This window comes from Alosa pseudoharengus, unplaced genomic scaffold (assembly GCF_046254945.1).
Source record: "Alosa pseudoharengus isolate Yale_2024_CS ecotype anadromous, Long Island Sound unplaced genomic scaffold, YU_APseudo_1.1 YU_APseudo_1.1_scf_3, whole genome shotgun sequence".
Lineage (NCBI taxonomy): Eukaryota > Metazoa > Chordata > Actinopteri > Clupeiformes > Clupeidae > Alosa > Alosa pseudoharengus.
The window spans coordinates 7681612-7751999 of NW_027468718.1; the positions used below are offsets into that span (position 1 = coordinate 7681612).

The 70388-nt window shown below is 41.2% G+C and overlaps 7 protein-coding genes across 7 annotated transcripts; all 7 read left to right on the forward strand.

Annotated features, from left to right (window-relative positions):
* Positions 1 to 7610: 7610 nt before the first annotated feature.
* LOC143099520 (E3 ubiquitin-protein ligase TRIM35-like) lies at positions 7611 to 16987 on the forward strand. The gene is made up of 6 exons (XM_076262482.1): positions 7611 to 8000; positions 8137 to 8232; positions 11308 to 11538; positions 11646 to 11668; positions 12012 to 12130; positions 16254 to 16987. The coding sequence occupies exons 1-6, from the start codon at positions 7611 to 7613 to the stop codon at positions 16847 to 16849; spliced, it is 1455 nt and encodes a 484-aa protein (XP_076118597.1). The 3' UTR covers positions 16850 to 16987.
* Positions 16988 to 21313: 4326 nt separating this feature from the next.
* LOC143099521 (zinc-binding protein A33-like) lies at positions 21314 to 23563 on the forward strand. The gene is made up of 4 exons (XM_076262483.1): positions 21314 to 21836; positions 22462 to 22557; positions 22702 to 22932; positions 23543 to 23563. The coding sequence occupies exons 1-4, from the start codon at positions 21447 to 21449 to the stop codon at positions 23561 to 23563; spliced, it is 738 nt and encodes a 245-aa protein (XP_076118598.1). The 5' UTR covers positions 21314 to 21446.
* A 2479-nt stretch (positions 23564 to 26042) lies between these two features.
* On the forward strand, positions 26043 to 28279 carry LOC143099588 (erythroid membrane-associated protein-like). Its single transcript, XM_076262514.1, has 2 exons — positions 26043 to 26418; positions 27032 to 28279. The coding sequence occupies exons 1-2, from the start codon at positions 26397 to 26399 to the stop codon at positions 27652 to 27654; spliced, it is 645 nt and encodes a 214-aa protein (XP_076118629.1). The 5' UTR covers positions 26043 to 26396; the 3' UTR covers positions 27655 to 28279.
* A 365-nt stretch (positions 28280 to 28644) lies between these two features.
* LOC143099523 (E3 ubiquitin-protein ligase TRIM39-like) lies at positions 28645 to 37890 on the forward strand. The gene is made up of 6 exons (XM_076262484.1): positions 28645 to 28734; positions 29299 to 29595; positions 34353 to 34448; positions 34643 to 34858; positions 36144 to 36243; positions 37355 to 37890. Exons 1-6 carry the CDS (start codon positions 28645 to 28647, stop codon positions 37888 to 37890), a joined length of 1335 nt encoding a protein of 444 aa, XP_076118599.1.
* Positions 37891 to 40395: 2505 nt separating this feature from the next.
* LOC143099524 (E3 ubiquitin-protein ligase TRIM39-like) lies at positions 40396 to 44542 on the forward strand. The gene is made up of 4 exons (XM_076262485.1): positions 40396 to 40794; positions 42138 to 42368; positions 43290 to 43350; positions 44007 to 44542. Exons 1-4 carry the CDS (start codon positions 40396 to 40398, stop codon positions 44540 to 44542), a joined length of 1227 nt encoding a protein of 408 aa, XP_076118600.1.
* A 3878-nt stretch (positions 44543 to 48420) lies between these two features.
* Positions 48421 to 56155, forward strand: LOC143100126 (E3 ubiquitin-protein ligase TRIM35-like). Its single transcript, XM_076263070.1, has 6 exons — positions 48421 to 48899; positions 51535 to 51630; positions 51847 to 52065; positions 53107 to 53129; positions 53215 to 53333; positions 54051 to 56155. Exons 1-6 carry the CDS (start codon positions 48567 to 48569, stop codon positions 54590 to 54592), a joined length of 1332 nt encoding a protein of 443 aa, XP_076119185.1. The 5' UTR covers positions 48421 to 48566; the 3' UTR covers positions 54593 to 56155.
* Positions 56156 to 56843: 688 nt separating this feature from the next.
* LOC143100127 (E3 ubiquitin-protein ligase TRIM39-like) lies at positions 56844 to 64895 on the forward strand. Its single transcript, XM_076263071.1, has 6 exons — positions 56844 to 57457; positions 61110 to 61205; positions 61379 to 61609; positions 61742 to 61764; positions 61852 to 61955; positions 63091 to 64895. Exons 1-6 carry the CDS (start codon positions 57062 to 57064, stop codon positions 63582 to 63584), a joined length of 1344 nt encoding a protein of 447 aa, XP_076119186.1. The 5' UTR covers positions 56844 to 57061; the 3' UTR covers positions 63585 to 64895.
* Positions 64896 to 70388: the final 5493 nt, after the last annotated feature.

Sequence of the window (70388 nt, forward strand, 5' to 3'; positions counted from 1 at the left end):
ACCCAAACCCACAGCAGCACTGACTCCTGAATGTTCCAAGTCAAATCAAGTCAAGTCAGATTTATTTTTAAAGCGCATTTAACATGCACATAGTGCAATCCAAAGCGCTCCAACAAACAAGACACATAACAAGACAAACGATGCCGAATGGAGAGGCGTAGTCGCCAGCATGCCCATGACATCAAGACATACATTTAAAAAATAACAAATACAAAAAATGCAGGACGGAGCGGCGTAGTCGCCAGCGTACCCGTGACACGTGAAACATACAACATATGAAACATTCAAGACGGATAACAAACAAACAAAAACAAATAATAAAATAAATAATTAATAAGACATTTTAAAAAGAAAACTCATGTTAATTTAGTCCAGTTGGTTGCATCTAGTTAACGGCTGAAATAGTCCAAGGGCAATGATGAAGGCGCACAGCTGTGTCCAACCCGGAGGATTTAACGTTATCGTGGCAGTCTGGAGAGCACTGGAAGCAATGAAGACTCTGAAGTCGGCAACTCGGTGAACATTGACAGCGACCATTTGTTGTTCAGTGAGATCGCTGTCGTCAGAGTTCTTCAAACTTGCTTCTAACGTTAACGTTAGCTTACTCAATCCAGACTCCAGGCAGCAGATCAGGCAGCTCGCAGGTCAAACCAGTGGTCGCGGCAGCGGCACATCACAGATATAGCCCTCCACAACCGTCCTGAGAAATCCCTTTCCGAAGCGCAGCGCCGTTCACGGATGGAGTACACCAGAGGCCCAGGACAAAAGCCGTCAACGTTAGCCATGGCTCAGCTCAGTTAACTTAACGTCACAGCATCAACAGACTTCTCAGCAAATAAAGGACCAAGAATAACACAAAAACTACCCAAAAATAACGCAAAAAAAGAGAGAATACATTTAACTAGACAAAAAATACAAAAAATAAACAGAACATCACATAAAATTACGAACATTACATAAAAACAAACAAAAACATGATTCCAGAACTCAATCCCTCTGCAGCACTGACTCCTGAATGTTCCAGAACTCAATCCCTCTGCAGCACTGACTCCTGAATGTTCTAGAACTCAATCCCTCTGCAGCACTGACTCCTGAATGTTCTAGAACTCAATCCCTCTGCAGCACTGATTCCTGAATGTTCTGAATGTTCCAGAACTGGGTTCAAGCGCTGGGCATCACATGTGAATCGGCTGGATCTGATTGATGTGGTGAAACACGCAGGCAATCTGATGTTCAACGTATGGGAGAAGATAGATATCCCTTACTGTAAGGAAACACAACACACACACACACACACACACCTACCGGCTTATATTGCAAGGGTTATGTCAGACCTGTGTAGTACCATCTGCAGACACACACACACCCACCAGGACAGAACCTTTTCTGCAAATAGCATTGATGCACACTAGGGTGCATCATTTGCCCCAATTTTGGAAATTCAACTTGTACCCAATTTTAAAATGTGACAATACTAATGAAAAGAAAATGTGTAGAATATTAGCTGGATTGAATAGTATCTAAGGGGTCCACCAAGCCTCTAAAGTTGCTTCTTAGCAGAGCCTGTATCCCCGCTCTGGAAAAATCAGTTTTTCATAAATAACTTCCAAAATAATGCATTTAGGCCTACAGTGTCAATGAAAGTTGAATATAAATGTGGTTATTGCGCATCTTTTGGTACCAGTGATATCTCTAGCTTCATTGGTTTCTAAAATATTCCATTATTCCCCTATTTTTAGCTTTTCTTTGTCCCAATATCTATAAAAAGCAGATGTGAAGGTAGTCCAGTCATGGTCTTATATGAAAATCCTTTTTTTTTCATATTGATATCAGTATAAATATAAGTATATATACTCTTTTGATCTCGTGAGGGAAATTTGGTCTCTGCATTTATCCCAATCCGTGAATTAGTGAAACACAATCAGCACACAGTGAACACACAGTGAGCTGAAGCACACACTAATCCCGGCGCAGTGAGCTGCCTGCTACAACCTGCGGTTCCTCTCGTACTGAGCAGGATTACCATTGCAACAACACATCATCAGTAGGGTAAAACTAACCTGTCTCACGACGGTCTAATCCCAGCTCACGTTCCCTATTAGTGGGTGAACAATCCACACTTCATTTTGTCTCCATCTTTTACTCCATCCCCCACTCTTGAAACGTTTGTGTATGCTTGTTTGGCATGCCTGAGTGTGTGTGTGCGGCTGTACAGAAAGTAGCCTACTGGTGCTGAAAAGGTGAATAGATTGTAGAATAGCCAAAGTTGTAGTAGCATTGTTATAAAACCTTTAAAATCTCTAAACAATCACAAGTAGGGCAGTTCATCACAGTTCATCCATTGCAACTGGATTGATGAAAGGTCACTTACACCTGTAGGCTACATTGTATTTGGGAAAAGCAAAAGGTATCAGCATAATTTTATTTATTTATTTATTTATTTATTTATTTATTTATTTATTTATTTATTTATTTATTTATAAATAAACAAAAACATCTCTGTCAGTACCATGCCGTTTTCAACAGCTATCAAAAACAAAGGTCATTTTTGGATGGATGGATTTTTTGTGAATGTTTCTTCTTCTACATAAGATTTTAGTCATCTTTAGTTCATGTAATACTTTATTGTCAATGCACAAATTAAGTAACAGTAGTCTGAAACGTTATTGTTAATGCACAAATTAAGTAACAGTAGTCTGAAACGAAATGCTGTTTTACATCTAACCAGTGGTGCAAATAACTGACATGTCCAAATGGGCCTTGATGAAATGCGTCGCTAGACTGTTCATACACATTTTAACGGGCCAAAGTTGAAGAGCTGTTGTCCGTTATTGTTCTGCATTGAGGTCCATGGCTAGTCTGGCTTTCACCAGACCAAGCTCAATCTTTTAAAGAAGCCATATGCAAGTCTGGTTATTCCTTCGCTGTTTCTGGGTTTTGGCTAGCATTTTTCACGACATAGCTCCCCCTGCAGCTTCGGTAGCAAGTGACTGCTACACTAAACCCCCACTAACTAGCGAGCTAGCCATCAAGAAACCAAGCTAAACACATACAGGACTCACAATAAAACGGTCGAGCAAACACATTGTTCAAGAGACTATCAAACCACATTACAAAAACGAAGTTCACCCAAGGGTAGGCTACTTACAATTTCAGCAGCAACAAAGCCAAGTCGAAGTCCGTTTTGCAGTCTTCTTAGAAACTACAATCTTACTACATTTTCGAGGCCTTCCGCCGAGTCACATCCGGATTTCTTCGGTCCGAGACCAGAAAGTTGCATATTCGGTTTTTCCACGGAGAAGCACTAGGGGGAGACGAAGCACCCACCAAACGACCCAAAAAGTGTTGTAGAACCATCAGAACGACTCTCAACCTGCATAATTAAGGTAATTTTTGCTAAAATTGTTGCATAGGGCCTCTTTAAGAAATCAAAAAATAAATAGCGGGCAGATCAGGCTGGGTTCACCCAGCCAAGTCCATAGGCACCCGATATTATTTAATTTTCCGATTGAGATATCCATGCTCTGGCTATTCTAAATGCAAAAATGCATCAGGGAGTTATGACAAAACTGTAACTAACAAACTAGATCCTAATAGAAAGCTGTTAGCTTCCTTAAGCTACAGGTAGGCTTATAAGGTAGGCCGATTTACACCATAAATTGTCAATAGGCTATGCTGGCGACACAAATAAAATCTCCTTTGGAAACCAATGGCTTACGCCTTACAGTAGCAAGCGGACTTAAACTGCCATATCGTGGCGAAAAGTTGTAATAAAATTCAGGCAGCTCCATGAGTCAAGGAAAGCGCGAATGAAGTAGCCACTTCTAAATGGGACCCACTACACAGTAGCTTAAGGTGTGTTGCTAAATCAGCCATAATGAAATTAAGGTGTCATTGTTTGGATACTTCACACACACGTGCTCTTTAATTTCACAGACTACAACTACCAAGCTGGAATCAAAGCACATCGATTCCCCTCTCACACCCTGCACGCACTTACTGTAACACAAAATAAACAGGCATCTCAGTCTCAAGCATGTATAGGCAAAACTGTATCAGACCGGTGTAACGTTGGTAAATCTTCCATTGCACAGAATGATTTTTGTAGCACGTGCAACAAATGACAGTCGAAAGATACAATTACAGTGCTGCTATCAATTTGCTTGCTATAACTGCATTTATAGTTTTCTATGCAATCAATCAAATTGGCCTCCATCACTCAACCAACGCTAACGGTAACATTACCTAGGTCCTTATTGATATTATAAGATTAACGTACCTGCAGTAAAAACCAAGCATGTCCGATAAACATCCTCAGATTTATTTCGGCTTCAAGAAGAAATGGGAATTACATTTCATGTGAACATCGACCTATCCTTATTAGACGTTCTCTGCGGTAAACAGTCCTTGTAGGAAGCGTCCATTGTTTTTCCAACTTCCAACAAAATTACGTCTCACTGCAATGATGCGCCATCTAGTGGACAAACGACTACTTATTGCCAATACTGGAAATGCAGCCATGATGATGATGATGAATATTTATTTTGGCTTTCTTTTAATCCTACTGAATTTGTAATTATGTATCGGCCGTTCTAATACCGATAGTATGTGGGTGCCTGTGTGTGTGTGCATGTGTATATGTGTGCACCGCCATCTACAGGCCAATGAGTGTACAGTCACTAAATGTACACATAACCTAATTTTTTTAGGACCCCCCCATGGATGAAATTCTACGAAACTTGGCATACCCCCAGAGAATGCCAGGTCAATCATACACATAAAACATCTTAACTGAAGATAGGGGCGATTAAAGCAGAATAATATTGCATTTTCATTTTTCATACATCCTGTATCTGACCCTATGAATGCATTTGTCATGTACAGACCTTACTGTCCTGTATCTGACCCACTTCATGCATTTGTCATGTATACAGACCTTACTGTCCTGTATCTGACCCTATGAATGCATTTGTCATGTATACAGCCCTTACTGTCCTGTATCTGACCCACTTAATGCATTTGTCATGTATACAGACCTTACTGTCCTGTATCTGACCCTATGAATGCATTTGTCATGTATACAGACCTTACTGTCCTGTATCTGACCCACTTAATGCATTTGTCATGTATACAGACCTTACTGTCCTGTATCTGACCCTATGAATGCATTTGTCATGTATACAGACCTTACTGTCCTGTATCTGACCCTATGAATGCATTTGTCATGTATACAGACCTTACTGTCCTGTATTTGACCCACTTAATGCATTTGTCATGTATACAGACCTTACTGTCCTGTATCTGACCCTATGAATGCATTTGTCATGTATACAGACCTTACTGTCCTGTATCTGACCCTAGGCAGATGGGTCAGGCCCTTGAGTCATGGATCTGCTCGAGGTTTCTTCCTATATGTATCTCCAATTCTAGGGAGTTTTTCCTCGCCCCTAGCTGTTACCCATGGGCCTTCTTTTCTTTTCTCTGATTGTCTAACACTCTGTAAAGCGGCATGAGACGTGTAATGTTTTGGCGCTCTATAAGTACAATTAAATTGAATTGAAATTGAAACTTCATCTATATGCTAGTCTGGATGGGTGTTTGTGTATGTGTCTGTGACGTGTGTTTCTGGCAGACGCAAGCTCAGGACACTGAGAAAAAGATCCGAGCCGAGTTCAGGAGTCTCCACCGGTTCCTTAAAGGTGAGCAGGTCATCAGGCTAGACACCCTGAGGCAGGAGGAGCAGGGAAAGTCTTGTGTGGTGGGAGAGCGGATGGAGACGCTGGGGAGGCAGATCGCCTCCATCTGAGAAGATCCAGGCCAGCGAGGAGCAGATGGAGGCTGCGGATGCCTCAGTCATGCTGGTGAGAGCCTCTGAGTGGCACCAGTGGAGCTCCTCTAGTTCCTCAGTAGGACAAAGATGAGTGATTATAACTGGTTCCCGTGGTGTCTGTGTTTGTGTGTGCATGAGTGTTTTGTGTGTGCATCCGTACATGTTGTTGTTTGTGAGTGTGTGTGGTGCAAAACCTTCATTATCTGTGTGTGTTTGAGTGTGTGAAAAACAGAATGAGATCAAGAATAGACGTAATAATGATGCCTAACCTTTTTCTGGTGTACACCGTTTTCTGTTTTACAGAATTACAAAACCAGTTTGGGCAGGTGAGTTATTCTCTCTCTCTCTCTCTCTCTCTCTCTCTCTCTCTCTCTCTCTCTCTCTGGCTATCTCTCTGAACCCAAACAACAGCACTGAATTCTGAATGCTATTCTATAGTGTCCAGTGCACTGGAATCTGGCAAAGAATGCTGGAGATTGTACAGTGAGTATGCACACAATGTGCAGCGTTTAGAAGGACAATCTAAAATCTATCTCCCATTCGCTTCCTGTCACTCTCCACTGTCCTATCATTAAAGGCATAAAAAGCCCCAAAAATATATTTAAAAAAAAAGAAGGACAAAAACGACTAAACTACCTGGCCACAATTCCCAAATGGAAGAAACCAGGCACTGAGCTGCACTGAAGTTTGTCCTTTTGCTTCTCTTATCTTCTCAAAGGAGCTTTCATTCATAGTGACCATTTTGGTTACCTGTCCTGCTGATGCACAAGCTGACACCTGGGTGCTCTTTTGTTGAATATGAGTTGGGGCATAGAGGTCTGTTCATCTGCTCATGTGTTGTATGGTGAATAAACTTTTAGCCTATGTGAAGCAAAATACCTTCTTCTTTTCAGTCTTTGTTTGCATTCTTAAAGGTGGCTATCTTACCCACGGGTGCAGCAGCCAAAGTAGATGAGCTAAATTAGATGTTTTGTCAGGAAAGAGTAATTTTACATTCCACAGAAGTGGTAATGTCAAGTTCAAATCAATTTCATTTTGCAAGATGTTATAAATACAGACCACCAGCCATACATTGCTATCAGTTCAACATAGTGGGGCTATTAAGCTCAACGATCTTGCTTTTTATGAAAGAAGCATGAAACTTTCAGGGTTTGTTCTTGATGACCTAAGCTTTAATTTTAGATCTGGAGGCATTCTCAGTTTTACCTCTGAGGTCAGATAGAGGTAATTAACCTCTGTAATATGTTGTGACACTACAGGTGAATGGGGTAAAAAATGTAAATAATAGATATCCCCATGAAGAAAGTTTCTTAGTTGAAAGTTGAATACTCATGTTAAGCTAAGAAAAAAAATATTGAAAGTTTTTTTTATATTTTATATATTTTAATGTTTAAATATGCAAATTAGTGTCATGCATCTTTCATAAAAAGCAAGATCGTCCTTATTTTAAGAGCTTAACAGCCCCACTAACAGTATTGTATCTATTTTATCTAGATTCTTTTCAGAATTCTCACCACACAAATGTGATGTGACGTGAAGCTATAGCCTACATTGTGAATATTTTGGCAAATTATCAATTATGCACACTTCAGCCCAGGAATTATCGATTTGGGTTGAATGCAGGTTCTTGAAGCCTCACTCCAGTCCTGGTGGTGGCGGTAGCATGGCTTTTTATTATACATCTGTAGGCTCCTACACTTCAAAATCAGAACGAAGTAAAAAAAAAAGCACGCGCTACTGGAGAGCTAGTGAAAGCGCGGCACCCGTCCGGGAAACAAGAATGGCCTCAAAACGTCCTTTTCCCGAGGACGACCTGAGTTGTCCGGTGTGTCGAGGGGTGTTTCAAGACCCCGTTATCTTGACGTGCTCACACAGCATCTGTAGAAGTTGCGTGGGGCAGTTCTGGGAGGTAAAGTTATCGAGAGAATGTCCAGTGTGCAGAGCTTCTGCATCGAACGATCCACTCGTCCCAAATCTTATTTTGAAGAACCTCTGCGAGAGCTTGAAAGACAGGAAAAGAACAGCGACCGAAGGGCAGTGGAGTCTGCACAACCAAGAACAGAATCTCTTCTGTGTAGACACTGAAGAGCTTGTGTGTTTGGCCTGCAGAGACTCCACAACACCCACTTTCACCTTTCGTCCCGTGGATGAAGTCGCCCTTGATCTGAAGGTGAATTTGATTTATGTCATTATGTGGACATCAATCCATATAACATTGTAGGCCTACTTATATGAGGACCTCTCTCACTTTTTCTCCCAAACACACGCGCACATACACTTATTATGGTTCTCGTTGTCCATTTCAGAAGGACCTCAGGAAAAAGCTCACCCCCCTGCGGAAGAAGATGAACAATTTTAATAAGGCCAAACAGGCGTCTGTTAAGGCAGGCGAACACATTAAGGTAACAGTATAAAGATGAAAGTTTTACAGTTTTTTTCTGATTGCTTAAGCACATTTTTTGTAACTATGGCTTTTTTTTTGCAAAACTCTATACACAAATAGGAAAACCTTTCACCCAAGCAGCAAAACATTGTAGTTCTCTTGCAAAAGCTAACACACCTTGCTTAACTCTTCACACCTTCGTAAAAATTGTGTTTTCGTACCAAACAGTAAACACAAGCCATCACAATAATAAGCACACAATGTGCCAACTACACACTGATGGTATGAATAAAAAACACATCTGGCTTTTGCTTTCTCTGTGCACAAGGTAGACTATGTCAGTTTGAGATCATACTTTTGTCATAGTTCTGTAAACATACAGGGATCCAAACTTCAAGTATTGGTGTTTATTCACACACATCAAAACAAACACAAGTGTGTTTTTCCAAGTCAAAACACAAAATAGCAATTTCACTGAGACAAAACAAATCAGTCTACATCAGGTCGTCTCTCTCAAAATTCCGTCTACATCACATGCAATGTCCTAGTCCAAGGCACCGGGGAAAATATATTCTGGAATGCCGTATCCAGGCCTGACATGACAATATCCCCACATGTAGACTGATTTTTTTTTGCCTGTAAAAGGGCTATTTCTTTCTCTTCTTACCCTTCCTCTTCCTCCTCCTCTTGCTCCTCCTTTTCCTTATCCTTTAACTTCACCTCCTTGTCCTTGTCATCCTCTCCCTCTCACTTCTTCACTTCCGCGTCCTCTTCCTCCTCTTCCTCCTACTTATTCACCTCCACATCCTATTCTTCGGCCTCCTCTAATTCTTACTCCTCTCACTCTTCCTGCTCCCTCCATTGTACATTACCTGTGGCTTATTTATGGTGCTTAGGCTGATTACAAAGTTAACTAATTATCTAAAACAGGTTTCACATGAGAAAGTGTGCCAGAATGCCAAATAATAGCCATACATGTGTATAGATTTGCTAGGAGTGTGTTGATCATTTGGAAATTGAGTGTAAAGCATGAGTTGTGTTTACAGTTCCGCAAAAAGAGTGCTGTGCAGTGAATTGTGCCTACAGTTGTGCAAAGTGTGTGTTACAAAATTGCAAACTGAGTGCAAAGCAGTGTTTGTGCTTTTAGTTTTGCGAACTCAGTGAGTGGTTTTGCTATAAATATTAATAGTTTTAGAAATTGTGCTATAAGAATCACGGTTGTGTTTAAGCATTCAGAAAAAACTGTAATAGAGCCAAACAGGTGTGTGTTAAGACAGGCGAACAAATTAAGGTAACAGCATAAAGAATATGAATGTTTAGGAAACAGGAGTCTGATATGACCGCTGAACATTATGGTCTTCATAGTATGAAGAAACTCCTTTAAGTCCAACTCTGCCAGACATCAAGTCCAAGCATAATGCCTATCTCAGGTCACAATGAGCAATTAAGTACCCCATTTCCCCATGTCTCCTAAGGTTCACATACAGTACTTTCCTTTTGCCTCTACAATCTACAGGTTCACATACAGTACTTTCCTTTTGCCTCTACAATCTACAGGTTCACATACAGTACTTTCCTTTTGCCTCTACAATCTACAGGTTCACATACAGTACTTTCCTTTTGCCTCTACAATCTACAGGTTCACATACAGTACTTTCCTTTTGCCTCTACAATCTACAGGTTCACATACAGTACTTTCCTTTTGCCTTTACAATCTACAGGTTCACATACAGTACTTTCCTTTCGCCTTTACAATCTACAATATGGATTGTGGTGGGGGTGACTGACCGCTCTCATTCACTCAAACTCCAACACCACCATACAGGGAGTGTGTGGGGTTTTCAAAGTTTTAAAAGGTAGTGAATCAATATAGCAAAAATTAAGGCCATTGAGAGTATTAACATGTAGTAATTGTGATTTTATGAGGTATTACATTTTGTTTACTATTTTTTTAAGACCCAGATTATCCAAACTGCTGCTCGTTGACCTGAGGTTCCCAACCTTTTTTGGCAGGTGACCTTATTTTGATGTCACAAAACGTTGGCAACCCCAATCTAGTGTTGCATGGTGTACCGATACTAGAAAGGTATCACAATGCTTTCACACAAAAAAAACTATATGATTTCCAACCTAATTTCAACACTGACCTTGATCTAGCCTACTTTGGCTAAGGTAATTTATTGCCAAAACAGAACACAATGTAGATGAACTAACTAACTAACACACAATAAAGGACTTAATCACACACAAACTACTATTTTACTGACTATAAAAATAATAACTATGTAGGAAGTTTAGAAGTTTAGAACCCAGAATTGACCTGCGCACTACAAAAGTGCTCCAAGTTCAACACAAATCAATCACTCAATACACTTGGAGGAGGTCTGTGTCCGTTCTTTTCCAGATATTTTAGGATTTCGCCGTGGTATCGTTTCAGTATTGAGTATCGAGATATTTATGAAAGATATTGTATCAAAGACTATGAAAACTATCAAACACTACTCCAATCATTCACACCATGTTATGAGAGAGTGCATCTCATCTCTGCTGTAACATCCAGTTTAGAGCGGCACTTTCCCCAAATGTCCTAGCAAGCTAATTCTACTAATTCTAATGCTACTTTAGAACGTTGATCAAACATTATTACACATGATGATCTCATGTGGGATGTCTAAATTTATTTTTACATAACTACATTGTACACTGTAAAACCCCCATGACATCCAAGTTAAAGGAGAATTCCGGTGTGATATTGACCTAAAGTGTGTTGAAACGGAGTGTGAACGTATGTCGCATAGCTCATCTCGGCTTGCCCCCTGCACTCAGAAATCTGGCGCTAGTTAGCCGATGCTACCAACAGTTTTTCGAGGGGGGTGCCTCGGGCATCAGCCTAGCCATGCAAATAAATCACTGTTTTACACCATTTACGAGGCTTAAAGTAGCTCCATACTTCATTCTCCTTTAAGTAACTAACCTTACCATTCATTACAATGAACGATCCGATTAGTTACTTAACTTGGATATCATGGGGGTTTTCCTCTCCCCCCCCCATGGTGTGTTTGATCATCACACTGACGCTATGCGTTCATTGCAGGCACAGGCGGACGATACAGAGAATAAGATCCGTACGGAATTCCGTAGTCTCCAGCTGTTCCTTGAGGAGGAGATGATGACCAGGATAGACGCGCTGAGGGCAGAGGAGCGTGACAGGGCTCTCAGTCTCGGAGAGAGGAGGGAGACGCTGGGGAGCCAGATCGACTCCATCTCGGAGAAGATCCAGGCCATCGAGGAGCAGTTGGAGGCTGCGGACACCTCAGTCGTGCTGGTGAGAGACAGCCTTAGATAGCCTCAGTACAATCCCGCACACCATTGTCGAACTATTGTAGGTAACAATGATGCCTAATCTGTCAACACCTGTTTTCTGTTTTACAGAATTACAAAACCACTTTGCACAGGTGAGAAATCTCTCTTTCTCCCCACTCTCTCTCTCCCTCTCTTTTTCCCTTCCTCTCTCCATTCCTTCCTCTCTCTCCCTTACTTCCTCTCTGTCTTTCTCTCCCTCCCTCCCTCCCTCTGTACATCCCCCTCTCCCCCTCCTGCCCTGTTTACACCTGTTTTCTATTTTACAGAATTACAAAACCACTTTGCATAGGTGAGAGATCTCTCTCTCTCACTCTTTCACCCTTCTCTCCATTCCTCCCTCGCTCTCTCTCCCATACTTCCTCGCTCTCTATCACCCCCACCCCCCCAAACCCAACCCCATCCCACAGCAGCACTGACTCCTGAATGTTATTCCAGAGCCCAGTGCACACTCCAGAATCCAGAGAGGGTTTCAGGACCTCTGATCAATGTGGCAAAGCACCTGGGCAACCTGAAGTTCAAAGTCTGGGAGAAGATGCAGGATATTGTTCAGTACAGTGAGTACTAATGCACTGTGTGGCGTAATTGTGAAGGGTGTTCAGTCTAATCTGTGTCTAGCCCTTAAGCTGGGCAATACCAACTCAGGGAGAGGGGGAAAGAGAGGAAGGGAGGGAGAAAGAGAGCGAGGAAGTAAGAGAGAGAGAGCGAGGGAGGAATGGAGGGGTGAAAGAGAGTGAGAGAGAGAGATCTCTCACCTATGCAAAGTGGTTTTGTAATTCTGTAAAAAAAACTGTGAGTAAATCACTTGTGATGTAGAGCCAAAACTTAGTTTATGCGCTCACACAGTCCAAGGGCCAAGATGCAACTTGACTTCTTACAGTATGTGTGAAACTAGATGTACCGCATAGCGGTACACAATATGACCGCCGCTCAGTCCTGTACATCCGTTCCGCGAAAATAAATCACACTTCAATTTGTCTCCATCTTTTACTCCATCCCCCACTCTTGAAACTTTTGTGTATGCTTGTTTGGCATGCCTGAGTGTGTGTGTGCGGCTGCACAGAAAGTAGCCTACTGGTGCTGAAAAGGTGAATAGATTGTAGAATAGCCAAAGTTGTAGTAGCATTGTTATAAAACCTTTAAAATCTCTAAACAATCACAAGTAGGGCAGTTCATCACAGTTCATCCATTGCAACTGGATTGATGAAAGGGCACTTACACCTGTAGGCTACATTGTATTTGGGAAAAGCAAAAGGTATCAGCATAATGTTATTTATTTATTTATTTATAAACAAAAACATCTCTGTCAGTTCCATGCCGTTTTCAACAGCTATCAAAAACAAAGGTCATTTTTGGATGGATGGATTTTTTGTGAATGTTTCTTCTTCTACATAAGATTTTAGTCATCTTTAGTTCATGTGATACTTTATTGTCAATGCACAAATTAAGTAACAGTAGTCTGAAACGAAATGCTGTTTTACATCTAACCAGTGGTGCAAATAACTGACATGTCCAAATGGGCCTTGATGAAATGCGTCGCTAGACTGTTCATACACATTTTAACGGGCCAAAGTTGAAGAGCTGTTGTCCGTTATTGTTCGTGCAAATATAGGCTGATTCATGTTCCCTTGCATTGTGTAACTGAGGTCCATGGCTTGTCTGGCTTTCACCAGACCAAGTTAATCTTTTAAGAAATCAAAAAAATAAATAGCGGGCAGATCAGGCTGGGTTCACCCAGCCTAGTCCATAGGCACCTGATATTGTTTAATTTTCCGATTGAGATATCCACGCTCTGGCTATTGTAAATGCAAAAATGCATCAGGGAGTTATGACAAAACTGTAACTAACAAACTAGATCCTAATAGAAAGCTGTTAGCTTCCCTAAGCTACAGGTAGGCTTATAAGGTAGGCCTATTTACAACATAAATTGTCAATAGGCTATGCTGGCGACACAAATAAAATCTCCTTTGGAAACCAATGGCTTACGCCTTACAGTATCAAGCGGACTTAAACTGCCATATCGTGGCGAAAAGTTGTAATAAAATTCACGCAACTCCATGAGTCAAGGTAAGCGCGAATGAAGTAGCCACTTCTAAATGGGACCCACTACACAGTAGCTTAAGGTGTGTTGCTAAAGCAGCCATAATGAAATGAAGGTGTCATTGTTTGGATACTTCACACACACGTGCTTTTTAATTTCACTTTTTAATTTCATCAATGCACATCGATTCCCCTCTCACACCCTGCACGCACTTAAAACAAATAAACAGGCGTCTCAGTCTCACGCATGTATAGGCAAAACTGTATCAGACCGGTGTAACGTAGGTAAATCTTCCATTGCACAGAATGATTTTTGTAGCACGTGCAACAAATGACAGTCGAAAGATACAATTACAGTGCTGCTATCAATTTGCTTGGTATAACCGCATTTATAGTTTTCTACAAATACAATCAATCAGATTGGCCTCCATCACTCAACCAACGCTAACAGTAACATTACCTAGGTCCTTATTGATATTATAAGATTAACGTACCTGCAGTAAAAACCAAGCATGTCCGATAAACATCCTCAGATTTATTTCGGCTTCAAGAAGAAATGGGAATTACATTTCATGTGAACATCGTCCTATCCTTATTAGACGTTCTCTGCGGTAAACTACAGTCCTGTAGGAAGCATCCATTGTTTTTCCAACCCACTTTTAACTTCCAACAAAATTACGTCTCACTGCAACGATGCGCCGTCTAGTGGACAAACGACTACTTATCGCCAATACTGGAAATGCAGCCATGATGATGATGATGAATATTTGGCTTTCTTTTCATCCTACTGAATTTGTAATTATGTATCGGCCGTTCTAATACCGATAATATGTGGGTGCCTGTGTGTGTGTGCATGTGTATATGTGTGCACCGCCATCTACAGGCCAATGAGTGTACAATCACTAAATGTACACATAACCTAATTTTTTTTAGACCCCCCCATGGATGAAATTCTACGAAACTTGGCATACCCCCAGAGAATGCCAGGTCAATCATACACATACAATTTGGTGCAGTTCTGAACATCTTAACTGAAGATAGGGGCGATTAAAGCAGAATAATATTGCATTTTCATTTTTTACGGGGGGGGGGGGGCGGTGCAAATCACAAATGAGTGATTATGGGCCAGGTTGATGTGGGCCCTTGAGACCAACATACCATAAAAGATTCTTCATCCTTGGTGCCACGGTTCAGGTAGTTATTTAGGAAAAACTGCTTTTTTTGCGGTTCGGGGGGCCCAGCACGGGGGGGGAGTGGCCCCCGGGCACGAAACAAAATGTTTCCGTAAAAGTCTAGTGGGGCTACATACCCACCAAATTTCATGTGCACCGGTGTTTCGGTGTCCCGGGTATCGTTGACCAAAAATTCAGGAAGTAGATGACTGAAAAAAAACAAAACTTTAACAATCATTATATGACCGCTTCGCTAGCGGCGGTCATAATAAACTCCTTGAACCCCCGAATCCAGAGCTATGTGGCTATTTCAAAGAAGAAGTTGTCAAAGTTTGTACTGGCACACAATGCTTTCCAAAGAGAAATGCCTTGGCCATATATGCCCTTCTGTGTGCTGAAACATCTAAAACAAAGAGAGGCACCGGCGTATGGACACGCAGCTGTCTTGGAATATGTGGACAATATGGTTTAGACATTTTGTAACTGGAGGTTATATCAAGGCTGAAATGGGTGACACCTCGTCGGTGAACTGTTGAATAAACCAATGACATGCAACCAGTGTTAAATTTGAATCTATCTATATTTTATTAATTAACTTTGGTCTGACTCTGTCCACTTTGTGTGTCTGACACAAGTAATGTGTGTTCTCAAACGCCAGTTTAAACTTTTTACTTTCTGTAAATAGACCCTAGGTTGTTCTAACCCCAGAACTATTCTTTAAGGTTGTGCAGAATACTATTTGAAGGGTACCATCATTTTTGTCAATACTATAAATACAATAAATGTTTTTTAATACTTCATAATAACATTTGATAAATGAACCATACATTTTTCAGTATCCATAGGTGTGTAGATTTTAACAAAATCTAGTTTGGTTCTTACCGCTTTTACTGCCTGAAATATTCGATTTTGTTTACCACGCTCGGAGTTTAGTGCTGGGCTGGTGGGTGTTTATTTCCAACTTTTCTCATGGCACATCAACAGTTAGACCGAGAATTCTCGACGCAAAGCAAAATTCCACTGGAGCTCCAAGCAGATTTGTACACGCAGCCTTACAACACTGTTTACATCTCTTTGAGTCACGGTAAAATGTAATTTTCGGTACATAGCTAATTTAGATACACTTATGATGTGGGTGCTTGCGTTTCTTTAGGAATCCGCCGTCTTGGTTTGTATAGAAATTAATATTAAGTGACAAATGCACGTAAGAGGTTGGAAATACGGGACGGTTGGTAATAGTTGTTAGGCTATGTGCGGGATGTGGCAACTTTTTTATGAGATAGAGAGACCCCATTAAAGACAAAAAGATAATTTGAGCACTGATATGCGTAGTAGAAGATGGAAGGGCAATGAACCTTGAGCTGAGAAACTCATGTACTGCACACTCTGTTTCACTTAATCAAATGTACCATCAGGTGATGGAAATCAACAGATCATGCATGCTCCCCCCCCCCCCTTCTCTCTGCAGCTCCTGTGATTCTGGACCCCAACACGGCGTTTTCACGCTTGATCCTCTCTGACGACCTGACTGCTTTCCGAGATGGCTTATGGCCCCGTAAGGGCCAGTGTCTCCCTGCCAACCCGGAGAGACTCAAGGACCACGTTGGTGTGCTGGGCTCCGAGGGCTTCAAGTCGGGCGTCCACAGCTGGATAGTGGACGTGTACAACAGCGCGACATGGTTGCTGGGCGTGATGGAAGAGTCTGCCCAGAGGCAGAGAGGCGTTCGCTGCCATCCAGAATACCTGTACCTGGAAATGGAATCGGAATGCGCGCCAGTCTACCGCGCATGCTTTCCACCAGATCAGTTAGTGAAAATCAAATTGCGGAAGGAGCTTCTGAGGGTTACGGTGACGCTAAATTGCGACGAGGGAATGCTAACCTTCACTGATAGTATGACCAACAACATCATACACACCATCCAGCACACCTTCACCCAAACAGTGTACCCGTTCTTCAGCACCATCTGCCCTGACACTCCTCTTAGACTCCTGCATATGAAGATCTCTATAAACCTACAGTCAGCCATGGGCATCAACAGATCAAAATGTGATCTTAAATGGTAGAGGCAGCAGAGTGTAACTGGACCAATTTGACATCCAGTGACAACGGGAATACTTCCTGTTTGTTTGTTTATTCGAGTGTTCGCTGAGGAAGACTCAGGCAGGTTTGTTTTGTGTAAAATGTGATCTTAAATGGTAGAGGCATCAGAGTGTAACTGGACCAATTTGACATCCAGTGACAACAGGAATACTTCCTGTTTGTTTGTTTGTTTGTTTATTCAAGTGTTCACTGAGAAAGACTCAGGCAGGTTTGTTCTGTGTCCTGAGGAAAATAAAATAAGGAATTAAAAACTGCGTGTTTGAATGTGTGAGCTACTTTTTACACTATATCATCTCTTCCCATCCTGTTGATAACAGCCTTTTTGACTGGTATTGGCTATTGATAATAACATTTTACCAGTGGCTGATGTTCACCTGTTGCATCTTGTATCAAATCTACACTAGCCAGTGGCGGACGAAGTACACAAATCCTGTACTTGAGTGAAAGTAGAGATACACATGGTGAAATGTTACTGTAAAAAAGTCCTCCTTTTACATTTCCACTTGAGTGGAAGTGCAAAAGTAATGGCCTACAAATGTACTTAAGTATCAAAAGTAAAAGTCCTGAAATATATTATGAATAACAGTTGCATTTACTATTGTTGAAATGATTCGGCACAGACATAGGCATTCCTTGAGCCTTTCTCCTTCATTCAAGGACTAAATCAACTAAGAATTGTTGTATGTAAAAATAACTAAAACAAACCAATGTGACATCTTCTCTTAGATACTTCAAAGTAACTACTTTTTGCTTTGTTGAATGATTTACACTTTCAGACCAAATCAAGACGTTCCCTTTTGTGTTTGCTAGTGTCATTGTCATATCTATCATATTGTTGTCTATCATCATTTGCTCGATGGCATCATGAGGCTATGGTCAAGGGGTTAACAAGGTACAGTAAATAGTGGATATAACAATAATGTAGCGTGTCTAAGTTCTTAAAAGTAGTGGTCTAAGTTCCTAAATGTGTATATGGTTCTGATAGGCTCTGTACCTGGGCCAGGGTTGGGGTACCGCCCCCTTCCGGGGTAATGTGTGTAGTTTTGGGGGGAAAAAGGTAGTGGAGATTACGAGGAGGTGTGTGAGTTGGAGCTCCTATTCGTGAGTGTAAAACTGTGTTCTTGTGGCGTGGCTGTGGCTGACAACAGTCAACATTAAACCCGGTTAATGGTAAACGGTCTCTTCATTGGCACCTAACGTTACAATAACATAGGTTAGGCAACACCATTATTTAAAGCATAGATCACTTAATAGAAAATACACATATAATTGTAGGGTATGATTATGTATTTGGAAAGTCTTTTTTTCCAAAAGGAACTTCAGCTGTCACAAAATGTAGTGGAGTAAAAAGTAAGACGTTTGGCCTAGAAATTACTGGAGTAAAAGTAAAAAGTTAAACAAAATAGAAATACGCAAGTAAACAGATACATGAAAAAGCGACTTAAGTACAGTAATTGAGTAAATGTACACAAGTAGGCCTAATGTCCGCCACTGACACTAGCTAAACACTGTTATGCATGGCCATGCAGATTGGGTTTATGTGTTTAATGTCATTCCTTTATGATGGTGGTTTGTGTGCGGTGGTATTGTTAACGTTTTTTTTTATGTAATTATTACTTAAATTTGAGATTAGGTTGGCAGAAATCGCAATGACATAGACCAGGCTTGGTGGCTGACACTTGAATAACCTTTCTCCACATTATTACATATAATAGGCCTACAGCATAGCATTTAGTGTATAATGAAAGTGAATTGTTTGGCAAAATATTACAGCGGAGTTTCAGCACCTTTGCGAGGTTCGTTCTATGGGCTGAAATGCCATCACATTGTTGTAAAGTAGGTTTTAAAAGGCAGCACAAGTGTTTTTTTGCAGTTGAGTTTTTGCCGTTGTGTTCATTATTTTAGAGCTACCAGGTAGGATAATATGGTCTCAGTAGTTTTGATTAGCCTTCACATTCAGACCAGTAGGGGGCGGGCGACACCTCACCAGCTCTACACTTTATGAGCACTAAACTCCCGAACACCTCATCTGCCGCGTGTTTTATGGTTTTATGACTAGATTTATTCAAAGAATAAATGTACGATTAGATTTATTCAAAGAATAAACCGCCAAAATAACCGAATTTGCCACAGAGGACGTCCTCAAAAACTAAAATTGAAGTGAAAGGTTTGTGGCGCATGTCTATGAACGTTAACGTTAAAGATGAACTGAACTGGAATTTGAAGTAAAGGTGATATAACAGATGTATTTTATTTCTTCTCATTGGTACAATGATTAAAATGGCTGAATTTATTAAAAGGGATAAAATTGTACGTTAAAAGTGGTGTTGTTGTTACACGGGCGCCGCCATGTTGGATTTCAACAATCGGCTACGTCACTGGCATGGTAAGCTACTCTGCACTAGCACTAGCAGCCATAGCAGATAATGAGTCTGAGGCTAGCTGACATGGCTGAGGAAACTAACATTAGGCCTAGCTGAGTTACATATTGGCCATAAGCCATTTATCATAGGCTAGCCTACATCACAAAATCTCATACAAAATGAAACCAAACTAGTGAAACAAAGGCGAACACTTTAACAGGGGAAATTAATTTGGCATGAATCATACTGAACGCTATTTTGTCAATGAGCAGAAACACACACGACATTCAAACTATTGATAAGATGTGCACTATGGAAACTGGTCTGTAACTTTGGACGAATAAATGCCATTGACTTGCCATATCCTGACTTAAAAAACCCTTTTCTTGCTTTCTTTATCGCAAACTCGGTGGAACAGCTTGTAGTCTTTTTCAATTCATAGAAAGGCGAGCCCACAGTCTATGTGCCATATGAGCCTAAGTTTCAACTTCGGCTTCGTTCATTCAATGCAGTCACTGGTCGCAATTACAAGTCTGGGAAGGTTCGTTCAATCGTTTAAAGTTTTAAGTGCAGTAGCCTATCTGTCCCCTTTGGAATAATATCTCGAAGTAGCCTCAGGTGAGGTCCAGTGTTAGATAGGCTACCATACGATCCAACCTAGGAAAGGGCTAGCAGCTAACACCTTGGAAACACTCTTATGTCAAACTCCACAAGCTAGCACTCCGACCATAGAGAGTATAAACCATGACTCCGACGATATCACAGATCGATAATAATGCTTTTACTAGCTGGTAACTAAACCACAGCGGGTCTGTAAACAGAATCCAATGTCCCTTTCTACTCACCCTGAAGCCAGTTGTTCACCGTCTCAGGACAGATTGTTGATGCGAGGGAGTTTAACTCGCAGTACTGCTATCCAAGAGACTCGTGCAATATCAACATCCACAAGGTAAAAATCTGCAAACTCTCCACTAACGTTAGCCTAAAATAAACGGCAAACTCGTGTATCCTCCGTGTATCTGGGGTCAACTTGGGGTAACGAAGTTTTTAACAGTTTCAAGGGAGGGAGAGAGAGAGCCCGTGTGAGTTGCTGTTACTAGTGCCAGTAGTCCATACTGCGTTAGCCTACATTGACGTGACAATGCGTGTTATATAGCTTATTTGTATATGCACATAGCCTTCGCATAGGCCTAATGTAGTGGTGGTGAGTGAGTATGCAGTTGTGTGGAGGATGTACAGTAGGCAATGTATGTGTGTGAGGGATGGAGGGAGACAGAGAGACAGCGTGCGTGTTGCTGTCTCAAGCGCCCCTCGTCCAGTTTTCTACATGACCTAGGCTAGGTCTACAGTAGCCTATGTTGTGCCGCACAAAATGTATCTATGTTGTACATTGCACAAAATGTATAACCCCCGAAATAAACACATACATAAATAAACACATTTTTCCCGTCACTTTGGCTTCCTTGAACATTTTCCCTACGTTTCGCCACTGCTTTGCAACAGATAGATTCCAGTGTCCATGCTCCGGCAGCGCCCACACAGTCATTTTCACCCAAATGATCCTACTGAAGGTTGAGCTGGAGCCTGAAACCCATCTAGTGGTAGTCAAGACACTACAGGCCTGTCCCTCACAGGCTCAAATTTGTAACCCATGCCATTAAAATTACAAATTTTCGTGTATACATAATATGCTGCAGCTGTTGCCTATAGAACTTCTCAGGTCCTACCATGCCAGTGACGTCATTGAACCTGGCAGCGTTCTTATACTAACAAACGCAATTTTGGTGTTGCTTAAAAAAGGCTACGTATTGATTTTTTTAAATTATTTTTTTAGTGTCATTTATTTTTAATTGTCATAATCAACACATTATCAATGTTGATTCTTTCAGTTCAGTTCATCTTTAATGTCAAACTGACCTTTATGGTGAAGCTAAATGTGTGCTACACATTGTTTGCGAAGGTAGCTAGTAGCTATACTCTTTCGTAGAATTCAGCGCATTCGAATTCACTTAGTAGCTAGCTGCTATTCTGCCTGCTGTGCTAGTTGGCAAAAAAAATTGATCGAGTCCTCTGCCTGGTTTTCCAAATTCATTTACCCTAAGGTAAACTAGGTTTTGGGTGCAAACTGTAAAGTATAAATAGTTAGCCTAACTTAAGTTGTCGGAAAAGGCCTTGTAAAGTTATCTAGCTAACTGAAATGGAATCGAAAAGGCCGTATCTGGTGGAGGATTTGAGCTGCCCAGTGTGTCAAGACATCTTTAAGAGTCCTGTGATGTTGACATGCTCACACAGTGTATGTAAAGAGTGCCTAACTCAATTCTGGGAATCGAAGGGGGTTAGAGAATGTCCACTATGCAGGAAAAGATCGTCCAACGACCCACCTCTTCTCAACCTTATTCTGAAAAACGTGTGCGAAGCCTTCCTTCATGAGAGAAGTAGTGAGACGTTACTCTGCAGTCGACATAATCGAAAACTTGAACTCTACTGTCTTGAGGACAACGAACCTGTGTGTTTGGTGTGTCGAGACTCGGAAAAACACCAGCAGCACAACTTCAGTCCAATCAGTGAAATAGCTGCTGGCTTAAGGGTGAGTTGGTTTCAACATTAACATGTCATCATTATGCTATTTCTAAGCATAACCAAATGAAACCATGTTGAGTATAACGTTTGATTAAATTACATTGTTTAGGCTAATCTGTGGCAATAATCAACTGACTGCCCTCACATAAACACAACCTGTTGTATACACTACCAGTCAAAAGTTTGGAGCAACTTAGAAATTTCCATTCCACTCCATTAGACAGAATACCAAATGAGATCTTTTGCATTGTTTTTTAATCAGGGCAGCTGCTTTTAGATTACATTAAGTGCTTACATAATTGCAAAAGGGTTCTCGACTTATAGAAAGAAATGGCTGATCTTTAATGCAGTATCTACATTGCCCATTATCAGCAACCATTCATCCATTGTGGCAAAGGCACACTCTGTTTACTAATCTGATATAATTTTAAAAGGCTAACTGAGAAAACATTAGAGAGCCCTTTAGCAATTATGTAAGCACATGTAATCTGAAAGCTGCTGCCCTGAGTAAAAAAAAACCAATGCAAATTATCTCATCTGGTATTCTGTCTATAATGGAGTGGAATGGAAATTTCTAAGTGTCTCCAAACATTTGACTGGTAGTGTATATCACCGATTTATTCTATTTTCAGGAGAAAGTCATGGCAAAGCTACAGGCTCAAAAGAATAATATGAAGGACATTCAAGACTTCAAGCTTGCTTGTAATAAAATGGCAGAACACATAACAGTGAGTTATGATCGTTCAGATCAGCGTGATGATTTAGCATCAACTAGAGATGCACCTGTGCCTTCAGGGAGCAAATGCAATTAAAAATGTGTGTGTTTGTGTACGCACACGTGTTTGGTTGTGTGTGTGTGTGCGTGTGTCCAGAGGCAAGTGCTGCTTGCAGAACAGAACATGAAGGAGGAGTTTGAGAAGCTCCACCAGTTCCTGCGGGAGGAGCAGGCGGCCCGGATTGCGGCGCTGAGGCAGGAGGAGGAGATGCAGGCCCGCATGATGAACCTGAAGATTGAGGACGCCATTACAGACATACTAGAGTTTACAGAGAGGATCCGAGACACTGAGCAGGACTTAGCCTCTGATGACGCTTTTGTGGTGTTGGTGAGGAATGTTTATTTCTTTTTTTTATTGCGATGTTTATGTCCAATGGATAGCCCATGTGGATAATATTTGTGTCTATGTACAGTACACAGCAACCGGAAAGTATTCAGACCCTTTCAAGTTTTCCACATTGTGTTATATTTCAGACTCATCTTGAAATGTATTCAATTCAGGTTTTTTTCTCATCAATCTACACATAATATTCCAACACTCCACAAAAAATCAGGTGTTTGGAGTGTTTTGTAAATTTATAAAAAAAAAATTATTTACATAAGTATTCAGACCCTTTGTTATGACACTTGCAATTGAGCTCTGGTGCATCCTACTTCTATCAATGGTCAATTTCTTTACTCTTCTCTCATCCTCTCAAAAGAACTCTGGATCTCATTCATAGTGACCATTGGGTCCTTGGTTACCTGTCTGATCAAGGCCCTTCATTCCGGATTAATCAGTTTGGCTGAGCGGCCAGATCTAGGAAGACTGTTAGTTGTTCCAAACTTTGCCAGTTGAGAATAATTAAGGCTACCGTGCTCTTGGGCACTTTCAATGCTGCAGAAATGTTCTTGTATCCTTCCCCAGATCTGTGTCTTCACACAACCCTGTCTCACAGATCTACGGAGAATTCTCTTGACCTTGTGGCTTGGTTTTCACTCTGACATACACCATCAACTGTGAGACTGTATATAAAGAGATGTCTACCTCCTAATAATGGCCAATGAATTAATTTAGGCACAGGTGGACTCCAATCAAGTTGTAGAAGCATCTCAAAGAAAGTGTTGAGTAAGATGAGCCTGAAACATAACAAAATGTGGAAAACTTGAAAGGGTCTGAATACTTTCCGGTTGCACTGAATATGTATACATTTATTTGTTTGTTGTTTTGTTTGTGCTTTTATAGAACTACAAGATAACTTTGAAAAGGTGAGTGATCTGCCTCCTGTCTCTCTTTTTTGGTTCTGAACCCAAATCCTCTGCAGCACTGACTCCTGAATGTTATTCTAGAACCCAAATCCTCTGCAGCACTGACTGCTGACTCCTGAATGTTATTCCAGAACTCAAACCTTCTGCAGCACTGACTCCTGAATGTTGTTCCAGAACCCAAATCCTCTGCAGCACTGACTGCTGAATGTTGTTCCAGAACCAAAACCCTCTGCATAGGGGTGTCACGATTCTCCAAATCTTCTTTGGTTTAATATTTGATTTTAAAGTCACGATTCGATTACATTTTACTTTTGAAACATTTTTTTTTTATTTTGAAACTGTTCCTGCCGCGAGCTACATGTATTAAACAGAACAGATATACAGTAAAATTACGGTGAAATTAAATAACACAGAATGATAATTCCATCGTCATAGCACACTCCGAAGAGGCACAAGGTTAGTGTTTACGGAATATTACACTGTTAATGTGTGTTTTATGCCTTAAAGTAATTTTGGACTCTATCAAGAGCTTCATTGCAATGTTGCGTAGCCTAAGTTAGTGTTACCTGATGTGAATGATTGAACCTCAAAATATTTCCACACCTGTGATTTCATAGAAACAGGTGGAGGTTTGAGTTTGGTTTGTTTGTGTTTTTTTAAGTGGCTGTAGCTTAAAGGTGCTCTAAGCAATCTTACGCGGTTTCTAAGCTACAACATTTTTATCACCTACATCAAACATTACCTCAACATCCATTAGCTGCCTGTGCCTTGAATACACTGTAAAAAAAATGCAGTCTCTGTAGACAGCCCAGGCTCCGAAAACGGCAACAAAAACAACTTGGTCCAACTTGGACCATAAAAACATAAACTGTCCCAGCCTATCACCGACGAGATGCCCATTTAGGAGAGTTTCAATTGCACGAGAGGGAGTGGAAGGGAGTAGCAAACTAACTCTCTGTTTTGGTTGAACGCTAGCCTGGCCTTGCCTTCCTACGTACTTCCGCTCGATTTTCATCTCCCTCCACGACTCCGTCTGGGATTCCGGCCATTGGCCTCGCTCGCAACGAACAATTCGACCCCGAGCCAATCAGCGAGCAGGAGGCGGGAGTTGTGAGAGATGACGTTGAGATTCTGCACTGTGTTTGAATTGTAGTCCTCGAGGAGTTGGCAATGGCGGAAGTTAATGAAGCAATTCAGTCTGTGCTGGCTACGCTTCCAAATATTCAGGAATTGAAGTCCGAACAAAAGGAGTGTTTAACTCATTTTATTTTCGGGCAAATATGTTGTGGCCCTACTCCCTACGGGATTAGAGAAAAGTTTGATTTGTATCTCGCAGTAGCCTTAATATTAAATTACAGCATGTGCGGCAGACCCTGTATGAACGAAGCGGCGTGTTTTCAATGATCACATCTAGCTCTGACAATTGTGATGATATTGTAGCGCCGAGGCTATTTGCCCCCGTGTTGGGCTTTCCCCTGTGTTCCCCTGTGTCTTCTGTTTTCCCGGCGTGTGCACGAGAGTGTTTGTGTCCGGGAGGGAATATTTAGGGGTTCAGATAGGTTAGCGATTGATAAGGGGAGGGAATAGAATAGGGGGTTCTAAGACGTCTAGTAAGTTTAGTCAGAGTAGAAGTGGATTACGTGCGAGTGGGTTGTGTTGCGTTGTGTTGTTGGCCGATGAGTGTGAATGACGAGTGATTGAGACCGTGATTGATCAGTTTGTTGTTTTGTAGTGGACACCTCCTGTTGCCCGTGCACTAGCCTGTACATCTATAGGAAATAAATTACCGGAGTTTTGGAACGATATATCAGCCTCCCCCTCTCCTAACTTCTAATCGGCGTTACAATGTGTTATCTTCAACCTTACTGTCGAATAGTAATCTGCTATTTGCTATTCTTCCACTAACTCTTAAATTTGTATCGCAAAGCCGGCAACGGTCATTTACATCCATCTTGTTCGCTCTGGTGGGGAATGGTTGTTGTATACAGTGCACGCAATTTTCGGTGAGCATTGTAGTGTAGCTTACTTTACGATCGAGCTGGCGCATAACATACGTCACGGCCAAACGTTAGCGATTGGGTGAAATCAGATCCAATCGTTTAAAACTTCTACAGAGTCCACGCATCCAGCTTGCAAACATTCGTCAGTAGCCAAGATCCCAGACCCTTGTAGAAGCGAAGCGTACCAAGGGGATGGCCAATGGCCAGGCTAGTTGAACGCCAACAGAAGTGACATTATCAAACATCGCTTAGAGCGCCTTTAAAGTTTGTGGAGATCATGTTGACGAGCCACACTTCAACACACGTGTGTGTTTTTTTCACCCTCTTAGCATGCATGCTGAACGTGACATTGGGGGTGTGACTGCATCTGATTTCAAAGTTTGAGATTGTGATTTCATTTTGATTGATTTTTGATCCTGACACCCCTACTCCTGAATGTTGTTCCAGAACTGACTACATACTGGCGGTGCTACGGCTTCACTGGGGAGATCTGGTTGATGTGGCAAAACACCTGGGCAACCTGAAGTTCCGTGTGTGGGAGAAGATGCAGGAGGTTATTGCTTACAGTGAGTATAAACACACACACTTCCACAAAACACACACACATTTTTTTTTTGCATAATGACCAGCACATCCACAGAGGCGTCTTAGGGCGTTTTCAGACCTATAGTTCGGTTATTTGGTCCGCAGCAGGCAATAAATTGTTACAATGTTGCAAACAAACTTTGGTCCAATTCAGTTTCACCAAAATGCGTGGGAATTGAGAAGACAGCTCCTTAGATGTTTCGACCTATTTCGTTGTACACACTGGAGTGACAGTTTCGCAGAGCAATCTTGGCTCATTGTTTGCATTTGTGACTTTTGGCAAATTTTAGAGTTTGGAAACGAGTCATGACTGCAGCTAGAAAATAATCTGATTTGCCATGTAGGCTACTCAGCCGACCATACACGTATGAAACATTGTTTGTATCCACATTTGTCCATGCTTCATGTTATTAGGACCAATCGCGCATTCCATTTATTCCATTCATCCTTCTTTCTCTCTTTCTCTCTTTCTCTCTTTCTCTCACTCACACGCTCATCCCTCTTTCTCTCACTCTTTATCTGTCCATCTCTTTCCCTCGCTCTCACTGTCACACACTTTCCTCTCTCTCTCTCTCTCTCTCTCTCTCTCTGCAGCTCCTGTGGTTCTGGACCCAAACAGTGCCCATGCAAAGCTGAGTGTGTCTGGGGACCTGACCAGTGTGGTGGGCGTGCAGGACCCGCAGCTCGTGCCCTGTAACCCTGACCGCTTCCTGCACATGGTGGGCGTGCTGGGCTCCGAGGGCTTCAGTGAAGGGACGCACTACTGGGACGTGTCCGTGCGGGATGCCCAGCGTTGGTGCCTGGGCGTCGTCCAAGAGTCCCACCTTGGCTTCGCCTGTCCAAACTTCGCCCACGGCGGGCTGTGGTACATCAGGGAAGATGATGAGGGTTTCTACCCGTCCTGCGCCACTCCGGGGCAAGAGGTGGTTCGCCGGGTCAACGAGAAGCTCAACTGTATCCGTGTTCTGCTGGACCAGGACCGGGGCAGGCTGACGTTCTCGGACCCCGAGCGGAAGATTCACCTGCGCACCTTCAAGCACCGGTTCAGTGGCGTCATGTTCCCCTTCTTCTCTGGGCTCTCGGAGCTCTCTCGTCTGCAGGTATTACCTGTCGGCACCACGGTCGCGGTCGCGGTGCAGACACAGAAGAGGAGCAGTGGCAAGGCAGAAGACACTGATTCAGCTGCAGAAATGAGTTTGGGGCTCCTTCATACATAGATTGTATTTAGATCCCCCACATAATACTGTGAAGCCATACAAAAATAATGACTATTTTTAGTTTTAGTAGTTTTTTTTTGTGATGGAAAAATAACATCTTTAACAAAATAACATTTTTGTTTTTCTAAATGTTCCGTTCTATGACAGTTCTACTGTAATTTTCAGACATGGTTATCAGATGACCTTAGTAGTTGTTTATAATAATAATACAATAACTGCCCCTGTGATCTGGGTGTGTTCCTCTATAAGTTGCAGCGCGTGTTTAGTTCAAGCAGTTGAAGTGTATGGATGAATCTCCTGTGTGTTTGTGTTATTAAGGTGTTGTTTTCAATTTTGGCAGTCTGTCATCATCTCTGTTGTATGAGGAAAAAAATTATAATGTGAAGTGTGCAGCAGACTGCTTCTTCTTTGGCCTGTGTTGGGATTTGCAGGTCTCCGTTATAAGTGTTCCTGTTCCAAAGCTGTTGTTTGGAAGCCCATCCCTGTCCCAGTTGAATTTGTAGATGCTTTATCAGCATGTTTATTTGGATGCAGTTTAGACAAACGTATTGTTAAGATCTTCAGAGTGATCTAGTGAATGAACTTACACAGCAGTGTGAGTGCAATAAATGACTTGAGATGGCAACAGTTTCAGTCTTGGCTGTTTGATGATTGTTTGTTTAGTTTGTTCATTCTGTCGGATAGTTGGACATATTCTAGATATCCTTTTAATTTTAGCCAATTGTGTAATTTCCCATTATAGTGTAATCTAATATAATCTAATCTAATCTCTTCTAGTATATTGACCACAATGCAAACTGCCCTTTAAACCTCTCCAAGCATGCCAGACATAGCATTTGAGTCTGTTTCATAGAGTTGCGGCTTTTGGTCATGAACATTTTTGAAGAAGAAACAACCCTGTTATGAGGGAGGCACCATTTTGAAGAAGAAACAAACCTATTTTAAGGGATGCACCATTGTATTTTCAGCGTCCTGGAGTGATGCCCAAACATGGTGCTCAACGCGGGCAGGGTCATTCTCCAGGAGAGGGATGACACAGATGCCTCAGGAGCCGACGGCTGCAGTAGCGCATGGCAGCCAGTAGGGGTGCTGCAGTGCACCTGCTTGAGCTGAATAACTTGTAGATGCAGTCAGCATTGCTCCCAGTACTCAGGTTGTGACTGTGTGGAGACAGACAGGCAGCTATGGTTATTTACACCTCCTTTCTTGAGTCTGAAGTTGAGGAGCCACAGTAGCCAGAAGTAACAAGAGAAGAGGTGTCATGTGTCAAGGCTGCATGGGGCTGGCCAATCAGATTTCTCTCGAGCTAGAGTCTCACCCACTGACTGCTTCCTAAAAATAAGGTCGTAAACTGATAGGCCGTGAGTGTCTGCTGACCACAACTGATTTAAAGCACAGGTCATTCATTTGAAGCCCAAGTCTCAGACAGACGTGGACAATCTGCTGAGAGAAAACATCATTATTAGCCTAATTTAGGTGAAAGTAAAAACTGTCCACCAAGAGAGAGAGAGAGAGACGAGATTTTCACCAGACACAATGGGTACAAAATACGAAAAGGATTTCTGCTGCATCATGTGCAATGACATCTTTAAGGACCCCGTGCTCCTGACATGCACCCACGCTGTGTGTGAACCCTGCCTAAAGCACTTCTGGGTGGACAACGGGGCCCACGAGTGTCCAGTCTGCAGGAGGAGGTCATCGAAGGGTCAGCTGCTGCCAAACCTGGTCATGAAGTACCTGTGTGAGACGTTCTGGCAGGAGAGAAGTCAGAAACCTCGAGCAGGGTGTGAGGAGCTCTGTAAAGAGCACAGCGAGCAGCTCAACTTCTACTGTATGGAGCATGACTTCCCCGTGTGTCTCGTGTGCCGCTTCGCCAGAAAACACACGTGCCACACCATCAAACCACGAAACGAAGAGGAATTTGAACCGTTTGACCTTAAGGTGAGCAATATTCATACTCTTGACATTCTGCTAGCGTCATTTCCTCTTGACAGAGAGTGCAGTCTATGCGCTGCACTCTGAAAACAAAACCACATGGTTCTATTTGTTAATTGAAAATGTCATAGAACTATTTTGATGAGCTAGATCAAATGGTTGAAGTGTTACAGTTTGAAGTTGACGACAGCTCCACTGAGTGAAAGACCCCCTACAAACTACCAGCTGTCTTAGAAAAATTACCCCCTTGAATGGCGGAATATTCAGGGTCATTTAGGGTTGGGAACCAAAATGTTAGAATAAAGTAGAATCGATAAGAAAGAACTGGAGCTAGAACCAAAAACCAGAATTGAAAAGAATCTTTTAAACAATAGAAAAAAATCATAATTCATCTGCCTATTTACAGAGGTGGGACCAAGTCACTGTTTGGCAAGTCACAAGTAAGTCCCAAGTCTTAGCAGTCAAGTCCAAGTCAAGTCCTAAGTAAAGACAGAGAAGGGCAAGTCGAGTCCAAGTCCAAGTCCAAGTCCCAATCTTTTTCAAGTCCTGAACAAGTCATCAGGTACTCTTCACTTAATAATGGCGTTATTAGACTATCAAACATAATTTTAACACATCAATCTAATCTACAGTATTTTTTTTATAAATACAGATTAAATAAAATATGTTCAATGTTTCTGTCTTGAAATCTTTTACGATATATGCATCCGCATACCTGTGAAATATATGCATGAACATACCTGAGTAATCTGTACGAAACGGATAGCTACATGGCACTCAGCAGAGCAGCAAATATATATTGTTTTTCCAAATTGCGGCGTCCACTGTAAGGATGAGTAATAATTTGACTGATGGCATTTCACTGCGCTAGGCCACAGATTTGCCTGCACAATTTATTAGGTTGTCTGCCAGTGGCAACTCATAAAGCCAAGGTAATGGTTAATGATTACAATAAATGGTGACGAGAAGAATCGTCACATAGGCTACATTAGTAAATTGTTGCGGTTAATTACGATTTTATTAGGGCTGTCAAACGAATAAAAAAATAACGAATTAATCTCATATTTTAAAATGAATTCATCTAGAATCTAGATTAATTGCGATTAAAAAGTAAATGTTCTCCCTAAAGACTAAAGCTTCTTATATGGCATATTAACAGCATAAATCACAAAATTACTGAGTAACCACAAAGGTAAAAGTAAAACACTTCTATGTTATGTAATGACACAGTAATTTTGTTTTAAAGTATTCATTTCTTAAATAGGCTACTATGTGATGCTGTTTAACTCATTTGTAAATGGTGCACTGTCACTTTAAGCCCATTGTGTGCCACTGTCCTCACGTTCTCCTAATGATCTTTTTTTTCGCTCCATTAGCTATGGCTAGTCCACAAACTCTAACATTGTTTGTGCCACGTGTATTATATAGCACAATATTAACAATGATAAGCATGATTTTAAGTTGGCACAAACAGCTTTCATTCCTTTGGGAAAAAAAGCATGTAATGACATGATGCTTGCTAGACATTTTCTGTTTGCAAATGAATTATGAGCCTGGTAGCCAGTAGCCACCTAGTTAAGTGGAATGTGTATCAATAGGCATAGGCCTAATATCATGTGCTTCATGTTAAACGAATTATTGAAGACTTCCAAACTCTCCAGACTCAATAGTTCTATTACACAAAGGCAAAGACAACTCTTTATTCTTGTCCATTTTCCAAATCACAGTGTGTGCAGCCCTGACTCTCAAGGTTTACAACAGTAGTGAGAACCGGATAAATCCACAATTTCCCCTAAGCTCTTCATGATTTCCTTTTATACCTTTCTTATATAAGGACGGAGATATCAATCATCATCAACAATGACAGGCCAGCTGGAACCTGCCACTCGTTTTCTATTCCCTTTAGTGCGCGCTGAGACGCGTTCTCAATTAAATGGAGTAGGCTAGCATACTTTCAAGTTGGATCTTAATGGAGAGGACCCGAAAAGTATCATCTTTATGTAACATGCTGTTGGTGCATTTTGACATTGTAAACGTTCTCTAACAAGAGTGCAAATCAGTTTGCAGTAAAGCCACTATTTATTTAATGTTGGTCCTTCCTCTGTCTCTTGGTGCCCTACACACAGTGCGTGTGGTGGTAGCAGCAGCACTGATCACTGTGCACTGCCTGCTTTTTACTCGCGAAAGTGAAAGCATCTTTGGGATGACTGGTCCAGGATCAGGAAATTTATTTTTTGACTCGAGACATGTCAAGTCATTACAAGTCAAAGAGGCAAAGTCCGAGTCAAGTCTCGAGTGAATAGTATTCAAGTCCAAGTCGAGTCGCAAGTCATGCCGATTTTGATCAAGTCGAGTCTGAAGTCATTAAAAGTCTGACTCGAGTCCAAGTCATGTGACTCGAGTCCACATGTCTGCCTATTAATTCATGAACAATAGATAAAGACATTTATTGTGAACAAGGGCAAGTAAAGATGCACAAGTATGTTGCCATTTTTGAGACTGAAACATCATCCCTAGATTGATTGATCTGCTCTAGATTGAGGATTAATTAGCCATAGATTGATTGCTCTAGATTGAGTATTAATTAGCCCTTAATTGATTGATCTGCTCAAGATTGAGGATTAATTAGCCCTAGATTGATTGATCCAATCTAGATTGAGGATTAATTAGCCCTAGATTGATTGATCCGCTCTAGATTGAGGATTAATTAGCAGCTCTAGATTGAATGGTCAGTTATGGTTTACGGCATAGACTACTCCTGGAATAAAGAAAAAATATATATTTTATCCACTGAATATATATTTTATATATATATATTAGGGCTGTCAAATTAACTGATTAATTTCGATTAATTAATTTGAGAAAAAATAACTGATTAAAAAAAATAACGCAGATTAATCGATTCCGTATGACTTTTGACCCCTGAGCCGTTGTAGTCAGTAACCATTAGACTGTAAAATGAAGGAGAGAGAAGAAAATGTGCTGCCTAGATCATTGATTGGAACATTTACTTTTAAAAAATGGCCTGATGTGTTGATAAAAATGAAGTGTTGATAAAAATAAAGTCCTCTGCAATGTCTGCAGCAAGGAATTTGCATATCACCGGAGTTCATCAACCCTTAAAGTCGCACATCAATTCAAAGAAATAGTGTTGACATTGAGGGGAGTGTTAATTTATTTTCATTGTGTCCCTTAGGTTATATCTGTGACCTGAAATACCTTGTATGTGAAAAACAACTTCCTCCTGAAGCACTTTTGAATTTATTTCCTTAGCATATTAGGTCATATCATAGATTATTATGACCATTATTAAAATAATAATAAAATAGTTTTTGAACTTTGATGTCACTAATGCTGATTATTCAATGATTTATTAGAATTTTACGGAGCCCCCCTGGGGACAGGGTGGGCAATATTTTTAGACCGCACTTTTGCGTTCCCACGCAATACTTTTTGCGTTCCCTCGCAATACTTTTGCGTTCCCTCACAATAGTTTTTGCATTCCCTCGCAATACTTTTGCGTTCCCTCGCAACAACTTTTGCGTTCCCTCGCAATACCTTTTTGAGTTCCTCAGGATCATTTTTGTTCTGTTGCTTTGCAGTTTCAACTTGGGCTCCATACATTTCAGTCCCCATTCACGCAGCGCTGTCAGCACGTTAGTTCATGGTCAGTGTCATATCAGAGCGCACAGTGAGTGAGTGGGATCTAGTGGGGGGAGAGGTGGGGAGAGGGTAGGGTAACTCAATGCACACACACACACACACAGCAGACGGCAACATGGATTCACGAGAGAACGGGATCCGTGAGAGGAGAAATAGTTGCTGCAACTTGCACAGCTGTGAGGCTCCTTATGAACTGGCATAACTATAGTTGCCAGCCTCACACAGTAACATTAAAGTGAGGATTTTAAAGTATCGTTTGTCCAATTCGACATGGGATGTGGCACGGCTCACTGAGGAAGCAGCAGCATAGAGTTATTGTGAGGGAACACAAATTATTGCGAGGGAACTCAAAAGTTATTGCGAGGGAATGCAAAAAGTATTGCGAGGGAACGCAAAAGTTATTGCGAGGGAACGCAAAAGTATTGCGAGGGAACGCAAAAGTATTGCGAGGGAACGCAAAAGTATTTCGTGGGAACGCAAAACTATTGCGAAGGAACGCAATAGTGCGGTCTAAAAATATTTACCAACGTGACCTAAAAATATTTACCAATGTGACCCTTCCCGGGCTCCGTAGAATTTAAATATTTAAAATACTTTCACAGCAAAAAATATATATGCGATTAATTTAGATTAATTAATCACAGAGTATGTAATTAATTAGATTTTTTTTTTTCATCGATTGACAGCCCTAATATATATATATATATAAAATATATTAAATATATATTTTTCATTTTGGAAATCAAATGTGGAATAGATAGGAATTGTAATCAACAAGCAGAACTGCAATCTTTCGTCACATATTAATTTCACGTTCACAGATTTGTTTGGTCAAAAGCTGCTCTATGACTGATATGGTCTATGTGTGGTTGTGTGCTATTGCTATTGGTCAGCATTAACAAAAATCTTTTATTAATTAACTTCAGCCTCGCTCTGCCCACTTCATGCATCTGACCGGCTGGCCACAGTGCCCATGCTCTCCTGTTAGCTGGGAGATTCTGTTCTTAAACTTGGGCCCTAAAGGTTTTAGTGGTCACTGTGCACGCGAGGTGTAACATCACTGCATTGAGGATTATCTTCAAGATTTGTTTTACTTCCAGGAGGAACTGAAGTTGAGTCTAGGGCGACTAAAGACCAGACTGGAAGACCTTGAAGAAGCACAACTCGCTGGAGACGAAACCACACATTGCATTACGGTGAGATTGACATTCACACAAAATATTACTGAAACCTCCATTTAAATTTCACACAAAATAAGAAGCATTAGTCTTATGAATAGAGATTCTTTCTAAGCCCAACACAGAAAAGTAGGCTCGGGCCATACAGTACACATCGAGCAGCTGATCAGCAGTAATAGGCCTGTTTGCTGTTGCAGGCTCGGTCCATACAGATTGAGCAGCTGATCACAGAGGAGTTTGAGCAGTTCCACCGGTTCCTGCGGGACGAGGAGAAGGTCCGGCTGGCCATCGTGAGGCAGGAGAAGGAGGAGAAGCTGCAGATGCTGCGGGACATGAGCGGCCGCATAAGAAGGAAGATGACCTATCTGAAAGACGCCATCAAAGCCATACAAAGGAAATTGGAAGCTGATGGGGTCACAAACCTGACGGTAAACCATTTTTGCCTTTCATATATATATACTGTATATACACTGCTCACTAAAAAATTATGGACATCTGGCTTTAGGGTGAAATTTAATGTTTCAGTACAGACAGTACAGAAAGAGAGTGAACAGTAAAACAAGAGAAAGAGAGGGAACAGAAAAACAAGAGAAAGAGAGAGTGAACAGTAAAACAAGAGAAAGAGAGTGAACAGTAAAACAAGAGAAAAAGAGAGTGAACAGTAAAACAAGAGAAAGAGAGGGAACAGAAAAACAAGAGAAAGAGAGGGAACAGAAAAACAAGAGAAAGAGAGTGAACAGTAAAACAAGAGAAATAGAGTGAACAGTAACACAAGAGAAAGCGAGTGAACAGTAACACAAGAGAAAAAGAGAGTAAACAGTAACACAAGAGAAAGAGAGTGAACAGTAAAACAAGAGAGAAATAGAGTGAACAGTAACACAAGAGAAAGAGAGAGTGAACAGTAAAACAAGAGAAAGAGAGTGAACAGTAAAACAAGAGAAAGAGAGTGAACAGTAAAACAAGAGAAAGAGAGAGTGAACAGTAAATGGCCATGGGTGTTGTTTTATATATGTAGGTAGATAAACTAAAATAAATGTAATACATAGGCAGACATATGCTGAGAAGCTAAAGGCAATATCTAGTTATATATCCACAGGTTTCCTACACCCCATGAGGATGAAAAAATGGGTGCCGCTTCCGCTTCACAGTATATTTATTACACAGCTCTTCAGAGTGCTGCAGAAAGTTCCATTCACATTTGTAAAGACCCATTGTGTTGAATTTCTGTTCTCGTTTTGGCAAGTAGCCATGTATTGTCCTCCGGTAATTATCAGAAATTAAGTCCCTTCAGGTCGAAGCAAAACCACTCCGCTGCACATCGGGGTTCTGTTCTCTTTGTTGGGACCTTTGTTGGGGCCTTATTACTGGTGGACAATACATTATCCCTTACATACTGCACTATATTCTGTATTCTGAGCTGGACATCAACACTGCCGCTGCCCTATAGCTCCCCCTAGTGACAGGACGTCTTAATCACTTTTTGACAGATAGAGCTGCCCAAAATATTGTTCTTGTAAACCTAAATATTCTGTGTAACCTGGAATTATAACCTTGATATAGCATTCTTCATCTACTTTTTTACAGGATTACCGGAAGACCGTTGAAATGTAAGTGATTAATCTCCTGTCTCTCTCTCTTCTCTGTGGCTCTGAACCCAAAGCCACAGCAGCACTAACTCATGAATGTCATTCCAGAACCGATTGCAAACTGCAGGAGCCAGAGAAAGTTGCAGAAGCTCTGCTCAATGAGACGAAGCACCTGGACAAACTGAAGTACCAAGTCATTAAGCAGTTGAGAGAGACTGTTGAGAAGCGTGCGTATATATGTACACACACACACACACACACACACACAAGTTAGCAACATAATTTGTTGGCTTGATCAAGCAAATTGTTGTTCTTCTTAAGTTTTCATATTATTCCTGTTAATCCAGTTTTTGTACCGACAACTGCTCCTAGAGCGTTTGAGCTATCGACACGGTTCCAGCTCTAAAAATTCAAGCCAGTAAATTTCTTCAAACAGATCTTTGTAGATCCACAGGAGACCATGTACATGACCTGTATACACATGGTTTGGCTTTAACCCTAGCAAACAGCATAGCAACCACGTTATTTAGCATATAACCACCATATGTACCCTAGCAACCATCTTAATTACCCTATCAACAACCTACCAACCACCCCTATAATGTCAACCTAGCCATGAATTGGCTGATTACCCTAGCAACCAGCATTGTCATCACGTTATTTAGCATAGCAACCACCATATGTTTACTCTAGCAACACCCTAGCAACCTTTCTAATTACCCTATGGTAAGTTATTGGAATTATTGGAATTTCTGGAATATCGTGGAATTTTATCAAATCTATTCCAGACATGGAAAGTCAGGGAATTTCATCATTTTTGGGGCAAAGTCATGGAATATCAGGGAATTGTGTTGTAGCAGTTTAACATTTACTTCCTAATGCCAAAATACATAATACAATATATTTCCACGCAGAATTGCACCCTACCAACTACCTTAATTACCCTAGCAACACCCTAGCAACCATGCTAATTAACCTAGCAACTTCCACTACAATGTGACCCTAGCAACCAGCATGATTACCCTAGCAACCAGCATAGCAACCACTTTATTAATGCGTTTTGGCTTACTGGATGTTCTAATGCAGATAACTTTTGATCTGTGTGCCCAATTTTCAAAGATGAGGTAGTGTTGCAATTCTTTTGGCGACCTGATCAAGCCCACTCTTGCAGGTCCTTGGATCATCAACATGATATGGACCTCTCTCTTTCTCCCCCTCTCTCTCTTCCCCTATCCTCTTACTCAGGATGCATCATAAAAGTCTACTGTATCTGTAACAGATGCATGTACATTTACCATTATTTTAGATTCCATGTTCATGTGTTCTTTCTCCCCACAGCTGCTTTGACTCTGGATCCCAACACTGCACACCCAGATCTGGTCCTGTCTGAGGATCTGACCACTGTGAGATTCGTTGAAAATAACCCACAGAGGTATGACTTGTACCACAGTGTGCTGGGCTCTGTGGGCTTTGACATGGGCACTCACTGCTGGGATGTGGAGGTTGGGGACTATCCACGCTGGATTCTGGGCGTGATGGCGGAGTCTGCTAAGAGGAAGGGAGACTTCACCCCCATGAGTGGACGCTGGTTTATGTGGCGTAACGATGACGAGTACGCCGCACGCGCTACACCGACCCCCTCCACTTTCCTTAAGGTGGAGCAGAAGCCGCAGAGAATCCGAGTGCAGCTGGACTGGAACGGAGGAGAGTTGTCATTCTTTGATGCGGATACTTTTGGACACATACACACTCTCAAAGACACTTTCAAGGAGAAAGTGTACCCATACTTTAACACAGTCTTTACTATGAAGGTGTTGACATCAACTTCAGAGTGGATAACACCAGAAGATGAGGGCTGGACCCCGATACCGTAATAGCCTGCCTATTAACCCAGGTTTATTCATTGGTTTTGCACAATGTCTTCAGATATGAGGTTAATACACAGGGGCAGGCTATATGTGGGAACGCATATCTTACCTTTATGATTAAATCACGATCTGATTGGGGGACTGGGTTATTGGGCACTGTGGTTAATACGTAAGGGATAATGGATGACACGGTGGTCTGTTAACAGAAATTAATGCACATTCTAAATTACGCAGGGCAATGGGAAATTCAACCAAGCAGTGGAATAAATGTGTGCAGTGAACACATGTTTTTTTTTTCTCACTGGGATCCTGTAACAGAGTAGAGGAAGACTGATGGGCCTCACACATTTAGTCAACTAGTGCTATATCAATAAAATGTTGTGACGATTATTGACCAGTAATGTGACATGGCAGGGGACAACAAGGATGTACTACTATCAGTATCAGTGTGTTGGGACTGGTCTTGCGTGTTGTAATAGACCTCTGAAAAGGAACCAAAGCTGCCATCTTTGCCCATATAAGGAGATCCAGGTGTTAATTAAAGCTAACTACCTATGGCAAGTTGCACTGCAAGTTAGCTCTGGGGTAGCAAAAATGTATCTTTGCCGTCTTAACCATAGATATATATATATATATCTACTGTATGGTCTTCACATACTGAACATCACAGAAGCCACTCGAAGGCAGAGGACATTTTACGATCATTTAAAACCCCCATGTTATTTTCCCATAGGAAAAATCGCAAGATACCGGATCTCAAAGATGGCAGCTTTTTTATAGGTGAACTTCAGAGGTCTATTGGTCAGTGTACAGCACACTCTTTGTGGACTTCCCTCTAACAATATCTCTGGAAAAAAAATAAAGAGGAGGACTTTGGTGAGGAATGTTTAGGTCTTTTTTATTGCTATGATTATGTCCAATGGATAACAAGCCCTTGTGGATAATATGTCTATGGTATGTACATTTATTTGTTTCTTATTTTGTTTGTATTTTTATAGAACTACAAGAACACTTTTGTAAGGTGAGTGATGTGGTTCATGTCTTTTTGTTCTGGCTCTGAACCCAAACCCACTGCACCCTGCAAAAAGGGATCTTACCAAGTATTATAATGTTATATTGAGATAAAACATCTAGTTAGTATTGTTGTTAGTATAAAGATACTTACTTTAAGCTGTCTTGTAAGATTGTTTGCCTTAAAATAAGCCAAAATCTTCTTAAATCAAGACACAAAACAAGTCAATTTATCTGCCAATGGATTAAGTACATTTATCTTAATTTAAGATAAAATCGTCAAATCAGCAGGCACGTTCGATCTTGCAGTGCTTCGCAGATCTGGCTTAATGTAAGTCTAAGGTGTCTGAAATGTTTCGATGTGCCATCCTGTGCCTGTGACGATGTATGATGAAAACGTAGAAAACTGTGAAAAGAATTTCCCTAAGGGGACAACAAATAAACTAACTAACTTATGTGTGTATTGAAAGATTCAGCCAGATCTGCGCAGTGCTTGTATGTAGCAGACACTTTTGTCCAAAGCGATATACAAATAACAATACAAAGTGAAATTTAACAGTAAACAATTTGAAAAGTTGGTATATTACATTAAGGAGAATAGCAATAATAAACAACAATGTCAATTCAATCAATAGCCTACTGAAAATAAATAAATACCATCATATACAAACTATGACTCATAAAAAAGGCTTAATAAACTAAGTGCATGTTGAACAGATATGCCTTTAGACCCGTCTTCAAAGACCCAAAACTATCAGAGGAACAGAGAACATTGGGCAACTCATTCCACCAACAAGGAGGAAAAAAAGTCTTGAATTTGACTCGCCAGGCATAGCATTTGGGTCTGTTTCATGGAGTTCAGGCTTTTGATCTTGATCTTTTTTGTGTCACATTTTGAAGAAATTACCTATATTGAGGGATTTGTATTTTAAATGCACTATAGTGTTTTGCCCAAAGCAAGCTGTTTTGGCTTGTCTGAGCATGGGCAGGGTCATTCTCCTTCAGAAGAGCGATGACAGATGCCTCAGGAGCAGACGACTGCAGTAGCGCATGGCAGCCAGTAGGGGTGCTGCAGTGCACCTGCTTGAGCTGAATAACTTCTAGATGCAGTCAGCATTGCTCCCAGTGCTCAGGTTGTGACTGTGTGGAGACAGACAGGCAGCTATGGTTACTTATACCTCCTTTCTTGATACAGCTCAGTCTGAAGTTGTGTCAAGGCTGCGTGGGGCTGGCCAATCAGATTCCTCCCGAGCTAGAGTCCCACCCACTCACTGCTTCCTAAAAATAAGGTCGTAAACTGATAGGCCGTGAGTGTCTGCTGACCACAACTGATTTAAAGCACAGGTCATTCACTTGAAGCCCAAGTCTCAGACAGACGTGGACAATCTGCTGAGAGAAAACATCATTATTAGCCTAATTTAGGCACGTGTTGAGTGTGAAAGGTAAAAACTGTCTACCAAGAGAGAGAGAGAGAGAGACGTAAGATATTCACCAGACAAAATGGGTACAAAATATGAAGAGGATTTTTGCTGCATCGTGTGCAATGACATCTTTAAGGACCCCGTGCTCCTGACATGTAGCCACGCTGTGTGTGAACACTGCCTAAAGGACTTCTGGGTGGACATCGGGGCGCATAAGTGTCCAGTCTGCAGGAGGAGGTCATCGAAGGATCAGCTTCTACCAAACCTGGTGTTGAAGAACCTGTGTGAGACGTTCTGGCAGGAGAGAAGTCAAAAACCTCATGCAGGGTGCTGGGCGCTCTGTAAAGAGCACAGCGAGCAGCTCAAGTTCTACTGCGTGGAGCATGACTTCCCCGTGTGTGTCGTGTGCCAGTTCGACAGTAAACACACGTGCCACACCATCAAACCACGAAACAAGTTTGAACCGTTTGACCTTAAGGTGAGCAATATTCATACTCTTGACATTCTGCTAGCGTCATTTCCTCTTGACAGAAAGTGCAGTCTATGCACAAAACCATGTGGTTGTATTTGTTAATTGAAAATGTCATAGATTTTGATGAGCTAGATCAAATGGCTGAAGTGAAGGACCCCCTACAAACTACCAGCTGTCTCATAAAAAACAAGTAGAACTGGAATCTTTCATTACATATTAATCTGACTTTCACAAGCTGATCTATGTCTTTTATGGCATCTATCTGCTTGCCTGTTCTGTCTCGAGTTCAGATTATTTGTCGCTGCTTGTCTGTTCCTTGTCTCTGCTCTGCTCTGGGATTGTGCATTGTTTATTCAGGGGGAAATTGGCTGAGCACAACACACTTTTTTACAGCAATGCCCTGACAACAACACACAGGGTATAAAAACACAAAGTTAGAAATTAAAAGACAGAAAATCATAATTATGTCAGAGGTAAAAAATACAGTAAATAACAATAAAATGATTTAGGATCAGATCAAGAGCACTGAGCCACAGCCACATCAGTAAGCTGGTTAACTAACTCAAATACGTTTAGTTTCAGAACATCTTGAATTCCATGTTTAGCTAAAAAAACGCTAAAAGACAATTTATCAAACTCTGATCTAATATGAGGGATTTCTAGAGAAATATGTTTGTGACTGGGAGTTATGACAGATAGATTTATACTTCTAGGGCTAGGAGGCCGTGCACACCACACGTTTAGCTCAACTTCTTATTGCTACATGTTCAAAACAGCAGAATAAATGCTACATATTAATATTTGTACTATTCACCCGTAGCAATATTGGGATTTAAAGTGCTACTTTAATCTGGTCTGATGCATTCCATTTAATAAAAGTATTGCTCAACACTGCTATTGGCCGGCTTTAACAAAATCTTTTTATTAATTAACTTCAGCCTCGCTCTGCCCACTTTGTGATCTAGGTCTGACCACAGTGCGCATGCGCTCCTGTAAGCTGGGAGATTCCGTTCTCAAACTTGGGCCCTAAAGGTTTTAGTGGTCACTGCGCACGCGAGGTGTGACATCACTGCATTGAGCTCCATATGATTTGTTTTACTTCAAGGAGGAACTGAAGTTGTGTCTAGGGCGACTAAAGAGCAAACTGGAAGACCTTGAAGAAGCACAACTCGCTGGAGACGAAACCACACATTGCATTACGGTGAGATTGACATCAGATTGGCATCAGTCTTATGAATAGAGATTCTTTCTAAGCCCAACACACAGAGAAGTAGGCCATGCAGGCTCTAGGCTCGGGCCATACACATCCAGCAGCTGATCAGCAGTAATAGGCCTGTTTGCTGTTGCAGGCTCGGTCCATACACATTGAGCAGCTGATCACGGAGGAGTTTGAGCAGTTCCATCAGTTCCTGCGGGACGAGGAGAAGGTGCGGCTGGCCATCGTGAGGCAGGAGAAGGAGGAGAAGCTGCAGATGTTATGGGAGATGAGCAGCCGCATAAGGAGGAAGATGACCTGTCTAAACGACACTATCAAAGCCATACAAAGGAAATTGGAAACCGATGGGGACACAAACCTGAAGGTAAACCATTTTTGCCTTTCATATCACACACACAGACAGGGAACACATTTGGCTAGGATGGCCATTTATCGGACCAGCAGTAAGGCAACCACAGACAATGATAAGGGGCAACACGAGGATAGTCTCAACAGCACATGTAACACACAACAAGGGTAGTCATATACATCAACACGGGGATAAACACATAGGTACAACCAAAGACACTAAACACGCTAACAAGTACACAACATGGTAAACGCAAATACAACTGCAATAACCAACATTTTCACATTCTATCACTCATTATACATTTATAACCACCGACGCCAATATATATATATATATATATATATATATATATATATATATATATATATATATATACATATATATATACAAACAGCACATGTTGTCCCTGATGCTCCGTAATGACATCTCTCATAAATAAATAATAATCAGAGAAATACTTGGCCTCTAACTAGCAGCACACCAAATAGCATAGCTTTACTACTTCCTCCGCCTCATCTCTTTACAGCAATACCCCGCAGAACAACTTGTGAATATACTGTGTACAGTATATATGTACATGTACAGTGCCATGTAGAAAATCATCATACCCCTTTGAAATAGTTACTTTATTTGTCATACAGCCTGAAATCAAAATCCATTTAAAAAAAAATCTTTTCCAGTTTTATTTACAAATGTAGCTGTACAACATCAAAATAATGGAAAAAAGGCAAGTTTTGTAAACCTAAATATTAAGTGTAACCTGGAATTATGACCATGATATAGTGCAATGTCTTTTTTTTTTACAGGATTACCGGAAAACCATTGAAATGTAAGTGATTAATCTCCTGTCTCTCTCTTCTCTGTGGTTCTGAATCCAAAGCCACAGCAGCACTGACTCCTGAATGTCATTCCAGAACCGATTGCAAACTGCAGGATCCAGAAAAAGTTTCAGAAATTCTGCTCAATAAGACGAAACACCTGGACAAACTGAAGTGTGAAGTCATAAAGCAGTTGAGAGAGACTGATGAGAAGCGTGCGTATATATGTACACACACACACACACACACTGCACCTTTTTGTTGCTGTCATTTTCTACAACTCTGTTTCCAAAAACGTTGGGACACTGTATAAAATGTAATTAAAACAAAGTTATTTGCCAAACTTTTCAATCAAACATGTTACTCCTGAGAGGCTGCATCTCTGTTACCAATAACCATACCATAATTAGTTATCACATGTTTCTCCCTGTGTTTTCTTTAGCATTACACAACTTTTATTAACCTATTCACATACATCAATCATCAACATGATATGGACCTCTCTCTCTCTCTCTCTCTCTTTTCCCCTTTCTTACTCAGGATGTACCCCCCCCCCTCTCTCTCTCTCTCTTTTCCCCTTTCTTACTCAGGATGTACCCCCCCCTCTCTCTCTCATTCCTCCTTTCTTACTCAGGGTGTACCCCCCCCTCTCTCTCTCTCTCTTTTCCCCTTTCCTTTTACTCTGGATGTACTGTAAAAGTCTACTGTAACTGTAACAGACACATATATATTTACCATAATTATTAGCAGATGTCTTCTATTCTAATTCTATTCTATTATTATTTTAGATCTGGTTCTAGATTCCATGTTCATGTGTTCTTTCTCCCCACAGCTGCTTTGACTCTAGACCACAACACTGCACACCCAGATCTGGTCCTGTCTGAGGATCTGACCACTGTGAGATTCGTTGAAAATAACCCACAGAGGTATGACTTGTACCACAGTGTGCTGGGCTCTGTGGGCTTTGACATGGGCACTCACTGCTGGGATGTGGAGGTTGGGGACTATCCACGCTGGATTCTGGGCGTGATGGCGGAGTCTGCTAAGAGGAAGGGAGACTTCACCCCCATGAGTGGACGCTGGTTTATGTGGCGTAACGATGACGAGTACGCCGCACGCGCTACGCCGACCCCCTCCACTTTCCTTAAGGTGGAGCAGAAGCCGCAGAGAATCCGAGTGCAGCTGGACTGGAACGGAGGAGAGTTGTCATTCTTTGATGCGGATACTTTTGGACACATACACACTCTCAAAGACACTTTCAAGGAGAAAGTGTACCCATACTTTAACACAGTATTTACTTTGAAGGTCCTGCAAGTAGATTCAGGGTGGATGACAGCAGAAGACACAGGGTGGACCCCAATACCGTAATTTCCTGCCTATAGACCGCAACAGTCCCGTCCACTGCTGATTCCGGAGTATAAGCCATCGTAACCGGCCATGGTAGACTTAAATCCAGCTATGACATGACTAAGCGATTGTAGCCTACATGCAAAATCCTAACAGGTAAAAGCAGAACCTTTGATTGGTAGAGATCGCTGTTGCCATGGAAATATTTATGCCACTGTTCCTGCGCCTGACTTCTCGCTACTCGCTGGAATTAAGATGGATACCGAGGCTGTCAGAACCGATGTGTGGCTGTCCGATAAAAACTGTTTTTTCTCATCTTGAAAGTTCAATTTACTCAATGGAAGTGGTATAGTTAGTCATCTTCTTGTGTGAGATTAAAATAGAAGCATTTAGAGTAGTTCCTTCACTCCAAAATTAAAATATGTAGGCCTACACAGTCTTGTACTTTGCCTTTTTTTGCTCAAAATGATGTTGTATGATTATGAGTCATGTCGCAGCTGGTTAGCCTAAGGCATGATCTAAAACTCTTTATATACGGATTTTCCCAGGCGTAAATTGGAGAAATTAATGGGAAACTTACTTGTGGAAACTAAGCTCTCTTGGAGGAGGGGCGGGACTGTTGCGCTCTATTAACCCAGGTTTAGTCATTGGTTTCGCACAATGTCTTCAGCTATGAGGTTAATACACAGGGGCAGGCTATATGTGGGAACGCATATATTCTCTTTATGATTAAAGCACAATCTGATTCATTGGGTTATTGGGCACCAGAGCTAGTAAGCGGAGCTAAGCGGTGCGAATATCCCGCTCCTCGCTCAGGTGGCTGTTCACTCAGCCGCTCCTCCGCTCAAATTCATGTCAGGCCACTCCGCTCAATTTCGCTTCCCGCTCCAGTGAAATCGTTCCATGCTCACTCCAATTTAAAAGAGGAAGAAATAATCTACAAACCGAATTGTCACCGTAGAAAACTGAAATCCCAAAGAACTAAGAGCAACAGCAATTTCACTCATAGAACATTTATTTTAAAAGATAATGCAACACTAGCCTAATGCACTGAACGAACTTGGTAACGTCAATACACATAGGCTAAGCCTAAAACTAAAAGGATCAGTGGGATTAATTGCCTAAAGAATTAGCATCCAAGTTTTACTCCAGCCTTACTTGATATGAAGCATATTCAAATTGCTCACGTTTTTCTTTGCTCTCCTTAGCACACTCATTTTTCCGCGAAATGTGTCTTCTTAAATTTCAAAATGAATCTTTACTCATTGGAACAGTGTCACCACATGGTTGTTCTTGCTCTACATTGTTAGTATCTAGTTGTTTTGTATGAATAGTAGGCCCTATGACTTTCAGTTTCCTTTCTAACATATTTAGCAAACTCCATCCCCATCAAAAAACTTACGATGGCCAGTATCTGAAATTTAACGGTCTTGGTTTCATTAGGAAGACATAAATCATGAATTCTGGGTGGATTTTATCTTAATATCTGTGAAACTAATCATCTAAGAGAGACCACATTTTGTACAGTGTTTAACCTGGTACCAGAGATGCTTACTGTAAAATATAAGTCTTCTATCTGCAAAAACTGGGGGCTCAAAAACTCTTCAAATGTGCCATTTTATTTCGCCAAGCCATTCTCGGTTATACTTGAGCTACACCCCTGACATTCAATGTCTGGATGCTACTACTAACTGACTGTTAGTTGACTGTAGAAAATGTGAAGGCTACAGGTGAGATAGTTTTCCAGATATTGCTGTTTAAAAAATGGCTTTTCAGAGTATGTTGCCAAAAAAATGCCCTTCATACCCCTCATTCAATATTTTTTAATGAGAAAACTATTAACAGTAGACTTAATATTTTGGATATTTCTTATTATGAAGTATCTTTTTACTATAATTTTTCAGGAAATTCTGAGATGGTCATGTGGGTGAAGGGAGACTAAATGACTCCATAAAAATGTAGCCTAGGCTACTTGCTTACCTTCACTTTCAAGTATAGCAGCTGAACTACTCACGTAATGATATGAAAGACGTGATTCATAGCTCAGGACCCGTTGCCACGGTCATATTTTTGCAGTGGTCATTATAGCAAAGATCCTTGATTACTGACCAAGATAGAGCAATGGAATTTGTTTGCTCCGTTTCAACGCTACAACCTCTGAAAGGCCCGTTCATTTGAGTGGAACATGGCCGTTCTGAAAAGCTGTAGGTTATAATAGGCTAAAGATAGACTACTTTCAAAATAGTTTTGAAAAGCATTGTTTAGTTTTGGCTGGTTAAAAATATGTCTAATTTTTTATTCCATTCCCCTGGACCCCCTTAGGATTGCTATGACACACTGGGCTAAGCCCCCGATGTTTACAATGTTTGGGTCCCCCCCTGTTTATAAGTTGTGTGTTTGATGCAATTATATCTGACATACAGTATACTGTGAAGCTTCATTGTTAAACACTAGGCTACCCTTAAATTATGAATTTTGTTTCCATTTAACTCTCTTTAATTAAAAATTGAATTGTAATTCTACATCCTGTTTTTGACCTCAATTCAAAATCAATTCAAATTCAAGAATTGAATTGGAATTTAGGAGTCATTCTCAATCCAATTCTGAATTTGGCACAAGCCTCGTTCCAAGCAGTTAAATACATACAAAAATGTGTAGCTTTTTTAAATGCCACCAGGCTATTTTGAGCAAAACATATTAGGCCTATTTTCAATTGTATAGTATGAGTCGCATTTAAATTTCAATGGGATAGCCTACTCTGTGATGTTAGGCCTCCTATTGTAGTAGGCTATTATATAAGCCTATTGGAAAGACGTGCAAAAATAGATCAATAAACTGGATGAATTAATTGACAACACTGTACGTTTTGATATAAGATTGGTTTGTCTGCCTTGTTTCAATGTGTTGGCCCATAATTGGACATAATACAGCCTAATTGATGATGTCTATGCACTTTAGCTCAATAAATTCAGTCATAAACCGACATCAACACACACACATGTCCATTCACTCTCTCTCTCTCTCTCTCTCTCTCTCTGTCACACACACACACACACAGAGGCACGCACCTGAGATAGCCAGCAGCATTTTCCTTATTGAGGAGGGCTCTGTGAATTATGAATTGATGTGAGTATTTATGGATTTTTTTATGGACCCATTAGGATTTTTTTTTAAGAAGAAGAGAGTGACGATGATTTATGTGCTCTCCTGTTCTGATCAACTCATAATATTTTCTAAATTAAGCACTTGTGTGAACAGAAGAGACTGGACTAAGATCAAATAGCTCGAAGAAAAATTACACAAGATACCTGATTTAAGTTTTGGTGCCATAGGCCTACACTTCGACGTCATTCCGTTTTTCAGCAAGTTCCAGGTCCTTCCATATTAATTTGGAACGTATACTCAGTTTGGCTAGGTAGCCTATTTAATTCACCACGCATTAAGTTGAGACTCAAGATAGTTAAATAACAATGTGAAACCTCTCTGAACTCCAGATATCAATTCAACAAATTACTGTAGGCCTAACTTTATAATGACATAGCCTACATTTTTAGACATTGCCGTGGTGTGCATATTTGCTGCCAATCGGTGATTTCGCCTGTCCAGATGCGCAGTTTTGCACCTAGGGCGGCAAAATGCCCCATTCTTACTATAAAAGGATATTGACATTTATATGCCGATAAATAGATCATAATTTAACACTGGTTGCTTGTGATTGATGAAGGCTATTTAAATTAACTTCACTAGAGAGATCTCGTCCATTGCAGAGTCGCTATATTGACGCTTTCCCCCTCGGAGTCCTCAAACTTGGACCCGAAATCTAAAGTCCCGCCTTCTCTGTTCGCTGAATGAGGAAGTTTACATAGAGAGCCTGGGCGTGTCTGTAGGACTTCGCCAGTTATCAGACGCGCACTCTTTCAGTAAGCAGAAGTCAGAGGTAAACAAATGAAGCTAGTGTAAAGGTCATATTGAAGGCTAAACCGAGAGACTTGTCAAAGCGAAGTTACAGTAGAAACTGCTATCCAGACTTTTCACTGGAGAGAAAATGGCTTCAGCATTAGATGACGATTTATTCTGTGTTGTGTGCCATGACGTCTTTAAGAACCCTGTTGTACTTTCATGCAATCACATCTTCTGTAAAGTCTGTCTGCAGAAGTTCTGGAAGAGCAAACAATCCAGAGAATGTCCACTCTGCAGGAGGAGGTCATCGAGAGAACGCCCTCTTTCAAATCCGGTCTTCTTAGGGGAGTTCTGCAGTCGTCGGCACAGTGAGAAACTGAAGTTCTTCTGTGTGGATGATAAACAGCCTGTGTGTGTGGTGTGTCGAGACTCAAGAGAACACACCAACCACACGTTCCAGGCAGCAGCTGACCTAAAGGTGAGAAATATTCCATGAAGATCTACAATTATTTCATACTTGGAACAAAGAAACTCCACACAGGGTTTCGTTTGGGCTGCCTCCGCTCTGTGTCCAGTTTTCCGAGCCTGGGCAGACTACAGAATTGGCAGCGAGTGGCCATGAAGAGATGATTGCTGAATACAAATTTTTTTATGGACTTGACCCCCAAATGTTAATACCTACATGTATACTTGCCTACAAGTATTTTAAGTGGCTATACTGAGAAGGTGATGCTTTTTAAGTGGGTATACTGCGTAGTCCTGTGTATCACTACACCACTGGTTGTTATAGGACAAAATGGGACAGATATCTTTGTTTTCCAGACTTTTATCTGTCAGGAGAAGTGTCTGTAATAAAACAAAATATCAGGGTCACTACTACATTACAGATCAATTATCTGATGATGATGATGCAGACAGTGTTGCATATGCCTAAGCTAACATATTTGTAAGAAAATTCCACATGAGCACAGTTGTCATGTTATGGACTAAGTTTAAAAGGCAACATAGAATCTTAAATGACTATATGTAATGCAAAATCTTATAAATGAGGATATCACTCAAGAAACCCAGGCGCTTTAGTGCAAGTGGCCTGTTCTGTAATGTGTGGGTCAGCACCTTCCAGGCATTGTTGAGAAGTTGATGTACAAATTAATTTGTCACCTGAACGTCTACCCAGAACAACATTGTTATGCTGCTGGTGTAACAGAGGTCGGTTTGTTTGCTGCTCAAGGGCCTCAAACCCGCCACCTCAACACACACCGGCATGGGAGTCGAACACTCTAACCACTGAGCTAAAAGCCCAGGCTCCCAACTCAGTGGTTAGAAGCGTTCTTAAGGTTAGGGGTGTGAGTATGGAAGAATATTAGACTCAAATGTTTTGTACGTGTGTATCACGTTTTGAAACTGTAGAAATGATTTTTAACAAAATTACCTGTACAACAAATTGTCAATATTACAAATATGCCCTACACTTACAAATCTATTCTACGGGTATGGATCGGTTTTACAGCTACAAATCACCCTACAGTTGAAAATATTTTACAATTACAAATATATTCTACAATTACAAATCAATATTCTATGCACAAAAAGCTGTCGTACAGTTACAGATCTTTTCTACAGGTGCACAGACTTTTGCACCACCTTAGGGATGAGAAGCGTCTCATATGTATTGTGTGTGTATCAGGATTTGTAACTGTAAATTTCTGATTTAACATAAATATAACACAAACGATTTGAAGTATTACTCATATGTCCTTCACTTACAAATATATTCCACAGGTACTAAACCTTCCACAGTTGCTGTCTTTCAATTACGAAGCTATTCTGCCATTACGAATCTCTGCCGCTCGCACAAGTACGTTTTCTGCAAGTACAAGTACTTGTTCTGGCACTTCCTGTTGAATAGCCAATGGCGATGCTCAGGTTTGGCTAGCCAATCAGGAATCTAAGTTCACTAACCAATTACAGAGCCAGGAGTGTGTACCAACGTGGGTGGGTTGTGTTGGTGGTGTGTTGTGCTTGCGCTGTGCACGTAAACTCCATCATAGTCTAAACTCTAAAGAGAATCTGTGATGCTGCCATGATGACTGAAACTTCTCTCTTTAGTCCATTAGATCCATTAGATCTGTTAACTTAGCTCGCTCTCGCATCTCAAGCGTACCATCCACATCATATTGTGTTGTTCTGGGCGAAATTATGTCCTTTTTTCTCCCAATAGCTGGTCAGTGTCATGCAATGTGGACCTTGGTATAGATTTAGATTTTTAGACATTTAGAACTGTAGGACAACTTTTTGTACGTAGAATATTGATTGAAATATTTTTAACTGTAGGATGATTTGTAGCTGTAAAACCGTACTTGTAGAATAGATTTGTAAGTGTAGGGCATATTTGTGATATTGACAATTACTTGTACAGATCATTGTTACAGTTACAAATAATTTCTACAGTTTCAAAACGTGATACACACATACAAAACATTTGATATTTTTTACACACGCAACTAGCATGCTAGCTCAGTTCGCCTCCGTTACACTCACCTCCCTAAATCCTCACTCCCATGATCCGGGTCTAAGGCACCACTTTAACAGAGGTCGGTTCGTCCGCCACTCACGGCCCTCGAACCCGCCACCTCAACACACACCGGCATGGGAGTCGAACGCTCTAACCATTGAGCTAAAAGCCCAGGCTTCCAACTCAGCGGTTAGAAGCTAAGGTTAGGGGTGTGAGGATTTACAAGTGCAAACTAGCATGCTAGCTCAGTTCGCCTCCGTTACACTGGCAAATCCTAGGGTTAGCGCCATTTGATACAAGTCATCACTGTGTTTGTTTTTCTTTTAAATGTATGTTCTGTCTGTGTTGCTGTATCTGTAGTCTGTCTGCCAGTAAAGTTGATGATGATGATCTTGTTTTATTCTTCGAAAATCAACTGAATTGAATTCACACACAGTAATCATGAATAACACAATAATCATATTGCAACCAAGAGTCACAATTTGCATGCGCGCACACACACACACACACACACACACACACACACACACTCACACTCACACACACATACCACCATCACCACCACACAGAAGGTCATCAGAGTTTTTCTTCATTTCAGGTGGGAATGAAGATTAGCATAGAGTTCTTAAAGAAGAAGCTAAAGATCTTTGAAGAAGCAAAAGCCACCCGAGACCAAACAGCAGAAGACATTAAGGTGAAAGTTAAGGTTCATATAAGTATCAGATATAACTAAAACATTAATTTAAATGGAACACAAATAGCCAGGTTGAATGTTATGTTAGGCCCTATCAGGTCCTAAGGTAAAATTGAGACAAGACAAGATCATTAGACTATGCATAATGGATTGATAGTTTTACATTACCATCTTTGTGGATTCTTTAATCAATAAGAAAAAAATAATAATTTCCAGACTCAGGTTCAACACACAGAGAAGCAGATCAAGGAGGAGTTTGAGAAGCTTCACCAGTTTCTACGAGATGAAGAGGCAGCCAGGATAGCTCCACTGAGGGAGGAAGAGGAGTGGATGAAGGAGAAGATTGAGAAGATGAGCAGAGAGATCTCATCTCTTTCAGACACAATCAGAGTTATAGAGGAGGAGATGAGAGCTGATGATGTCACATTCTTGCAGGTAAGAAGATTCACCTCAAGATTTACCTTTGATGATGAATATTATTTTATCACATTCCTGCAAGTAGAGTATGAGCCAAGAGCCCTAAAATGAGGTTTGCAGTACCATTTGGGAGAGCAGATGTTCAGCATACTGTATTTCTCTGTGAGTACAATTATGTATCTCTGGAGCACATATCTGGTCATGATGGGACCATGGCTGTGGCAGCTTTTGTGATTTTCAGTATTAGTACTGAGAGTACTGAAGCCATGACATGGTGTTGCCAAGGTAGCAATTTCACTAATCTAAACAAATCAATCTAACCATAGATGTGATTATAGCGGTGGCTTTCGTTATCTATTTAAATGATTCTACAACGTTTCTATGGCGTTAGTATAATTTTTTAACTCTATAGGAATCACATAGTACAACACATATTCATACCAACATTGATTGAGTTTTATTTCAGCATGGGTTTCCTCCGTAAAAAAGAGACCAGCATTTTAACTTCACAGCCTATGGTTTAACTTCACAGCCTATAGTTTATACGTCTGTAAAAAATCACAAACATGTCTTGATTTTACTTTTGAGGCAAAAAATGTCACTCTTGAAACCTGGCAAAGTTACCGGTAATCATTCAGCTTGAATGGGAGGTCAAGTAAATCTCAAAGCTACGGCAACCAAGTTTATGCAGAAATTATTTCTTGAAAAACAGACAGAGAGAGAGAGAAAGAGAGAGACAGATAATAGACATGCACAAAATATTGAATTTAGAACAGCACTGTGGCTTATTGTGGCATATGTGCCTTAATTAAACTCATATAACAAGTTTTATCAACTGGAGTCTTTGTTAATGCAACATTACATTTGGTTGGTGTGACTTGAAATTACATTATTTGCATGTTGTATATGGTTATAAATTACATTACCTACTGTATATGTTGTGCATGGTTATAAATTACATTAGCTATATGTTGTGTATGATTCTAATGTCAGATGCAATAGCTAATCAGGTAATCATTGTAGGCGATATCTAATATTTATCTATTTGTTACTACACAGAACTACAAGAGCACAGTGGAAAGGTGAGTGATCTGCCTCCTGTCTCTCTCTTCTCTGTGGTTCTGAAACCAAACCTACAGCAGCACTGACTCCTGAATGTTATTCCAGAGCCAAGTGCACACTGCAGGATCCAGAGAGGGTTTCAGGAGCTCTAATCAATGTGGCAAAGCACCTGGACAACCTGAAGTTCAGTGTCTGGGAGAAGATGAGGAAGATTGTTCAGTGCAGTAAGAATTTTTGTCTCAAACACACACACACACACACACACACACACACACACATACAGAGAAGTCACTGGTGGCGACTGGGATAGCCCAGTACACTTCTCACATGAACGTTCTCCTCAAGTGAAGGATGGAATTAAAGAGGATTTCAGGCAATTTTTCACATAAATCTCCGTTTCTCTAAGTTTCTGTCGGTACAGAAAAAAAAAACTTATGTTCATGTGCCCCCAGAGTGTAGCGCTGTAACTGCCTGTCTGCTTTAAAGTCATGTTTGTTTGTGTTTATATACATTCACTTGTTCAAAGCATCGTTTACCAAGCATGGGCAGCCTACTGGATGGTACAGTGTAGGCCCTACTGGCAGAATTGGCAGCTAGTGGCCGTGAGGAGATGATTGCTGAATACATTTTTTTATGGACTTGAAATCGTGTCCAATTGCCGACTGCACCTTGAAGTCCCTACAGACTTTAACAAACAGATATAGAAATGTATTCACTTACACCCTACACTACATTACCCTACACTAAGTTACCATAATTATGAGCAGGCAAATTAATTCATGTTTTCAGAATTTAGTCTCATCTTTAATAATAGTGACTGTGTGTGTGTGTGTGTGTGTGTGTGTGTGTGTGTGTGTGTGTGTGTGTGCGTGTGTGTGTATTGATCATCATCATAATGTCGGGCTGTGCTCAGCTCATGTGTGTGTCCTTTCTCTCTGCAGCTCCTGTGACTCTGGATCCCCTAAGTGCCCACCCAGATCTCCTCCTGTCTGAGGATCTGACTAGTGTGAGATATATGAGTAAGAATATATTTAGGTTTGATAAGTATCACAGTGTGGTGGGCTCGGAGGGCTTCAATACAGGGACTCACTGCTGGGATGTGGAGGTTGGAGATTGCCCAAGGTGGACTGTGGGTGTGATGATGAGTTTTGCCCAGAGATTTGGAGACTATGTCACTTTGAATGGACGCTTGTACATGTGGTATAAGGATGGTCAGTATGGAGTAGGTCATTCAGGCACCCAAACGCCCTACACTCTCCTTAAAGTGAAGCAGAAACTCCAGAGGATCAGAGTGCAGCTGGACTGTGACAGAGAAGAGCTGTCATTCTATGACCTTGATAATAACACACACCTACACACTCTCTCTAGACTCTGCGCACCTACACACCATTTTTCCAGATACCACGAGAAAGCGTTTCCATACTTTAATCTGGGCTGTGTTAACTCCTCTCTGAGGATCCTACCAGTGAGTCCTCAGCACTGATGGAGCTGATGGTGTCTCTGACTGGACTCTCATAAGGCCAGTAGGTGTGATGATGAGAGGGGAGGTCAGATAGGACAAGAGGTCAGGAGGTCACATAGGACAGGAGGTCACATAGGACAGGAGGGGGTCAGGAGGTCAGATAGTTGATGAATGTTGTGGATGTGTCTTGTTGAACAGTCTGGAATGAGTGATATGGGCCTTTGTTGTAGTGGTGAACAGGGTTTAGTTATATTAGATTATGAGGGAATAGTAGAGGTTAGAGTTCTCAACGGGCCTGAAAATTACAACCCAACCCGACCCGACCCGTGGCTTTTAAAGCCCGGACCCGAGGTAACCTGACACATCATCATGAATTATCTGCCCGAACCCGACTCGCGGCCCGACGTAAAACATACATTTTGACTGTTAAACCCTGACTTTATTTACGTGAAGATTCAACACATTAGCGTGACAATTTTCTTAAAACGGTGATTTTCTCCTCTTCTGGTGTATCTTGACAGGAGAACCATGCCAACTTTGGATGCGGTTATCTTTGAGGGTATCTTACGTTTTGCAATACCCTCAATATACATATAGTTGGAAAGCTTAGTTTATGGCCGTTCATTTGAGCACAATAACTTAATTTTGTAAATTTTACCACAGCGTCTGGTTTCGCCTTGCAGGGTCACATATTTCATCAGCACCTTGCATTTTGAGCATTGCGCATAACCTGTAGAATTTTCATCCGAATCCAGCACCACTCTAAACACTTTCCAGACCTCTGATTTTCCCACTCCTGTAGTAGCGACGGTGAATTCACCTGCGGCAAGTTTACTTTTCACCAACTCCATCCTCTTCTCCAGGCCAAAGGCGTGCACGCAGTGTCTGCCCCGCCCCTCTCCATGATGCACGTTGCACGCAGCGGCGTCAGGTCTGCCCCCGCCCCTCTCCATGATGCACGTTGCACGCAGCAGCAGACTTTCTTTACGGTGAACAGCAGCGATGATTAATAAATGTTTTTTTTTTCCACTGAGCTGAAAAGATTAAGCCCGAGGTCCGACCCGACCCGATTTGCTTATATTTTCGTCCCGAACCCGGCCCGAATCCGCGATTCCCGTCGGGTTTGTCGGGCCGACCCGACCCGTTGAGAACTCTAGTAGAGGTGTGTTTTGTAAAGAAGTCTGGTGGGGTCTCTCACCCATGTGTGTCCAGTGCTGAGAGTCCTGCTGCTCTAGATCATCTGTAGTCTGGTCACCCATGTGTGTCCAGTACTGAGAGTCCTGCTGCTCTAGATCATCTGTAGTTTGTCCCTCAGGTCTGAACAAGGACAACACAGACCCATTAGCTGTGGAGACTGGGCTTCAGCCCAACACCTTCCATGACCAACACTCCCACAAACACATGCAGCGATCTCAGACATGCACTGTGTGATTAATGTGATGTGAGAAGTGAGATATTCTTGGATAAATAATTCACACAAGGAATATGCCAATGTTATATTTATGCATCATTATGCTGTTTATTGTATAATTGTGTTTAATGAACTGATTGAAACTGTAATCCTGCCATCTGAATAAAGCTCTGTGAAGCCGCATGTTGACATTCTGTGGTGATAACTCTAATGATGGCAGTGAATTATGAAATACGTAGTGAATTATAAAGGCAAACACATGTGTGCACGTCTCTCACTCACTTCTCAGAGAACATTTGCAGTGTGGAACGAATGGAAAGGTTGATGACAAGTTATTTAATGGTTGCTTTATGGTTGCATGTCTGAATATCAAAAGGAATGGGAAAGGGAAACTTTTCAGCACAGTGGTCTACTGCAAAGCCTCGTAAGAGTATGTATCCACACTGTACTGTGCACTGCACTGTCTTTATTACGTTTCTTATGTTCATTCATTCATTTTAAAATAACCATTGGATATTCCTCCATATTTTTAAATGTTAACTTACCTCCATATTTTTTAAGGTCACTTATTCCTGACCTTTCTAAACATGTCAAGCTTTTGAGCACAGTTATCTGCTTTACAGTATATGTAAAAAATGAAAATGAGTGGAATGGGACTGTTTAAGTCTGGTCAGAGAAGCCTTTGCAAAGAGCCACAGTTAGCTACACCCACATCCTCATACAATCTGATCTGAACTAGAGTGACTGGTGCCAGAACCAATAAGAAAAGAGTTTCATGTGACATATACTGTGGGGCTGGCCAATTAGATTCATCCTAATGTCCCGCCCTCTCCCTGCCTTTCCTAAATAAGGAAGTAAACAAAGACGGAGTGTGTTTGCAGGTCAGTTTTGTACCTCTAGCAAACATTGCTACTGAACTTTTGTTTTATTTTGATCAGAAGTGATTTAAGAACTTGGCCTAAAGTCTTACATTCTACAAAATCATCACGGGTGGATTCTACTTAATGAAAAGGCAAATCTAGGCACTTGTTAAAGTGAAAGTAGACTGTTAACCACACTGCAGATTTGTACAGGAGCAAATGGCTTCTAAATTAGAGGAGGATTTTTCCTGTCCTGTGTGCTGTGACGTCTTCAAGGACCCCGTACTCCTGTCATGTAGCCACAGTATGTGTGACGCCTGCCTGCAGCAGTTCTGGAAGACCAAAGGGTCCAGAGAATGTCCAGTCTGCAGGAGGAGGTCATCAAGGGAGTTTCCGCCCCAAAATCTGGTTTTAAAGAACCTGTGTGAGACTTTCTTACAGGAGAGAAGTCAGAGAGCTTCAGCAGGGTCTGAGGTGCTCTGCAGTCTACACAGTGAAAAGCTCAAGCTCTTCTGTCTGGAGGATAAACAGCCTGTGTGTGTGGTGTGTCAGGCTTCAAAGAAACACACCAACCACAAGTTCCAACCTGTAGATGAGGCAGCTGCTGACCTTAAGGTGGGTGATCTTCACAATGCCTAACAAATATGTCAAGCTAAATAACTCAAAACTGTCCCAAAAAGTAACTGTATTGTTGATCTCACACCAGATGGTACTGTTTTTTGTCTAGATTGTTACTGAGCTTAACTGATCTTAAATACAAATTCAATATTCAACCCACCTCAACCTCCTAACATTTGACAGACATAATGAAAATATAAAAAGATAATTGCTATTTCTCTGATTTGTACTTATTTTATGATGTATACTGATGGCATGGGTGAGTTATGCAACTACTTGTAACGCACATGAGTATACAACTATTTTTTAAAGGTGCTCTAAGCCAGTGGTTCTCAACCTTTTTTCAGTGATGTACCCCCTGTGAAATATTTTTTCAGCCAAGTACCCCCTAACCAGCGCGAATTACCGCTACGCTTCAACCACGACTCCATCGTTTGAGTTTTGACAGTGATTGACAGGTGATGGTGGGTGGCATGTGACAGGTTGGGACGAACCATCCTGGTATGGGGATTAGGATAATGAAATTGAATAGCCTACTGAAATATAAAATTAATTTTATGAACTTATATTTTCCTGAAATATTTATTAAGTAATTGTTTTTAAAGTATTTTTGCATGGATTCTACTTTTTAAATATGTATATTTTAAAATCTCACGTACCCCCTAGAGTGCCTTCACTTACCCCCAGGGGTACGCATACCCCCATTTGAGAACCACTGCTCTAAGCGATGCCACACATTTTATATCACTTACTGCAAACATCACATAACCAACCGCTAGCTGTCTGTGTCCTGAATACACTGTAAAAAACGCGACACGGACAGTGGACACGGACAGCCCAAAACGGCAACAAAAACAACCTGGGCAAACCTAGCCCATAAAAACATAATAAACTGTTCCAGCAAATCACAGACATTTAGGAGAGTTTCAATTGCACGGGAGCAGCACGGGAGGGAGGGGGAGGAAGTAGCGAACTAGCTCTTTGTTTTGTTTGAAAGTCAACAGAAGTGACGTTATCCAGCATAGAGCACCTTTACAGGAACAACCCTTTTCCATATCCATATACCACAACTCGGCACCAAATCGGCAGGGAGAGAACACCTCTAATAAGATACTGAGGTGCTAGCTGCCTGGAATAAAAAAATAAGTAGGCTACCCCAGGGTCTAGTGGGCGTGTAGTACGCTACCCCAGGGTCTAGTGGGCATGTAGTAGGCTACCCCAGGGTCTAGTGGGCATGTAGGCTAGGCTACCCCAGGTAGTGGGCATGTAATAGGCTACCCCAGGGTCTAGTAGTAGGGCGGCTAACTTGTTGGAGTTTAGACACCTCAATCTCAGTGAGAGGGGTGAATGAGTGAAATGATGCACCCTTAGCATGGAGAGGTAGGTTGTGAGTGCTTGGTTCAGAGAACTGACTGCTGATAGCTGATACCTTGTCAGTGAAGAAAGACGCGAATATGTCAGCTATGAGGTTGGTAGCTTGTGGAGGCTTTAGTAGAGTTTTGGCAAAGGAAGGAGTTTTTGCTATGAATCTTATCATTGTAAGCCTTCTTTGCAGCAGTGATGCTGGATGAGAAGGACAGTAATGACCGGTAGCTTGAAAGATCGGTAGGTGTGTTAGTTTTGTGTCTTTTCTACTCAGCAGCTCTGGACAGTGCGCAGAGTTCAGAGGGTATCGTCCAACAAGGCGTGTGCCTGGTTAGGACGAGCAGGTCTGGTGGATAGAGGGCACAGGCTATCCAGAAGAGACCATGTGCAGAGGAACAGAGGGCTGTTCTGGTGGATAGAGGGCACAGGCTATCCAGAAGAGACCATGTGCAGAGGAACAGAGGATAGAGGGCACAGGCTATCCAGAAGAGACCATGTGCAGAGGAACAGAGGGCTGTTCTGGTGGATAGAGGGCACAGGCTATCCAGAAGAGACCATGTGCAGAGGAACAGAGGATAGAGGGCACAGGCTATCCAGAAGAGACCATGTGCAGAGGAACAGAGGGCTGTTCTGGTGGATAGAGGGCACAGGCTATCCAGAAGAGACCATGTGCAGAGGAACAGAGGATAGAGGGCACAGGCTATCCAGAAGAGACCATGTGCGGAGGAACAGAGGGGTGTCCAGAAGAGACCAACAGAGGACTGTGCCGTGAGGAACACATTGAACTGTGTGTAAAAAGCTCAGAGTGGAGCAGAGCAGTAACTGTTACAGTGTCTGTGTCACAGTTTTAAGGGAGAATGCGATCAAGCTCTCTGCCTGCTTTGTGATCAGGAGTAGTGTGGACCCGTTATAGTTGAAAGGAAATGTATTAGAGACAAGAAGTCCACAGAGCTTGGAGTATCTAAGTGGATGTTCATGTCACCGAGGACAAGTATGGGACAGTCATTCTCAGACATGGAGGAGAGCAGGGTGTCCAGCTCATCAAGAAAATCACCCGATTGTCCAGCAGGGGTGCGTTTGACAAAAACAGAGTTGCTAACTAAGTTAGCAACTTTGTTGGTTGCAATGCAATTTCCCATTGCCAACCAACTAGGTTGCTAACAGGTTAGCAACTATGCTTTTGGGAAACACACCCCTAAACAGAAAATTACAACCTCATAGATTTGGACTGGAGCTGTTACAATGACGGCATGGTATGAGTCATATGTGTTTGATGCTAACAGTGTAGTGCATTTCCATTTGTTGGAAATGAGCAGTTTATTTAATGTGTCCATTGTGAGATGGGAAATGGAGAGAGAAGGGTACAGGTGGACTGAGGGCTAGATAGTGAGAGTAGCCTGGACAAACCATATAATGCCTACAGGCAATTCCTATGATGATTAGCCCACTGAACATACTGCACCTAATTAAAAAAGTGCTGTTGCCGTATTGACTATTTTGAATTTTCCGGCATAACTTAAAAATACAAAATGGAAAGTAACTTTATATTGAGTAACTTGATTTAACTTGATTGTTAAGAGAGTATTGTAAGTAATTGTACTTTTACTTGAGTGTAGATTTTCAGTACTCTACCACCACTGACTGATGGCCACACATGATCACTCACTCACTCACTCACACACTCACTCACTCCCACTCACTCACTCACACACACACACACTCACTCACTCCCTCACACACTCAATCACACACTCACACTCACTCACTCCCTCACACACACTCACTCACATACACTCACTCACACACACACACACTCACTCTCACACACACTCACTCACACACACTCACTCACTCACTCACTCACTCTCACACACTCACTCACACTCACACACTCTCTCTGTCTGTCTCTTTCTCATGTACTCACACACAACAGAAGCAGACAGACACACTCACAGCTGCACTGTGACTAATTTCAGTGTGATAATAATGCTGTAACTTGCCCATATCATTTCAGTGTGATCATAATGCTTTAAATCATCCATATCATTTCAGTGTGATCATAATGCTTTAAATCATCCATATCATTTCAGTGTGATCATAATGCTTTAACTCGTCCATATCATTTCAGTGTGATCATAATGTTTTAACTCATTATCTGAACTGAATTCCTGATGCATAAAAATATATATTTCTCTTGATATTCTCCATGTTATGTATAGAATCAGAAATAGTTACACACATGCATTCACACACATGACCATTGTCTCAATTCTCATTTATCCAGGAGGAACTGAACATTAGACTGGACACTTTACAGAAGAATCTGAAGGACCTTAAAGAAGCTAAACTCACCTGTGGTGAAACAGCAGAAAACATTAAGGTGAAGCTTTATTTGTGTTAGATATTACTGAAACATCCATTTATCAGACCTCACAGATAATAAACTACCATGATATATTAGGCAGGTTCCTGGCCCAACCCACAGAGTATGTGACTATGTTTGACTGATTAACATGGTTTCATGTTCCATTGACAACGCTTATGATATTCCAGACTCAGGTTCAACACACAGAGAAGCAGATCAATGAGGAGTTTGAGAAGCTTCATCAGTTTCTACGAGATGAAGAGGCGGCCAGGATAGCTGCACTGAGGGAGGAAGAGGAGCAGAAGAGTCAGATGTTGAAGGAGAATATTGAGAAGATGAACAGAGAGATCTCATCTCTTTCAGACACAATCAGAGCTATAGAGGTAGAGATGGGAGCTGATGATGTCACATTCCTGCAGGTAAGAAGATTCACCTTTGATGATGAATATTATTTAATTCATGTATGATTAGTTAATCATGCCTTTGGCTAATTAACTGACACTGGCATACACATATGAATCTATGGAACTAATCTGTTTGTCATTTCACAGAACTACAAGAGCACAGTGGAAAGGTGAGTGATCTGCCTCCTGTCTCTCTCTCTTCTCTGTGGTTCTGAACCCAAACCCACAGCAGCACTGACTCCTGAATGTTATTCCAGAGCCCAGTGCACACTGCAGGATCCAGAGAGAGTTTCAGTAGCTCTGATCGATGTGGCAAAGCACCTGGACAACCTGAAGGTCAAAGTCTGGAAGAAAATAATTGGTCAGTAATACACACACACAGTCCTGTTCCAACACTACCCCCCCCACCCCATACCACAATTATTAAACATTTGGTAACACTTTACGGTAAGGGTACATGAATCATCATGAAATCATGCATGAGTTAATTTTTGATTTATGCATTACCAAAGTCCTTTTAGGCAAGTTCCTCCACTCGGCGGCCATATACCAACGTTTTATGGGCACTCATCGGGCACAGTCTTTGGGTCGAACTGCGCGTGCGCAAGGCTTCTCGACACCAATCTTGCTCCAGCGGCGAGATCACAACACATGATTGGCACAATGTCTTCACAACACACCAAATGATTGGCTCAATGTATTCACATCACACCAAATGATTAGCTCAATGTATTCACATGTCGACGTTTTGCCGAGGAAGGGGTGGGATATGTGTAGACAACGGCCATATTGGCGTGACAAACTAGCCCCATGCATTTCTATGGAGTATTTTTTGAGTGCTGTGTCTCCTCATTAGAAAGTCTCTGGCATTACTTCATTCCTTTATATCTAATGAATCATCAGGAATTGAAATGAGTTCAAAATCTCTCATTCATGACCTCATGCATGAACAACACATCAACTAAAGCATTAGCTACGGTGGGTACATCATTGTGATTTATTATTTCTTTAGCATGAACATCATGATTACATGAATTTTAGGTTAATTACTCATGAGTTCATCATATTTGTGGCCCCTCAACTAAAGTGTGAACAATGTGTTTAGAGAACTGCTCAAGTTGTGTTCAAATCAGAATTTGAGTAGTGATGACCACATTTTTGGTAGAAAAAGAAATCATAATAATACATAATGATGTTCCAACCATACGTAATGCTTTAGGTGATGTGCTGTTCATGTACAGTATGAGGTCACGGATGATAGACTATAAACTCATGTCAAATACTGATGATTCATGAGATGTTAAGGAATGAAGTAATACATAAATAATGAATGAATTAATGCATAAATTCATGCACCCTTACCGTAAAGTGCTACCAACCATTTATTCTATTCTGATTTTTATTCTTTTAGTATTTTATATCTGGTTTAGATTTCATGTCAGTGTGGAATTCTGAGTGTTCTGCACATGTTCATGTGTGTGTTCTTTTATCTGCAGCTCCTGTGACTCTGGATCCCAACACTGCACACCCAGATCTCATCCTGTCTGAGGATCTGACCAGTGTGAGATATGTTGAAAATAACCCACAGAGGTTTGATACATATTACAGTGTCCTGGGCTCTGAGGGCTTTAACTCAGGGACTCACTGCTGGGATGTGGAGGTTGGAGAGAACACAGGGTGGGCTGTGGGTGTGATGGCAGAGTCTCTCCAGAGGAAGGGAGACTATTTCTCCAGGAGTGGACGCTGGTGTGTGTGGTATACTGGTGCTGCATATGGAGCACGTGTTTCACCACAGCCCTCCACTGTCCTCACAGTGAAGCAGAAACTCCAGAGGATCAGAGTGCAGCTGGACTGGGACAGAGGAGAGCTGTCATTCTCTGACCCTGATAATAACACACACCTACACACTTTCACACACACTTTCACTGAGAGAGTGTTTCCATATTTCAGTACTAATTCCCCTATGAGGATCCTACCAGTAAGTTATTAACAGCAGAGCAGCACTGATGGAGCTGATGGTGTCTCTGACTGGACTCTCATAAGGCCAGTAGATGATGAGGGTGGAGGTCAGATACAGTAGGACAGGATGTCAGATAGGACAGGAGATAAGATATGTAAATGGCGTTGATAGGCCTGTATGGGAGCATGTGATTCCTCCGTTTGAATAACAATTATGATAAAGGTTTTTCTGTTTTTTGTTTCCCTTTTGTATGTTTATTTTGCTGTGTGGATATGATTATATTTTATCGTTTGGTTGTATTTCATGAGCCGTGTATGTCATGTGACCTTGAATGAACTTATATGACCTGGAAGCGTTAGGGTCAGGGAAAGGACTTCTGAAATGAGTTTGCGTGCACTGCGTTTGCAACGCTCCAGAGATTCTACTGCTGGTACAAGGCGTACACGGTAATTGCTTGAATTTATAGTATTTTCTTTACACATTTTTGTATGTCTTCTTGCTTAATATTAATGCATGGTATGTGTTTTGTTTGTTGTCTGCCAGTTTTCACGGTGCTCATGACGTTCAAAGAAATAAAGAGTCATGACATCAGTATGAAGCGTGGACCAGGTTTTATTGACACCAGCAGTAGCTACAAGATATATGATGAATATTGTGGATGTGTCATGTTGAACAGCCTGGTATGAGCCTTTGTTTGAGTGGTGAGAGCTGAAAATAATTATATTTTGTCAGGGTTTAATTATATTAGATTGACTAATTTTTCAAATTTACCCATGTGTGTCCAGTGCTGAGAGTCCCGCTGCTCTAGATCATCTGTAGTTTGGTCACCCATGTGTGTCCAGTGCTGAGAGTCCTACTGCTGTAGATCATCTGTAGTTTGGTCACCCATGTGTGTCCAGTGTAGTAGATCATCTGTAGTCTGGTCACCCATGTGTGTCCAGTGCTGAGAGTCCTGCTGCTCTAGATCATCTGTAGTTTGGTCACCCATGTGTGTCCAGTGCTGAGAGTCCTGCTGCTCTAGATTATCTGTAGTTTGTCCCTCAGGTCTGAACAAGGACAACACAGACCCATTAGCTGTGGAGACTGGGCTTCAGCCCAACACCTTCCATGACCAACACTCCCACAAACACATGCAGCAATCTCAGACATGCACTGTGTGATTAATGTGATGTGAGAAGTGAGATATTCTTGGATAAATGTACAATGAATAAATAATTCATACAGGGAATATACCAATGTTATCTTTCTACAAAATAATTTTGCTGTTTTATAGCATAGTTTTATTTAATGAACTGATTGAAATTGCAATCCTGCCATCTGAATAAAGCTCTGTGAGCTGCATGTTGACGTTCTGTAAGGGATAATGTGTAGAACGGCGTTCATTATTGGGAAAATAAGTCCCGACAGGGCGAACCAGACCCCCGATGCGCAGCGGAGAAGTCTTGTTCTGCCCTAAAGGGACTTATTTTCCCAATAATGACCGGCGTTCTACACATTATTCCACTTATTAAACAGCTACTTGCCAAAACGAAATAATAAACTCCCCACGATATGACTTTAGCCTACATAGCCTAGCTTATTTGTTACCGTTCATCGTGGAATTTGCTGAAACAAATAGTTCGCAACAACACACACTGAACTTGAATCAAACATTCTTTAGAACACAGCTGATCAACCGTCTGCTTTCACTTTTGAATGAAGTTCCAGTCCTTGCGTAGTGATATGAAATACCTGAATTAGAAGCACAAACTCCGTTGCCATTGACAGCGGTCATTATTTTTTTCAGAGGTCCTTTCCTCGGAAATAATGACCGCTAGAACTTTGGGAAATCCCATTCAAGTCAATGGAGCGTTCTACTTGCCGTGTAAGTGATGATGACTCTAATAATGGTAGTGAATTATAAAGGCAAACACATGCGTGCACGTCTGTCACTCACTCCGCAGAGAGCAAGCCTCACTGACTGACCAATAGAAGAGCATCACCAGCCCAGACACAGCCAATCAGATCACTCTGGGGCGGTGCATGTTGTCACCAAGTTGTAAATGGATTGTGTTGTTTGATTCGACTGGATTACCTTAAGGCAGTGGCCATGATTTGACTTGTTGTAGAAACATTTCATGAAGCTGTATTAATGATTCATGAACATGTCAGTAATATCATGTGAGTTTAGTTCACATGTTCACTTTACACTCTGAGTGGGATTTTACATCATGGTGTCTGCAGACGTGTCTTAGGTCATGTTAATGATCAGGGATGAATATAATGTTAATGGTCAGGGATGGATGTAATGTTAATGGTCAGGGATGGATGTAATGTTAATGGTCAGGGATGGATATAATGTTAATGGTCAGGGATGGATGTAATGGTAATGGTCAGGGATGGATGTAATGTTAATGGTCAGGGATGGATGTAATGTTAATGGTCAGGGATGGATATAATGTTAATGGTCAGGGGTGGCTAGTGATATAAGTGCAGCCTGTGGACATCACTTGAACATCAGCCAATCATCACCTACCTCTGATGTCACGAGGCACACATCTGCCCCTCCACTGCGTGCGCACATGCGTGTGTGTGTTTTCATGGCCCACCACTGGGTCCCAGTTTGAACTATATGCTGAAGTAAACAGACAAAGAGGTAGGTTAATGTGTCTGTGGGATAAAATAGGAGTTATGTAAAAATATTGTGAAATTACAAAATTATCTCATAGAACTGAAATGTAGTTTCATCAGCTTATAATTTTATTGGTTTCCTTTTTGATGAATTATGCCTTTTTCAGTATGAACTGTTTCCATATGAAGGCAACAATTTCAGCATTGAAGGGATGGAGATTGATTGGAAGTTATTTAATGTTTGAATTGTGCATTTCAAAAATAATGGTAAACACACACAGTTGTCTAGTACTGCAGTCTGCAAAGCCTTTTATATGAGTAGCCTACATATCCACACAGTACTTAACGTACGGTGCACTGCAATGACTTTATGTTCACTGATTATTGTGCTTCAATTTGCAAGTTGTATTTTTGTGGAACATTTTAAAATCAACCCTCAGATATTCCACCGTGTTTTAAAAAAAACATATGACATACAACAGGATAATGGACCTGGCCACAACTTCAGAGAATACAAATCAGGCTTGCGCAAGTTCAGAATTTTAGAATTGCCCTCCATTCAATTCATGAATTGGAATTTTTATTTAATTGGGTCCGCCCCACAGGAAGTTGAATGACAGGAAGTGGAATCAAATTCATGGCAATTCAAAGCAATTCCACAGTCACACAACCAAAAGAATGTGTTGGATCTCATATACATTAAGTGTTGGGAAGGTTACTTTAGAAATGTAATTGGCTACTGTTATAAGTTGTAAGTTGTGTGTTTGATGCAATCATATCTGACATATACTGTGTAGCTTCATTGTTAAACACTACCCTTAATTGATGTATATGAATTTCTTCGAATTTCATTGAATTTCAATTCTATTTCCTTTAATTCAATCCTGTTTTTTACCTTAATTATAATTAAATAAAAATTCAGGTTCAGGTTCAGGTTGCTTTATTGGTACCCATACTGTAGGTAAACTAGGTTTACAGTCTAGGACATCCTTCACACTTTGTAAAAACATATAAACAGACAGTAGATCATGGATAAAAACATGACATAAGACATATAAAACATATAAAACGGACAGTAGAACATGAATAAAAACATATGACATACAACATATAAAACATGCAGTAGATGCTACAGCTAGTGCATGACCAAGGTGCTTGTGCGTTATGTGCAAGTAATTCTAGTTTGTTTAACAGAGTGATTGCTGCTGGGACAAAACTGTTTTTAAATCTTGTAGTCCTACATATAGCCTCCGTCCAGAAGGGAGAAACTGGAATTCCCTATTCAAAGGATGTAGGCTATCTTCTAAGATGGCCATAGCTATCCGCTGTAGTTGTTTAGCATACAGGGATGTGGGGTGCAGCTGGGACTCACCAGTCAGCTTACTTGACCATCTAACAATTTGATTTAAACTATTCTTGTGTTTAACTGAAGCAGACTCAAACCATGACACTAAGGAAAAATATATAATGGATTCGATAAAAGAATGATAAAATATTGTCATCATGGTCTTGTCTATGAAAGTGGTACAGTTTTCTCAGGCAGTACATGTGCTGTTGTCCTTTTTTACAGACGGCTTCACTGTTCTTCTGGAAGTTTAATTTAGAGTCAATAATTGTCCCTATATTGTATCTATATGATTCTACTTGATCCACTAGGTGACCCTTCATAGTCGTGGCCTCTGTGGTGAGCCTGTAGAGTAGTGATGTTACCTGTGAAACCCCTGCTTCGAAGCGTGTATCAAAGACATGAACCAATTTGGAGTGAAGCTTTGTATCGGAGCTTGATTCGTTTTGTGATAATCACGTGATCTGTGACGTCCGAAGCTTCGTTTCCCACACACCCACGTGACTGCTTCGAAATTTAATTCAAAGCATTAAAGTTGCGCGACACGGGGCGCGCCGTTGTGGGTTGTTGAAAGAGGAGAGCCAACAGACTCAATAGTGCTGCTGACACGAAAGCTTATAGCCCGGGCTTTTAGCTCCATTGTTCGCACGCTCGACTCCCGTTCTAAGGTGCGTCTGTTTCGCGGGTTCGAGTCCAGGCGTGTGCAGGACTGAATCGCAGTTTCAACACAACCCAGATTACAATTGGTCTAGGCTACGTACTCAATATAATCACAGAAATGTGTGTGCAATGTGCATGCCCATTCTTTATTCATCTCCCTCCTAAATTGATGTATTTGTTTACAAATACAATAAATGTTCACAGCCAAAACACTACCTTTATTGTTTTTGTAGAGAAGACAATTACATTTGTATTTATACAGGGTACAAAATAGGCTTAGTTATGCCTATTTATGACATTATTTATTTATCCATTAATTCATGCTCAACATTTATTCATCTTGGACTCAAAGACATTCATTGCTAATGTCTGAAACACTTCGTGACACAATGCTATCCTTAACTTTCACCAGCAGAGGTCCTCATAGAGTTCTGAAGCTTCGAGTACTGAACCTTTTTTCGATACAATTGGATTAAAAGCTTCACTGGTTCAGAAAGCTTCAGTTCGCCATCACTACTGTAGAGCAAACAGAACTCCATTCAGAACTCAGAACTCCGTTCACCTTTACTCTCTGAGTCCTGTTTCGTTCCATCATTCATTCAAGAATTTAATTGGAATTTAGGACTCATTCTCAATTCAGTTCTGAATTTTGCATAAGCCTGATACAAATGGCATGCTAAATTGTGTAATCTGGGAGAGTAGTTATTATCTAATCTCTATTATCTCACAGTACAAGAGCACAGTAAAAAGGTGAGTGATCGGCAGGCTCTAAAGATAATGGAATTCCTGGAAAAGTCATGACAACCTTTGTCTCCTGCCACTCCCGTCATCCTTCATTGGCCCATTAAATCATGTTGTTTAAATGAGGAAGTTCATGACAGACGTCTGCATTTGATTCTCACCTGCTTCACAGAGGTGATACAGGACATGGTTTGAGCATTTCTCGTAAGAAGGAATTTAGAAACTATATGTTGAGTCATTTTACATCTAAAAGAGGGGTTGATAATGAACTGTAATTGGGGAAAACTAGAGACTGTGTTTTCATCTTGTTAAAGTCAAAGCAAAATCTGTCAACCAGACGGAGGATTTTGACTGGAGAAATACATGGCTTCCAACTTGGAGGTTGACTTCACCTGTCCTGTGTGCTACGACATCTTCAAGGACCCTGTGGTCCTCTCCTGTAGTCATAGCTTCTGTAAAGTCTGCCTGCAGACGTTCTGGAAGAGCAAAGGGTCCAGAGAATGTCCAATCTGCAGGAGGAGGTCATCAAAGGAGGTTCCAGCCCAAAATCTGGTCTTAAGGAACTTGTGTGAGACCTTCTTACAGGAGAGAAGTCAGAGAGCTTCAGCAGGGTCTGAGGTGCTCTGCAGTCTGCACAGTGAGAAACTCAAGCTCTTCTGTCTGGACGATGAACAGCCTGTGTGTATGGTGTGTAGAGACTCAAAACAACACACCAACCACAAGTTCCAACCTCTTGATGAAGCAGCATCTGACTTCAGGGTGAGTCATATTTATTACTTTACAATGTCCCTTTGGCTTAAATAAGGAGATTTCGTGCATGGCCATAAAGCAACTATGAACGGGAATCATGATTGTTTCCTCCTTCATTATGTAAATCTTGGACTGAAATGACCCCTACAAAAGGGCAAATCTGAACAAAGACCGATTGATGCAAACCATCCCTCTGATCACTGCCCCATTCCACATGTTATGTTATCACTTTGAGTTGGAGATTCAAGAAGCAGTTGCTGTAACATTGTTGCTGTAACATTATAACCATGAGGGGGGCACTTGATATCTCCTAATATGGGTCGTTTTAATCTCCAACTTAATAATAAGGTTGTACATGGGCTTGTAAAATAACATCTGAGTATGTTTTTGACAGGCCAAAGTTGCATATCTCCAATGTTAACATCAAAGAAGAAGACATCAAGAAGAAAGTAAAATAGTTTGTTCATCCATTCTACTGTATGTCATCTTTACAGTCAAGGATTGCGCAGGAAGTTTGTTTATGTTTATATTTCAATTTATTAGCAGACTTTATTAGAGACTTTTGGGCAAAAAACATACATTATATTTTAACTACACTGTAAAAAATAATAAGTAATGGTTACTTGAAAAAAGGGTGGAAACTCGTTGCCTTAAATAAGTTAAGTAAACAAAACTTTTCTCTTCCAAGTTATGTTTACTTGATGTCTACAAGTAATGCTTACTTAGAA

What these genes read in the sequence shown, in the direction of transcription:
- LOC143100127 (XM_076263071.1), top strand. Translation starts at nt 57,062, where the DNA reads ATGGCTTCTAAATTAGAGGAGGATTTTTCCTGTCCTGTGTGCTGTGAC. An exon ending in AAACAGCAGAAAACATTAAG is followed by an intron (nt 61,206 to 61,378) that starts GTGAAGCTTTAT and finishes ATGATATTCCAG; the next exon opens with ACTCAGGTTCAACACACAGA. An exon ending in AGTCTGGAAGAAAATAATTG is followed by an intron (nt 61,956 to 63,090) that starts GTCAGTAATACA and finishes TTTTATCTGCAG; the next exon opens with CTCCTGTGACTCTGGATCCC.
- LOC143099521 (XM_076262483.1), top strand. Translation starts at nt 21,447, where the DNA reads ATGGAATCGAAAAGGCCGTATCTGGTGGAGGATTTGAGCTGCCCAGTG. An exon ending in AAATAGCTGCTGGCTTAAGG is followed by an intron (nt 21,837 to 22,461) that starts GTGAGTTGGTTT and finishes TTCTATTTTCAG; the next exon opens with GAGAAAGTCATGGCAAAGCT. An exon ending in AAATGGCAGAACACATAACA is followed by an intron (nt 22,558 to 22,701) that starts GTGAGTTATGAT and finishes GCGTGTGTCCAG; the next exon opens with AGGCAAGTGCTGCTTGCAGA.
- LOC143099520 (XM_076262482.1), top strand. Translation starts at nt 7,611, where the DNA reads ATGGCCTCAAAACGTCCTTTTCCCGAGGACGACCTGAGTTGTCCGGTG. An exon ending in AGGCAGGCGAACACATTAAG is followed by an intron (nt 8,233 to 11,307) that starts GTAACAGTATAA and finishes CGTTCATTGCAG; the next exon opens with GCACAGGCGGACGATACAGA. An exon ending in CGGACACCTCAGTCGTGCTG is followed by an intron (nt 11,539 to 11,645) that starts GTGAGAGACAGC and finishes TCTGTTTTACAG; the next exon opens with AATTACAAAACCACTTTGCA.
- LOC143099588 (XM_076262514.1), top strand. Translation starts at nt 26,397, where the DNA reads ATGCAGGAGGTTATTGCTTACA. An exon ending in GCAGGAGGTTATTGCTTACA is followed by an intron (nt 26,419 to 27,031) that starts GTGAGTATAAAC and finishes CTCTCTCTGCAG; the next exon opens with CTCCTGTGGTTCTGGACCCA.
- LOC143100126 (XM_076263070.1), top strand. Translation starts at nt 48,567, where the DNA reads ATGGCTTCAGCATTAGATGACGATTTATTCTGTGTTGTGTGCCATGAC. An exon ending in AGGCAGCAGCTGACCTAAAG is followed by an intron (nt 48,900 to 51,534) that starts GTGAGAAATATT and finishes TCTTCATTTCAG; the next exon opens with GTGGGAATGAAGATTAGCAT. An exon ending in AAACAGCAGAAGACATTAAG is followed by an intron (nt 51,631 to 51,846) that starts GTGAAAGTTAAG and finishes AATAATTTCCAG; the next exon opens with ACTCAGGTTCAACACACAGA.
- LOC143099523 (XM_076262484.1), top strand. Translation starts at nt 28,645, where the DNA reads ATGGTGCTCAACGCGGGCAGGGTCATTCTCCAGGAGAGGGATGACACA. An exon ending in TTGAACCGTTTGACCTTAAG is followed by an intron (nt 29,596 to 34,352) that starts GTGAGCAATATT and finishes TTTTACTTCCAG; the next exon opens with GAGGAACTGAAGTTGAGTCT. An exon ending in GAGAGAGACTGTTGAGAAGC is followed by an intron (nt 36,244 to 37,354) that starts GTGCGTATATAT and finishes TTCTCCCCACAG; the next exon opens with CTGCTTTGACTCTGGATCCC.
- LOC143099524 (XM_076262485.1), top strand. Translation starts at nt 40,396, where the DNA reads ATGGGTACAAAATATGAAGAGGATTTTTGCTGCATCGTGTGCAATGAC. An exon ending in ATGGGGACACAAACCTGAAG is followed by an intron (nt 42,369 to 43,289) that starts GTAAACCATTTT and finishes TGCAAACTGCAG; the next exon opens with GATCCAGAAAAAGTTTCAGA. An exon ending in ACACCTGGACAAACTGAAGT is followed by an intron (nt 43,351 to 44,006) that starts GTGAAGTCATAA and finishes TTCTCCCCACAG; the next exon opens with CTGCTTTGACTCTAGACCAC.